The sequence below is a fragment of the Pseudophryne corroboree genome, chromosome 7, assembly GCF_028390025.1.
Source record: "Pseudophryne corroboree isolate aPseCor3 chromosome 7, aPseCor3.hap2, whole genome shotgun sequence".
In the NCBI taxonomy this organism is placed as follows: Eukaryota; Metazoa; Chordata; class Amphibia; order Anura; family Myobatrachidae; genus Pseudophryne; species Pseudophryne corroboree.
The window spans coordinates 475,362,860-475,434,948 of NC_086450.1; the positions used below are offsets into that span (position 1 = coordinate 475,362,860).

Here is a 72,089-nt window from a genome sequence, read left to right on the forward strand (position 1 = left end):
TCTCACTAGGTCATACCCTCTTCACACCTACTCCACTCTTCTCCCCTACCCAACCATGGAAATCAATTAACCCCTGACTTACATTTTTCTCCTTAAATGTTTAGTGGCAGTTATTATTGACTGCCAAAGGGTGGACTGTCAAAGTCAGAAAAATGTCTCAATGCACGTTGCCATATTTGCACCGCACACTGGTCCGCGCTGCGCGTGCATACGCTCTCCCGTGGAGGCGCATACCCGCAATAGCGTGCACTCGCAGGCGCGGTATGCGTATTTACGGTAGAGTTTATGTAGTCGTAGCGTGCGACTCATTCGTTACAAATGTTCACAATTAATGTAGTTTATAGATCATGGTCCCTTTGATAGATTCTGAAAGTTTGGTTAAAATACAATGTCCCAGAGCTGAGGAATCCCTCTTTATATCGTACGAAGGGTCTAACAGGAATCATACAGCAGTGTTTGGTACCCATCGGAAGAGTATTTAATTAGCAATATTCCGGTGTTGGTTTGGAGCGTATTAATCGCTCGTGCGAATAGTTATGGACATAAGAAGTTTATGTCCATTTCTATTATTTACACATACTCAGGTATGCGGCGGGAAACCCAGTTTCCCACCCACCTGAGCTGTTGGAAATCGTCACAGCCCACCTGTATGAATCACCCTATGACCTTTTGTTATGATGCAGGGCCGAATTCCTTCGGCCAATGGACAATGGGATTGTAGGACCATGAGATTGCATTGTGTGTGGGGCATAAATAGGCAGGCCGACCACATCCAGCTCTCACTCTCTCATCAACGGTTATCTGCTGATAGCCGGGAGCTGGATATCGAGGCGCAGGCGATCATACCCTTTGTGCGTAAGTTTCTCTCCGTAATCATTGTCTTTCTGTGAGCCAATCTCTCTCTCTCTCTCTCTCTCTCTATCTCTCTCTCTCTATCTCTCTCTCTCCTCTTTTCTCTTATATCTCCCATAGTATTATAGTATTGTATTGTATTTCATTTAGGTCAGAGTAGTATTGTCTTTTTGTATTTTAGTTCTGTGGTTAGGAAGTCTCTGTTATATTGTAGTGTATCATTTGTACTGTTATCCCCTTTTACAAGTATATTAGATATAATACAGTTAATAGGCTTTGGAACCTAAACCAGTATCTGTGTGTTTTCTATAGTGTTAAGTGTTCACTTGAGCGTCGGTGACGCTCAAGCAGCTTTGTAGTTAGTCAGGTTACACAAGGTTGCACTTACACCCTGTACTCACATTAAGGTATTCTTTGTATTTCTTTGGTATAAGGTTTAAACATTAAGGTATAGCGTTGTGAGCGTCTGCGCCGCTGGTGATCTCCTCGTGGTCTCGAGCGTCCGCTACGCCATAGCGAATCATTACTCTAGTCATAGCCAATAACGTGTCCTGTGATCACTGGGCCGTGAGCGAACGTGACGCTTGAGCGTCTCGCCTACGGCTGAGCGATCGCTACGCCAATAGCGTACCATTACGGTACTTCTTAAGCAAACAGCGTACAGTGTTCTTAGCTTCATAAAGGGTTGTTATACGACAAAGGAATTTAGCATTGTCACATCATATGATGGCAATGTTCCACCATTGAAACTTTCGATGCAATGGTTACTAACCATCACATCAAAAGTATTCGATGGTGAAAACTAGTTATATGACTAGTTCATGCGCAAAAGCCTGCATTTTCGTTTGCAATGTGGGAATTGGGATCAGGGGCAGGGCCAGACTCTGAGCAACATATTACTTTATCACTGGACATTGTGTGTATAATATACATATATAATATACATACACAATGCCCAATGATGAAGTAACATTGCCCCCTCAGTGCCAAATATACATTGCCCCCACTGAGTCAGATATACATTGCCCCCACTGAGTCAGATATACATTGCCCCCACTGAGTCAGATATGCAATGCCCCCACTGTGCCAGATATACATTGCCCCCACTGAGTCAGATATACATTGCCCCCACTGAGTCAGATATACATTGCCCCCACTGAGTCAGATATGCAATGCCCCCACTGTGCCAGATATACAATGCCCCCACAGTGCCAGATATGCAATGCCCCCACTGTGCCAGATATGCAATGCCCCCACTGTGCCAGATATACAATGCCCCCACTGTGCCAGATATGCAATGCCCCCACTGTGCCAGATATACAATGCCCCCACTGGGTCAGATATACAACGCCCCCACTGTGCCAGATATACAATGCCCCCACAGTGCCAGATATGCAATGCCCCCACTGTGCCAGATATGCAATGCCCCCACTGTGCCAGATATACAATGCCCCCACTGGGTCAGATATACAACGCCCCCACTGTGCCAGATATACATTGCCCCCATTGTGCCAGATATACAACGCCCCCACTGTGTCAGATATACAATGCCCCCGCCTGTGGCAGATATACATTGTCCCACTGTGCGCTCATTGCCCCCCACCCCTTACCGCTGGCTCTGTTTCTTCTATGTGAGGGGAGGAGAGCGTAGCATAGCGTCTCTCTTGCCTCTCAATTCTCTTTGATGCCCGGTCTCACTCTCCAACGGCGGCGGGGTCAATCTGAAATGATGCGCCGGTTCGTTAGCCAGAGTTTGCGGACCGCCAGCCAATCAGGAGCCACGGCTGCCGGTCCATGAGCTCTGATTGGCTAGTAAACTGGTGCCTTATTCAGATTGACCGCGCCGCCGCCGATGGAGAGTGAGACTGGGCATCCAAGAGAATTGAGGGGCAGGATAGGCACTGCGCTGCGCTCTCCTCCCCTCACACAGAACGAAGCCAGCGGAATGCAGTATTGTGGACGACCCGGCGGTACGGCGTACCGGCTGGGAATTTCTTACAATAATGTGGATGGCAACTTGCTCAGTGCACGGTTTGCTTTGCTGTCTCACATGGGACCAATTCCGATGATTATGGGGTGGAGTTTGTATGTCCTTTCCATGGTTTTTGTGTTTTCTCTTGGTTTTTCAAACAGTCCAAAACATACTCAAGCAAAGACTTTGTCCATAGCCCTCCTAAATTATTCCCCCTGATCAGTGGTAGTGAATAGCTGGAGTGATATAAAGATCAGTGAGGCCACTCTGTCTCCTCTGAATCCTCCTGAGCTCCGAGTGTCTGTGGCTTCTGCTGCTGCAGGGTAAGGTCTGGGATCTGATTGGCTCTCTGAGTCAGTGAGAGCCAATCAGAGCTTACAGTGGGCCCTGTTGCCTAGCAGTAAGCTAGAGAGGGGAGGGGGTGAGGGGACTGGCTGAGCAGGCTCATGTCTGAAACAGACAGCCTCCAACAGACTTAGGAAGTTTCCCTGATAGACACAGCAGCATGGGGAGGCATAGCTATTTGGAATTAGAAAAAAACAAGCCACCATCGGAAGACCATCGAATGACTATCATTCGATGGTGAAAAACATCGGGAGGGCACCATTAAATGCTAAAAACACTACCATCGAAATGAAAACATCGATGGTTCGGAAACATCGACCATCGATGTCCATCCCTAGTCTCACTCTGGAGGAGGAGGGGGCGGGAGCCGCGCTACCCGCTGCCAGCGCCGCTACCTGTCATCCAGTCTGTGACAGGCACAGCGGCTGCCGGCAGCAGCAGGGTAGCAGAGCAGGGAGAGCGCCTCTTCAACTCAGCGCCTCCCTGCATTGCATACCCTTGCTGAGCGGGTAGCGCCGGCTCTGCATGTGCCGCAGTGTAAAGGTCATAAGTAAGATTAAAGATTTTGAAGTTAATGGAATTAAATATTCAATATATGATTTTATTACTTATAACTCTAAAAGCTTTGTATATGGGTTGGAATTTACCTGTAGTATGTTCTATGTAGGAAAGACCTCTAGGAACCTAAAGACTCATTTATCAGACCATATATATATAATATAAAAAAGGGACTTGAAACTCATACTTTTTCAATGCATTTTAAATTAAAACATAAATGTAATCCTAATGCTATTAAATCATTTTTCGGTATCCAAACGGTTAGTACGAATTGGAGAAGTAGAGATCTTGAATCAAAATTGTCGGAAGCTGAATTGAGTTGGATTTTTAAATTAAAAACTTTGGTTCCTAGGGGTTTAAAGGGAGAATTTGAAATTAAGTGGTTCTTATGATACTTTTAAATTCCTTTGTCTCTTAAAATATTTAATGTGATCTTTTATAGTTATTTATGTATTTTTTTTTCTTTCTCTTTTACATATCTTCATGGATTATTTATGGACTATTTATGGATTTTATGTGGACTTCTTCTTGGTAATTTTATGGAATTTTAATTGTTACCCTTTATGAATTAATATAATTTTTGAAGAAACAAATGATATTTGTTATTATATTGTGAATTAATCCGATGAGATGAAGGAACGCATGATACCTATTATTATATGTTAATTCCGTTTGGTGGTCGTGTATGTCACTTCTGGTCGCTGGTTATTGTTGAAAGTAGGAACTAGATATGTGATCTTTTGTATCCCATTCCATTAATGGGAATATATTTCCCCGTGAACAGGAAGTGATGCTATCTCTGTTCAGTATACAAGAACAGAGGAACTTGATACATACTTGCCTACCTGACCCTCTCCATGAGGGAGAAAATGCTCTGTTCCTGGACTTTCCTGGTAATGTATTATTGCCATCACCTGTGGTGAAACACCTTTCTTATCAATTAACTAGCTCACCACAGGTGATGGCAATCATACATTACCAGGAAAGTCCAGGAACAGAGCATTGTCTCCCTCATGGAGAGGGTCAGTTAGGCAAGTATGACTTGATATAGTAGTTTCAGAGAGAAAGATTTTCGCAGTGACCGGGAAGTGATGTCACCTCCGATTACAAACAGACGGGAAGAACTACCCACATCTGTTTTCTGTTATGTTAATTGGTAAGGGGTATAAATGGGAGGAACTGTTTTACATTCACCATGCTTCTGATGAAGGACCTAGTGTCCGAAAAGCTTTAAGCTGGTGATACCGTTCAAGGGACTGCTGGATTGGACCCACGACTTACCTGTGAAGGAGAACGAATCCCGGGCTTTCGGACTTCCATTCGTTTTGCAATCTGGGAGGGTAACACTGTGGTGTCTAAGCTGATCCAATCTTATATCCACCGGAATTGTGTGGTTATATGCTTTTTATTATATGTTTTATATTTGGAAATCGACTAAGAGTCTACATATGGAAATATCTCTGACAAACGGACATTAATTACCTCAAGTGAATAAGAATTGTGTTCATCTGTGGCTCCCTATTATATGGAGTAAGGACTTTTAACCATTTGAACAACTTAACAAGGTGGATCTTAAATGGTTGACAGCAAAAGTACTCTTTCTACTGACTATGGCATCCCCTAGAAGAGTATCAGATTTAGTAGCGCTGTTATGTCGTTCCCAATTTCTGAATTTTTATCCAGATAAAGCAGTTCTCAGAACTAGGTCTGGGTATCTTCCTAAGGTGGTGACTAAATTCCACCTTAATGAAGAAATTGTAGTCCCAGCTTTTCAGGGATTGGGACTTTCTGCGGGAGATTCGTCGCTGGACGTAGTCCGGGCATTAAGGATCTACGTGGATCATACCAGTGCCATCAGAAAGACAGATTCTCTCTTCATTCTCTACGGATTTTACAAGAGGTGATGGCCTGCTACTAAACAGACACTGGCAAGATGGCTCTGAATGATGATTTCAGAAGCATATTCTCAAGCTGATCTTTCAGTTCCGGCTAATGTCTCTGCTCACTCTATTCGTAAGGTAGGACTTTCATGGGCAGCACATCATGGTGCTTCATCAGAACAGATATATAAGGCAGCCACATGGTCTTTCATAAACACATTCATTAGACATTATGCCTTGAATACTTTTGGCTCTCATGATGCTGAATTTGGGCGTAGGGTTCTCCTGTCTAATCAGGAGCATCCCACCACTAAATTGCATTGGGAAATCCCATTTTTATCCTGTGAATAACCTGTGAACCCTGCCAGAGAAATATACGTTATGGTAAGAACTTACCATTGATAACAGTATTTCTCCTAACTCCACAGGTTCCACAGGGATCCCACCCTGACACACCTGATTTGAGGATCTTTCTACTCACTAACCTCTTCCTTCTTGTATGGATGGGTGTGCATGTGTGTTCTTCTCGCCTGATTAGGGTTCTACATGATGATCCTGCCTTATGGTTTGGAATACAACTGATTTGACTGAGCCAGTGGGCAGAATATATGGACGGGCCCGTTGCATCCTGGGAGGCCAGAAATCTTTTGATTGTTTGGTGCCAATCCGCTGTCACTCCATCCTATCCCATTGTTATCCTGAGGAACCTGTGGACTTAGGAGAAATACCGATATAAATGGTAAGTTCTTACCATAATATATTTTATATATATATATATATATATATATATATATATCTGTACCACTCATTTCTACATATACCTGGTAATAAATAAATTCAAATGAGCAACAATTTTTCATATACAACATTTATATTTCAAATTGAACAGCTGCACACTGTTGTACTATAGTATTATGCTATAAGAGCACTGACATTACACATCATTATTACACATAACATAACAATTGTTTTTATTAAATGTATCTAACTCGCAGAGCCTGATTCAGATGTGAATGCAGAAGCGCTCCCAGCTGCGCTTATTGCAGGCTACCCATCTGCAGCTTTACGCAAATGATGATACAGTACAGTCCTTCCCTGTGTACATCTGTGCATCAAAAGTACAAGAAACAAGATGGCCCCTGTCAGCGTCACTATCATCTGTAATTGTCCTTAGCTGGCAACATGTGCCGTACCATTGGTAGGAGCAGATTTTACATACAATGTGAGCAGTTGATCACACAAGCAGCTCTCCCATATCATGTCCATAAGATGGGCCATCTCCATGCATGCACTGAGACACCTCTCTGTCACCACCAATTAATGCCCATTACATTTTCCGTATTTTGTGTACACCTGAAATTGCAGCTTCAGAATAAATTGCTCTAATACAGTATGTCCAATGTTGGCAGTGCGTACATATCTACATCAGGCCCTCTATCTCATTACAACGGACATCTGACACATCTACAACTGATACCTTCATATTTGCTAGATAGAATTACAACTGATTATGGAATCATCTAAAAGTCTACTTAAATCCTCTGCTAGAGAAGCACATCATTTACAGTTCTCTAATTCCCAGATTTCATGTTTCTCCAGCAAACAGCAAAAATGTTCTCCACACAGACCTTCCTGAGCTTGGAGTTGGCCTGGATAGTGATGATGTACTCAGCTGTTGGATAGAACATCACTATGGCCCAGCTGGTTAACAACCTGCCATCCGGGGAGGAACTGAATTTAGATGTGGACAACACAATTTCAGCTATGCAGAAGGTTACAGAAACTACAGCGATCAGGATAACTGTTTTTATAGCATTGATGTGGGCTTGGAGTTTAGGGTGAGTAACTTCAGAATCACTCTGCTTCAAGTTAAACATGTATCTCAAAGGAGAGGAAACCGGGAGTATAATAGAGTATGAGGATAAAGGGCAGCCCGCAACCTAGAATGGTGGCTACTAGCGCATACAAGGTATTCACATTAAATTTCCCACTAATAAAATAGGATCCTGATGTACTATTCTCAGAACTTTTCACTTCTGCTTATAGTTTGATATTCCAAATACACAGGAGACCTATGAGGAATGTCCCACCAGCTGTGAGTAGAAGCTACAGCAGAAGTGAAGATGAGCTGATCCTCTGTAACCAAACACAGAGTCCATATCTGATGTTGGTGATGCAGGTACAGTAGTAGGCACAGAGCCAGGCATTCAGCCAAAAGCTGTAATAAGTCATTGTAAGTATAATTATGGTTAATGGAAAGTTCACGTCCTTATTAAACAGCACAGGAGCATAAATGACATAGAGCGAAGCATGTACTGTCATACTGCACTGCAGGAGAATGTTCACCAGTCCTCGCAAAAGATGGATCAGATGAGGTGGGTTCAGCCTTGTATCATTTCTAATACTTTTATCATCCATAATTATGACGTACATGTTCAAAGTAATCCCTATCCCACTTTGGAGGAATGCAATGCTTAGTAGAACAAACAACGTTGCAGAAGTTATTTTGTGACTGTTCTGTATGTTGCAGCTGGCGGTAATGGTTTGTGTATTTTGAGCACAGGCAGGTCTATATTTGAATGATGCAAATAATGTAGACTCTAGGACTTGAATATGTAATGTTATTTAAATAAATAGGTATTTTACTACAATGCTATTTAAACTTTTAAGAAAAACTGAAATGTATATTAAAAAAATTGCATTCAAGATGTTTTTTTTCAGCAGATAATAATTTTGTTTAAAAAAATAACATGTTATTACTGTGGAAATACAAGATGGCTGGTAGGAAGCCTCTGGAGTAAAGGGAGGGGCCACCAAGTAGTTTCACTCCGCCAGCTACAAAATGTAGCTAACAGTTTGAAAAACATTATGTCAAGAAGAAAATATACTTTCACACAAAATGCGGAATAAGGATGGGCATCAGAAAACACATTTCTGGAACTTAAGATTGTGCCAGGATAACCTGCCAGATGTTCTAATGAGAAATTTGGTCAATTGGGAGGGTTCCTCTTGGAAATGATCTGCACTTAGCGCAGGTATGGGATCATCTGAGACCATGGTGGGTGTTTTGGGTATTGGTTCCCTGCCGGGGATCCCTGACCATGGCTCACTGGTGAATCGGACCATGGCAGTGTTTCAGGGACACTCACCTGTTGCACTCATATAGGGCACCATTGGCCTTGATGATGTAGAGGTTCAGCCTACGGGCCAGTCCTTGAACCTTGCCAAGTTTTCATATGCTTTGGTTGGCCAGGGTGTGATAATGTGAGGTTCTCTCATAGATGGACTTAGACCTTTGTCAGATACTGGTTACAGCAATGTGCACATCTTGTTCCACCTGTGGTTGAAGCTTGCACTTGGTCATGGGAATCACTGTGCAGGCATGGCAAAACAACACATCTGGGCAGATGAATAGACCCCACGCCAGGGAGTATAGCTCAAGTTATGAAACACCAATTAGAGATTAGACCCATCAGGGAGACCTGGATGAGGTGACCACAGGATAACGGTTCTGAATAACGACCTGAGGCAGATGTAGATGGAAAGGCAGCCTGCAAATATGTTACATGAATGTTTATATGTGTTAACCACCCCTTCCCCATGCAGTGTGTGGTCTGTGCTGTAGCCAGGGGACATCAGCTGCCAGGGGACATCAGCTGCCACTGCTCATACCCGATGGTCTGTGTATAACTACAATGGTGGGAGGATGAAGCATAAGCAATGCCCCCTAAGCCACAGCCTGATTTACAGACTGCAGCCATTATGGGGAGGGGAGCGAAGGAGGCATCGCTGGGAAGCATTTCCAAAAATGGGGGGTATCATCCCCATTTTGTAGGCGGGTCAAAGCTAGTGTCTGCTTCTTCCTATCCATCCTCAGTAAGTTAACTTACTCAAGTGACTGATGTTTGCAGAAGTGACCCGATGTGGTGTTTTTGGACGCATCAGCAGATCACACAAACATGCAGGAGGCCTCTATTTAAACAAGAAACATATACTAGCAATTACAGTATCTACACTCACTTATTAGTTACGTAGATTTATATTGTATCTACTGTACAGTATATAGAGCAAGGTTGTAAATATAAATGCCAGAACTCTGCCTATGACCAAATGGTTTTAACTATTATACACCTGCAACTAAACACCAACATCTGTATAAAACTTGTTACATGATGTTGTAAATTGTAACAAGAAAAGTCTTCTTCTCATATTCTCTGCTATTGCTGATTTTGGACTGATACATCTGAGGACAACATTAGGCTTGGCTACAGTACCTACAGGCCTACCTTCACATTAGTGATAAACCTCTTCTACAGCTGAATCCCAGTAGGCTTGTCCAGAAAAGCGGCTGCTACAGGGGTAATTGTTTATTGGTTCTTCTAGACATCTTATCATTTCTCTATGGATATTATCGAAACAGCTAAATATTATACAATATTATTATGCTGTAAGAATATTAACATTACATTACATATTATTATTACACATAACAAAATAGTTTTTTTTTATGTTTTTAATTCTCAATGCTGAATTCAGAAGAGGATAAATATGTGCTCCTAGCTGCACTTATTTGTGGTCACCCATCTGTGGCATTATACAAATGATGATATAAAGTCCTTCCCTTGTAAACATCTGTGCATCCAAAAGTGTAAGAACTGAGGCCCACCCATCAGCATCACTGCCATCTGTAAAAGTCATTAGATGCCACCATCAGTCGAACTATTGACATTTACACCAGCTGTATGGTGAAAAAATTGCTCCACTACATTCTTCATTGGAAATGGGTACGACTCTAAATTAAGCCCTCTCTCTCATTACAGCAGAGTGCCCCCTTCAAGTTTCCCAGAAGAGGAATAGTAAGTGATTATGGAATCATCTGAAAGTCTACTTTTATCCCCTCACTGGCTGACAGAGAAGCACATTGTCCAGATTTACAGCTCTCTAATTGTCAGGTTTTGTGTTTCTCCAGCATACAGCAGAAAACAAATCAACAAAGACCTTCCTGAGCTTCGAGCTGGCCTGGATAGCGATGATGGACTCTGCTGTTGGATAGGACATCACTATGACGCACCAAATTACAAGCTTCTCATTCGGGGAGGAACTGAATTTAGCTGTGGTCAACACAATCTAAGCTATGCAGAAGGTTACAAAGACTATGAGGATCAGGGTAACTGTTCTTATAGCATTGAGGTGGGCTTGGAGTTTAGAACGAGTAAATCCAGAATCACTCTGCTTCATGTTCACACGTGTCTCAAAAGAGAGAAAACCATGAGTATAATAGAGTAGAGTATGAGGATAAATGGCAGCACGCAGCCAAGAATGGTGGCTATTAGTGCATACAAGGGATTCACAATAAATGTCCCACTGATAAAAGAGGTTCCTACTGTACTGTTCTCAGATCCTTTCAATTCAGCTTCAGTGTTGATATTCCAAATGCACAGGAGACCTAGGAGGAATGTCCCACCGGCTGTGAGTAGAAGCAGCAGCAGAAGGGAAGATGAGCTGATCCTCTGTAACCAAACACAGAGCCCATATCTGAAGTTGGTGATGGTGGTGCAGTAGCAGGCACAGAGCCAGGCGGTCAGCCAGAAACTGAAGTAAGTCATGGTAAGTGTAATTATGAACAATGGAATATACAATTCCTTAATAAACAGCACAGGAACACAAATGACATAGATTGATCCCTGTACTGTCAGACCGCTCTGTAGGAGAATGTTCACCAGTCCTCGCAGAAGATGGATCAGATCAGATGGGTTCAGCCTTGGGTCATTTCTAAAGATTTTAGCATCCATAATTATGATGTATGTGTTCAAGGTAATCGCTATCCCACTTTGGAGGAATGAAATGCTTAGCAGAACAATAAAGGTTGGAGACAGCATTTTCTGGCTATATACTACCCTGCACCCCCTCCACACACACTACTCTGCAGCAATTGCCCTGAACACCCCTCCCCACAGACTACACTACATCACTACTACTGTGCAAAAACTACACTACACTACACTTTCCTTCTCTGGCTGGCTTCCTTCTTCATGCAGGAGCTGGTCCAATGGTCAGAGGACGCAGAAGCGGGGAATACATAACAGTGGGCCACTGGAGGAGGTGGTTTTTTGCATATTTGATTCTCATATTGGTGACTCCTTTTATTCATCTTCCTCTAGATGTCTCTTTTTACCAATTGGAGTATGCCCCCAAACAGTAGGATATTTCTGTACTATATTTGCCCTGTAATGACCTGAATCCTGGACTGGCTTTGCAGGATGATATAGATGCTGTTGTTTTGGCTTCACATAATATCATCCTTTTTCTTTGAGAGGTGTTTGTAGATGTCTCTCCCCCCATTTAGCTACAGTACATAATGTTCTGGACAAGAGGTACCATTACTTTGTACTGTAGGCTCCTATCACGATCTTCATTGTGTGTATAGTTTCCTCAAGTAGACTTTGTTCTATTATAATTTTGATTCCTAACTACATACCAATTTCTAACCTGTTTTTTAAAATAATCCTCCTTGTCACGTGAGATTTTTTAACTTTTAGTTTCCTTTATTGTTTCTTCTGTAGCGTCAACTTTCCTATTAATCTCGATTTTATATTCTTTTAATTTCCCTGCAAGTTGAGTATCACCTTCCAAAATAGTAAGCTCTTTTTCTGTTTCCTTAAGGACTTTCTTCTTTTCAAATACCAACTATATAATTAATTCAAAAGTACTCTGTCAACATTTTGACCCTTTCGACCTAATGCATAGCTACCAGTGTTGCTCTACCTATTGACTGTAGTCCTTTTTAGTATAGATCTAGTAATCCACAACCAAATGAAGAAGATAAGGAAAATGCAATTCTGCAATAATTATATGTAGGTAATAATAATACCCCATCACAAAACACCAGGTTCCTATTTCAAGTACATTATTTATACTTAAAAGCAGTGACATAGAGTGACATTTTTATTTTCCCAAGTATCTCTAGGGCTTGCAGTAAAATGATGGGCAGGGTGTATTACTAATAAAACAGAAAAATGTCACCCTGCCACTAAGTTAAGTATAAATTTTGTACTTGAAATAGTAACATGGAGCAAAATTTACTAAAGTTCAATTTTGGTGATTCAAGGGATTTGGCATTCTGTTTTCATTTCATTCCATTTGATTTGGGTTTAACAGGTTTACTAAAGACGAAATCGAATATCAAATTGATTCTATTGCCAAATTCAACTCACATCCCAATAGAAATCAAATGTCTGAAGAACATTGATGTTTTCCATATCCCAACATAGAATCCCATTATTTACTAAAGTTTGATTTGAACTTGAACTCTAAATCAAACTCCAAATCAAACCGCAAATACCCAAATGTTTAGAATGATGTTAGACATTGATTTTGGCTTCTAAACCCATTTTAGTGGTAGGAAATTGACAGTGATTACTTTTTAAAGCAAAAGCATGTAGGACAGTGTGGAAGTAGTAATTACCTGCACAATGCAAATCACTACCTGACTGAGATAACCCTGGAGGATCAATCAGAGCACCATCAGCAGCTTTATGAGTTGAATAATGGACATAATTATGCTTATAGACATCATACTTATTCCATTAATGTGCAATAGATTGCACCAGAGCAAAATATTGGGCAATTTGGCTTGAAAATATATAGAAATTAAAAATCATGAGCATTGTAACTGGCTATCCTGATTCAACCCATGATGTCTACATCCTCAGCAATTCATCCCTGTCTACAAAAAATTTTTGTGGGACAAAATGCCAGAGGGATGGTTGTTGTGTAAGATACCAGTATGTACTAATAAAGCAGCTAATAGTAAATATTACTACTGTATATTGTACTAAGTTGTACCCCTAACACCAAAAAAGATTATTTAGGCTATGGCTGTTGCTCTTGGCTTGTGACTCCATTTTCAAATTCACAAACTCCTGCTGAGCATAAGTCTAAAGAGGCACATAGAGCCACCCAATCCATGACAGAATGCATCTTTGTTTTTTTGCTCTAAAAAATTATTTGAAAGGCAAATTATTATTATATCATTTAGCAAAAATGTTCGGTATTGTGCTCTGCTGCCATCTATTACATAATCACACATGAAATAAACCACTCTCCAAAAATTATACAATAAATAGGCAGCAGGCATAATTTTTTTTTAGCAACAACTGACTATAGTATGTGTGTACATAAAGTGGAAGGTAGGCAGAAAGTCAAATTAGGGCCAAGCTTAGTTCCAACTACAGTATTTCAGCTCTAAGTATTGTAAATAAAATCATTGTTTTTATGCATAAAAGAGTGTAAAGAGAGAGCTTCCCCTTTAGTTACTGTGCATGTTATACATTTGGACCAATATGAAGCAATGAGGAAGTTCTGTTTGATTTTGCATTCAATTTTGCTGGGGATTTTAATGGGGATTTGATGTCCAATTTTGGAAGGCATTTCATAAATTCAACTAAAAATCCAATCCAAACATGAATCCACATTGCATTTGATTTGATAAATCGAATGCAAAATCGATTTTTAGTAAAAAATAGATTTTTCAAAAAGTTTGGAAACGCAAAAGGAATCAATTTTAACCAATTTTGAAGAATAATAAAGTGCTTTTCAGAACTGAATTTTAGTAAATATACCCGTGTTGTTTTAGGATGGAAGTATTATTATTACCTACATATAATTATTGCAGAATTGCTATTTCTTTACCTTCCTCATATTTTCTACAATACAACCGATGCTTCCAGCACAACCTAAAATAGTTTTAGAGTGATCCCTCTACTGTCAGACTGCACTGTAGGAGAATGTTCACCAGTCCTCGCAGAAGAAGGATCAGATGAGATGGGTTCATATTCATGATGTATGTGTTCAATGTAATCGCTATCCCACTTTCGAGGAATGCAATGCTTAGCAGAACAATCCACATTGGAGACAGCATTTTGCGGCTGTTCTGTATGTTCCAGCTGGCGGTAATGATTTGTATATATTGAGTACAGGCAGATCTGTGTTTGGAGTTTGAATAATGCAAATAGTCTCTTGGGATTGATTAGTGTCATGTCCTTAACACAAATAGGTGTTTTACTAAAATTATATTAAAACTATTTAGCAAACTTAAATGCAAGTATATTTTGTATGTGATAAATAAAATGTAAACTGTTTCTAAGTATTATTTAGACTGAGTCATATGCTTGATATTTAATGTAATTTCTACTGTGCTGGGGTATTCTGCATGGATAGAAGGAAACAAATGCAGCACTGAACCTTATAGATAGTGTCCATGTGCTGCAGTACTGAAGAAAGTCGGGTTCCAGGTAACGGATACATACAGGGCTGAGAGGGGTCTCTAAAAAGGCAAGCCCTGTGCTCCGGTCAGTCAGAGGTGTGAGAGACTCTCTGGCAGTGAGCGGTGTGTCAGGTCTACAAAGGAGGTTGCAGAAGTGAGAGCACCACTCCCTAACCTCAGTGCCCAGTTGAGCACCGATTTCCCAAGCCGCATGTTTTAAAACCTATGTGATTCTTTGCTTTGGGGTCAGGTTACCTGGAAGGGGTATATGGGAAGAGGCCATCCTACCCATTGGTGAATGTTCTCTTCCCGTAGTCACCCCTTCCCTTGCAGAGAGTGTAGCTATTTGTATGCAGATATAGCCACAGTCACATACAGAATATAGCCATGACGCATATAATTTTACTCTGCAAATGCTACTTGTGCGTCCTATCCACATTCATTTGCAAATAAGATGCATTTTTAATGAAAAAGTAGCATAAAAAGACATTTGTCACTACAATGTCATGCCATGGCAAGGTGTGACCAGAAAGGCTGTTTAACATGCAGGGAGGCTAGACGTGCTGTAAGTGAACATATATCTAAGTACCATAGCACTTAACGTACATGAAACATCATATACAGGTTGATCACAATGGGCATTTTGCCTCTTTTCAACCTCATTAACTATGTTACTATATACTGTAGATATAAAGGCAGTCAGTTGAACCAGTTCACAATATGTATATACTGTACATACTCAATTTGACCAATTCCCATGAAATGTCCACATACAGGTTCCTAGAAAACACAGATATTTATCTCTATGGATGACATAAATTAGACCTTCAGTGAAGAGTGATTAGAGCTTTACTGTTATAAGTGATGACTCCTTATTATCCCTTTTCCTTGATTTAATAAATTGCAACCTGAGGAGGTAGTTCTGTAAGTGTTCCTTATAATTATGAGGTAATCTCCTACTGTATGAGGGGGGGGGGGGGGGGCAGAATTCAGTTGGACACGAGGTTTATCCTGCAAAAATGGCTCTTGCAACCAATTATAGATTTCCCTAGGTATGCGTGCTCCCAATACCAAGTGTATTCAATTATAAAAAATGACAGAGCTGAAAACACTTTGGCCCATGAAAAAAAAAAAGATACTCACCGGTCCGCCAGTCTCCAGTGGTCTCCGTGGCTCCCTGTGGTCTCTTTAGCTTTCAGGTACTGGTCACACTTGCTGGCACAATTAATTTTTAATTTGCTTTCAGATACTGGCCACACTTGCTGGTACAATTGTTTTTTTTTATGAGCTTTTTAGAATACTAACTGCCTCCCAAAAACATAAAAAAAAAAATACCTGCACATGATTCAATCTGCACATCTTGTTTCACCTGTGGTTGAAGCTTGCACATGGTCATGGGAATCACTGTGCAGGCATGCCAAGACAGCACATGCTGTGCAGATGCATAGATCCCATGCCTGGGAGTATACCGCAAGTTATGAAATGCCAAGTAGAGATTAGACCCATCAGACAGACCTTCAGAATAATAGTTCTGAATAAAAGCCTGAGGCAGAGGTAGATGGACAGCGAGCCTGTACATATTTAACATATATTACATGTATGTTTATATGTGTAACCACCCCTCCCCCATGCAATGTGTGGTCTTCGCTGCAGCCCAGGGGCAGAAGCTGCCTCTGCTTATACCCGATGGTCTGTGTACAACTACAAAGGTGGGAGGACTGAGCATATGCAATGCCCCCTAAACCATAGCCTGATTTACAGGCTGCAGCCATTCTGGGGAGGGGAGCGAAGGGGGCGTTGCTGGGAAGCATTTCTGAAAATGAAGAGTGTTATCCCCATTTTATAGGAGGATTGAAACCAGTGCCCACTTCTTCCTATACATCCTCAGTAACCGGACTTACTCAGTGGACTGATGGTCACAGGAGTGACCCGATGTGGTGTCATTGGATGCAGCAGCCGATCACACAAGCATTCAGGAGGCCTCTATTTCCACAAGACACCTATACTAGCACAATAGCTGGGTCTAACAATACAGCCACTGCGCTACTGTGTCCATCTCTCAATCAGGCCCATTGTTTCCTCTTTCTCATACTAACTGACTATTATTTTGACCAAGTATTGTTTGCTGCCAGCAGTATCCCATCTAATGGAATATCTCTGTATAGATGTGGAGGTCCATTGCTTATACTCTTCATTTATCTATACTACAGTATTTATACTCCATTATTATTTGTGTCTATTTATATTGTATAAACTGTACAGTATATAGAGCGGAGTTGAAATATAAATGCCAGTACTCTGCATCCATCGATAAAGTATTTAACTATTATTCACCTGCAACTAAACACTGATATCTGCATAAAACTTGTTACATGAAGTTGCTAAATTATAACAAGGAGAAGTCTTCTTCTCATATTCTCTGCCATTGCCCATATTTAACTGATACAACTGAGAACATCAGGCTTGGTTACAGTAGCTACAAGCTTACATTCACATTAGTGATAAACCTCTTCTCCTATATCTGAATCCCAGTAGATATGTCCAGAAAGGAGGCTGCTACAGAGATAGACTTGTATCGGTTCTTCTAGACATCTTATCCTTTCCCTGTGGATATTATCAAAACAGCTAACTGTACTACTGTATATTATTATGCTATAAGAATATTGACTCTATATTACATATTATTATTACACATAACACAACAATTTTGTATTTTTTTAATGTTTGTAACTCAAAGGTCCTAATTCAGAAGTGTATGCAGATGTGCTCCAAGCTGCACTTATTGGTGGTCACCCATCTGCGGAATTATACAAATGATGATATAAAGTCTTTCCCTTGTAAACCTCTGTGTATCCAAAAGTGTATGAAATGAGGCCCACCCATCAGCATCTCTGCCATCTGTAAACGTCCTTAGATGCCACCATAATTCGCACCATTAACATTTACACCAGCTGTATGGTGAAAAAATTGCTCCACTACATCCTTCGCTGGTAGTGCATACACCTCTAAATGAAGCCCTCTATCTCATTACAACAGAGTGCACCCTTCAAGGTTTCCAGAAGAAGAATAGTACTGTAAGTGGTATTGTCCAAATATACAGCTCTCTAATTGTCAGGTTTTGTGTTTTTCCAGCAAACAGCAGAAAACATTTCCACAAAGACCTTCCTGAGCTTCGAGCTGGCTTGAATATCGATGATGGACTCTGCTGCTGGATATGACATCACTATGACCCAGCAAATTACAAGCTTCTCATTTGGAGGGGAACTGAATATAGCTGTGGTCAACACAATCTCAGCTATGCAGAAGGTTACAGAAACTACAAGGATCAGGGTGAAGGTTCTTATAGCATTGATGTGGGCTTGGAGTTTAGGACGAGTAAATCCAGAATCACTCTGCTTCATGTTACACACGTGTCTCAAAAGAGAGGAAACCATGAGTATAATAGAGTAGAGTATGAGGATAAATGGAAGTCCGCAGCCTAGACAGGTGGCTATCAGTGAATACAAGGGATTTACATTAAATGTCCCACTAAAAAAAGAGGTTCCTACTGTACTGTTCTCAGATCCTTTCACTTCAGCTTCAATTTTGATATTCCAAATGCACAGGAGACCTATGAGGAATGTCCCACCAGCTGTGAGCAGAAGCAGCACCAGAAGGGTCCTCTTTAACCAAACCCAGAGCCCATATCTGAAGTTGGTTATGGTGGTACAGTAGTAGGCACAGAGCCAGGCAGTCAGCCAAAAGCTGCAGTAAGTCATTGTAAGTGTAATTATGGTAATTGGAAAGTACACTTCCTTAATAAACAGCACAGGAACACAAATGATGTAGAGTGATCCCTGTACTGTCAGACTGCACTGTAGGAGAATGTTCACCAGTCCTCGCAGAAGATGGATCAGATGAGATGGGTTCAGCCTCGTGTAATTTCTAATGCTTTTAGCATCCATAATCATGATGTACGTGTTCAATGTAATTGCTATACCACTTTGGAGGAATGCAATGCTTAGCAGCACAATAAAGGTTGGAGACAGCATTTTGTGGCTGTTCTGTATGTTACAGCTGGAGGTAATGGTTTGTGATTTTTGAGTATGGACAGATCTATATTTGAGGTTTGAATCATGGAGATATTTTCCAGGATTTTACTATGTCATGTTCCAAACAAAAATAGCTACAGTATTTTACTGCAATGACATTTAAACTACTGTATTTTGCAAACCGAAATGGAAATTTAAAAATTTGCATTCAAGATTATTTTTTTTTGCAGGTAATGATTTTATTTCAAAAATAAAAACATGTGTGCTCTTACTGTAGAAGATTCTGGATTACCTATAAATCACAGGATTCGGAGCTGAACCAAAAATGTTTTTGCGGTGCCCATACTAACATATTACTGAATACTAGATGCCTGCTAGGAATCCACTGGGACAAGGGAAGGATCCACCAAATAGTATCACTCCTCCAGCTGCCGAATATAGCTGTGTGTGCGTGTACAGCCCCCCCCCCCCCCCACACACACACACACACTTCATTTATCTGCAGAAGAATTTACCTGAGCCCCTACTGTGTCTTTACTCATCTGTGTGCCTGTGGTGTGGCTGCTCCTCCTCTCACATCTGCTGGCTCCTCCACTGCACAGTCCAGTGCACCACATGACTTCCTGCGTATTGGTGGTGGTGCCCCCTACATGAATCCATCACTGATGGGAGGGGATGGGAGAGAGGGTGGGTTGTACAGAAAACGGCTGTCTGTGTCTTCAGAGTCAGAGGGGGAGGTGACACTGCTGCCTGTCTTCCAGCATGACATGTGAAGGGGGAGGAGCAAGGAGAAGAAGGGCCATGATGTAGGAGATCCTCACACTGTCACTGCTTCTGTTCATCATGCCGCCGCTGCTGCCGCCTGTCAGCAAAACTGCTCATCAGCAAAGTATCAGAGCGGGGAAGACAACCTCTCTAGCCCAGTGCCTCCCTGCTTTGCAGATATTGCTGAGCGTAACTATTATGGTTGTACAACAGTGTGCCAGAAGAAAGAAAGTAAGCTGCACAAAAACTGCAGAATAAAACAGGGCATCATGTAACAAAGTTATGGAGCTTGGGATTAAGCCTTGAACACCTTCCAGATTTTGCAATTAAAAATAGGGTCAATTTAGAGGTATCCTCCAGGGAATGATCTGCGCAGGTATGGAATCATATGAAACCATGGTGGGAGTGTTGGGATAGGTTCCCTGCGGAGTGTAGTGTGATCTCTACCATATAGGGAACAATCTGCCTTGGTGATGTAGAGGCTCAGCCTGTGGTTCAGTCACTGTACCATAGGCTTGCCATTGAACCTTGACAAGTTTGTCAGATCCTACTAGAGCTTCCATATGCTCTGGATGACCAGGGTGTAAGTAACTTTGGTGGTGTGAGGATCTGCCATAACTAGACTTACTGTAGATCATTGTCAGAAACTGGCTAGAGCAATGTGCACATCTTGTTCCACCTGTGGTTGAAGCTTGCATTTGGTCATTGGAATCACTGTGCAGGCGAGCCATGATAACACATGCTGTGCAGATGAATAGACCCCATGCCTGGGAGTATACTGCAAGTCATGAAATGCCAAGTACAGATCAGACCCATCAGACAGACCTGCACCAGGTGACCACAGGATAATGGTTCTGAATAAAGGCCCGAGGCAGAGTTAGAGTAGATGTATATATATATATATATATATATATATATATATATATATATTTATATATACATATCTCCAACAATGCCTGACATAAGCAACACACTTACTGTGAGGAGGATTATTTGCTAATGCAACTGTTCTGTTTTCCATTTCCATTGGGCTAATAATATCCACATACTATGCTGGTTATTAATCCAGACTGTGCTTGTCCTCCATTAACCATTCAGCATAAGTTCTTATTAGAGTCACAGTGATTTTGCATTACTCCTGTGTGTTCCTACATGTGTATATAATTATAATGGTTGGTTTATTATCTATTTATTTATTTATTTATTTATATGTATTTTAATATATAATATTTTTTATTTTCTGATTCATTTTAATATTAAATCAAATGTGATTTAACCTAAGCAGTATATATTACAATGAACTATTTAATACTAGCTCTGTTCTCTTTGTCTGATTATCCCACACTCATACAGTATATTGGGAGTCTGACCCTCTGAACAGCTGCTTGTGTTCACAGTCTGGAGTTGGCAGCATTAAAGTTAAAAAGTTAAAAGGAAAACTCATGTTATTGAAGAGAGTAGGTTGATAAAGCTATCTTTACTTGCTGGGAACCCTCAATAACCCAGTTTATAGCACACACTCTACCAGTCAGCATCAGGTTCATTCATAGCTACAGCCAGTGACCAGAAAAAAGGTAACTTTGTAATGACCAGTCACATGTTATGAACAGGAAATAGCAGCCATTTAATTTCCACAGCAGTGCAATATAAAGGCTCTTACATCTGCTACAATGACGTATTTTCCTGACACTAAGCTCTATCTAATTGGCTAACAAAACTTTACCTCGTACATCATGTATCTAGTATCTTCTTATAATTAATATATGTCATTATAGGGATAACAAGGGAAAGTTTTGCTAAAAGCGATCATACATTTGCCTAGCGATTTTACACACCTGCTATACCACAAACTGACAGATCCCTTTTCAAGCCTCTATGTCTAGCTGCTGACAGTCACATTTCATTCAAGAAAGTACCTAAAAACAGAGCCTTGTTATTTAACTTTAAATGTCACACTATGGCTCATGGAAAGTGCAAAGCCTTGCACTTGTCCTAGTCACTATGGGGGTATTCAATTAAGTGGCATTTTTTCAACTGTTTGAAAAAACAGCATTAATTCATCACAGTGTATTCAATTGCAGGCATTTTCGCCAATTTTTTAATCCTTTTTCACCCATGCTGTTTCAATTTGTTTTTTGTTGAATCGGCATGGGCGATAATTGCACCAAAAGTGGGCAAAAACTCCCGCCAATTCATCAAAACATGCGTATTGGCGGCAAATTCGCAATACATGTGTTTTTTGCCAGGGCTGGATATTTCGACCAGTCTAAAAAATACGGCATGGGCATTGAATAGGTCGAATTTAAATTCAACCAAAAAACGGGCAAAAAGTGACTTTTTTGCAACTGGTCAAAAAAAACTGCACTAATCGAATACCCCCCTAACTGTTAAATCATCTTAGAACTGATAAACATTTTTAAACAGACTATAAAATGACAATGAGGCAAATTAAAACATGGATTCTATGGACAAAATGGCTTCTATCTCTATCACTAATAATATCAAATAACCTTTTATCATGACTACCTTTAAATCATGTTTTATCCTTGTACACCAGTTTGCACACTTTACAATTTCCACAAGCATTACACCCTTTAAGGATATCCAGAAAGGGTTTTTCATATGTTCTTTATTGTCATTTTGTAATCTACTGCCTGAGACATATGACTTCACATATTTGGCCCTCCTATAGGTAACCCCTAGATATTTCAGAGGTGATCTGCAAGATCTGGGTCAAGCAAGAGTATATGTCAGTTATTTTTTTAGAATGTTTTTAATGTCTCCAGCCTCCATATGATAGTCAGTAACAAACAGACCAATTATTTTTCCACTTTCTATACCCACATTTTTGTACCACATTCTTTTCCTTATATGTTATATTTTTTTTAAATGTGTATGTGCTCACTTTCCCAATACTGACGGATTCAGAACTATCAAGAATCAAATCCAAAAATTCAATGTTATCCTTACACATGGTGTGTGTGTGAATATAAGGTTGTATTTATTAATATTGATAGTATCCATGAATATTTCAAACTTTTTTATCAAAATATCATCAATTAATCTTTTAAACTACACAATATTCTCTTAAAATCCCCAAAAGATTAACCCTCCCATTGTTCCATATAAATATTTGCTAAGCTTGGTGTGCAAATCGTACCCATCGCTGTCCCACATGATTGGATGTACAAATCATCTAAGAAAGTGAAATCATTTCTTTTCAATACAAAGTTTAGGCATTCAAGAGTAAACTCTACCAGAGGAGAAGTTATATTTGGATCAGCTGAAAGTATCCTTCTGACGCTTTCTATACCTTTTATATGTGGAATTGCCATATATAATGACTGTACATCTTCAGTACACCACATGTATTCACTTTACCATTGTAGACCTTCATTAATCTGTAGCACATGGATAGAATCTCGTATACTGTATGAGAGTCTAGGTTTAAAAACATATATTTTTTTATATAAATGGCTACATATTCAGAGATTCGGAAATTCATGGATCCTATCCCTACTATTACGGGACATCCAGGAGGTCTCACTGAATCTTTTTGCAGCTTCGGTATATGATAAAATGTTGCTCTCCTTGGATATTTATTCAACAGATATTTATATTCCTGATATACATTTATTTTCTATTCCCTTATTTACTAGACACTCCAGTTCTGCAATAAAGCCAGCGGTGGTATAACCATCAAGTTTCTGATAGGAAGAGGCATCCACCAGCAACTAATATGTTTCTTCAATATAATAGGACAAATCAAGTACAACAAGTCACCCCCCATCTGCACTTTTAATAACTATCTCAGTGTTATTCGAGAAACCCTTCAAAGCCTGATTTTCTGCTTTACTCAAATGAGTTGCTACTGGCTTAACATTATTGCAAAGCTTTTCAATATCTTTCTTAACTGGTTTGGGCAAAAATTTCCACATATAGACCTTTCGATTCCAAGGGGAAATAGATAGATTTCGATTTTAAACTCACATTTTTTATCATCCTTATTTGACCAATTTCTTAAAAGGGTATAATTCTTTCATAAAAAATGCCTTTTAAGTGTTAGTTTCCTAACATATAGCTTTAAGTCAATATATAGTTTTGTTTTGTTCATATGTCATGATAAAGCAAAAGATAGCCCTTTTTTCAGGACATCTTTTCCCATTAGCTTTAATTGCACCTTAGATAGAATATTTAATTCAACATCTTGGTCTTTTATTACATATTTTGCTTCTTTGATTCTCGTATTGGTAACTCCTTTTCCTCTCCTTAGTATAGATTTCTTTTTTGACCCATTGGTGTATGTCCCGCTGCAGTATGATATCTCTATACTCTGTTTTTTAACCTTGGTGGACGCTGCCGTACCTTAAAATCCATATCATCATGATATTGATCATCTCTCTTTGATTGCAAACATTCATACCTGTTTCTATGAACAAATTCATTATAATTTGTATTTGCTCTATAATTACATGAATCCTGCACTGGTTCTGCAGGATGATATCATTGCCGTTGTTTCGGCTTCACATTATTCCATCCTTTTTCTTTGAGGGGTGTTTGTAGATGTCTCTCCCCCATTAAGCTACTTAATGTTCTGGACAAGAGGAACCATTGCTATGAAGGTTCCTATCACGATTCTCATTGTGTTTATAGTCTCCTCTAGTAGACATACTGTTGTTCTATTAAGATTTTGATTACTAACCATATGCAAATTTCTAACCTGGTTTTTTAAATAATCCTCCTTGTCACGTGAGAATTTCTTACTTATGGTTTTCTTTATCTTTTATTCTATAGCGTCAACTTTTCTATTAACCTCAATTTTTTATTCTTTTAATCTCCCTGCAAGCTGAGTATCACCTTCCAAAATAGTAAGCTCTTTTTCTGTTTCCTTAAGGACTTTCTTCTTTTCAAAGACCAACAATATCATTAACTCAAATCCGTCCACATTTCAAATAACTCTCCCTCTCCAAACTTGCTATATCCCACCAGGTTTTAGTTTCCTTGATGAGCATTTTTTCCAACTATTGTATCTTATCTTAATCCTTATTGGAAAAAACCTCACCTGCATATTTAGACACATCCTCTGCGTCCCTCTCATTAAAGATTCTGGCTCAGTCCTGAGATCACATTGTTCTGAATCCACTGTCTCTGAACATCATGAACATACACTATATGCCAATGTACACCAAAAAAATATGGATGTTTTAACAATGCTCCAAAAACCGCAGCTTATTATCTGTTTGGAATTAAACATAAATACATACAGACAATTTATCAGATATAGCGCTGATTATCCTCATGCGAGTAAAATGCATGTGAGTCCGTGCTAAGTATCACTAGATAGTTTTGAGACTGCTGCTCCCTTTCAACAATCCAAATTCCAATGGAAGTATGTATCTGGAAAAAAAGCATATATAGGGAGCGCTCCATAGTGCATATTTGTCTTTAATTAAAAATATCTAACAAGAACAAATAGTAACTTTTTGCTTGAACCAATTGGTAACCAGTGTGGGCTGGTTACCACATGATTCCATAATATAACCACCGAGCAAGAGCTGGAACGGGTACTTCTAGGCTTTACCGGAGTCCACAACCTTCTTAAGAAGCACTGGTCCAAGTACAGATCCCTGGGGTACTCCACTGGTAACCTTTTCTTGTTTAGATGGCACTCTACTTACAATGACTCTGTTTCCTAACCTGCAATAGGTTGTAGTTAAAATGCCGGCTGTCGAGAGCCCAGTGTTCAGGATACCGACACCAAAATCCTGACAGCCAGCAATTCCAACAGCCAGAATCCCGGCTCCCCAGGGCTACTCCCACTAGTGGGTGTCTACTACACCCAAAGATCGGGTATAGAACCTGTGTCAAGCGCAGCAAGCCACCGAGCCCACAGTGCAGCAACTGCAGCGAGCCTGCAAGGGGAATCTTAGCGCTCGGCCTGCTGCTCGCATTCTGCCCTGTAAGATGTTGCTGTCGAGATATGGACAGCCGGCATCCCATCCACCGGTAATGCATATATAATCCCCAGCAACCAAGTTCTTATCCATTCATTTTACAATACAAACACATTCTTTCCAGTATACAGGAGTGCGGCATATGATTCCGCACTGCATTCACTATAATAGGATCCTATGTACACATGCGCCCGCCTCCCATTGCCAGTAAGAGGAGCCGACAGCAATGCGTACTCACGTGGCATGTCATGATGCATTTACATCGCAATTCCACTACAGCAAGCAGCTATATTCAGCAAAGCTATAGTGGAACACATCTGTATTTAGCAGCATGCGATGTGGTACTATGTCAGAAGTCTTATAAAAGTCTCAATAAGCTGCAGCTATGCTCCCTTGATATTTTAGTATCACAGTCAATAAGTCAATAAGATTTACTTGGGAAGATCTCAACCTAGTAAAATCCTTGCTGTTTGGGATCCTGTAAATTGTTGGGTTTGAGAAATTCCACAACTCTTTCTTTTAATAGTATAACCATTATTTTCCCTTCTACTGACGTATTCCATCTGTCCCCGCTCTCAGATTGAAGAGTTCGGTTTAGACCTTCTCTATAAATGTACTTGTATCTACCTCAATGTATGAATGTCTTGCAACAATCTGTGGCCCCTTCCCCTCTCCTTCTGTAGTGACTACTCAACAAAAAGAATTATTAGATGATCTACTATGGACTTGTCTCCACCAGACTCTAAAGTACCAGAATACTGTAATGTACTGTACTTTAAATTTAACTGAGCTCCATTTTCTCTAATACAATAACTATACTACAAAATGATCAGCAACAAATTGTTGTACTATAGTTTTATGCTAAAAGATCATTAAAATAATATTACACATATCGTTATTATGCAGAACATAACAATTGTTTAATCAAATCTCTTTATCTCACTGTCTCTTTCAACAGAAGTCATCTAAGTGAATCTTTCACATTTCCCAGAAGAAGATTAGTAAATGATTATGGAATCATCTGAAATTCTACTTCTATCCTCTCACTGGCTGATAGAGAAGCACATTGTCCACAGGTCTCTAATGCGCAGGTTTTGTGTTTCTCCAGCAAACAGCAGAAAACTTCTCCACAAAGACCTTCCTGAGCTTGGAGCTGGCCTGCATAGTGATGATGGACTCAGCTGTTGGATAGGACATCACTATGGACCAGCTGGTTAACAGCTTGTCATCTGGGGCTGATCTGAATTTACATGTGAATAACACAATCTCAGCTATGCAGAAGATTATGTAAACTACAAGGATCAGGGTGACTGTTCTTATAGCATTGATGTGGGCCTGGAGTTTAGGACGAGTAAATCCAGAGTCACTCTGCTTCATGTTGCACACGTGTCTCAAAAGAGAGGAGACCGTGAGTATTATAGAGTAGATTATGAGGATAAAGGGCAGACAGCAGCCTAGACAGGTGGCTATTAGCGCATACAAGGGATTCACATTAAATGTCTCACTAATAAAAGAGGAACCTGATGTACTATTCTCAGAACCTTTCATTTCAGCTTCAACGTTGATATTCCATATACACAGGAGACCTATGAGAAATGTCCCACCAGCTGTGAGTAGAAGCAGCAGCAGAAGGGAAGATGAGCTGATCCTCTGTAACCAAACACAGAGCCCATATCTGAAGTTGGTGATGGTGGTGCAGTAGTAGGCACAGAGCCAGGCAGTCAGCCAAAAGCTATAGAAAGTCATAGTAAGCTGAATTACGGGTAATGGATAGTACACTTCTTTAGTGAACAGAAGAGGAACACAAATGACATAGAGTGAGGCCTCTACTGTCAGACTGCACTGCAGGAGAATGTTCACCAGTCCTCGCAGAAGATGGATCAGATGAGATGGGTTCAGCCTTGTGTCATTTCTAATGCTTTTAGCATCCATAACCATGATGTACATGCTCAATGTAATCCCTATTCCACTTTCGAGGAATGCAATGCTTAGCAGAACAATCCATATTGGAGACAGCGTTTTGTGGCTGTTCTGTATGTTCCAGCTGGTGGTAATGATTTGTTTTCTCTGAGTACAGGCAGATCTGTGTTTGGATTTTGAATGATGCAAATATTCTCTAGTGCTCGATAAGTGTCATATTCTAAACACAAATAGGTATTTTACTATAAAGCTATTTACACTCTTTAGCAAAAATAAATGCAAGTCTAGCCCCTGGTTATAGTCATAGTTATGGGAGGCAGTCAGGATCCCGGCTGTTGATATCCTGGTAGTTAGAACATAAAGGTAACGGGGGGACGGGATATACTCTGCACGAGCTGAGTGATTAGTATTTACTGAAAAGAGGACCCCAACTAATGTCCGTCAGTGTAACAAAATAAAATTATTCAGAGACCCAAGGCGCAAAACACACTTGTGCAGCCACCTGAGGAAAAAAGGGCCACCTCACCCATATAAAATTGATAGAACACAATGCAAAATACTCAAATGAGGCGCTCAGTGTTGTTTCATACAAAATAAATAAATGGAATCAGATACTCATAGTCCATGAATGAGATAAGGGCAAAAATGTCCAACTCCACTGTAAACTTCATGTAGCGGTGTGAGGATATCTTCTAATCCACAAGTATCTCACGATGATATAAAATGGAAAAAGGAACAAAATATCATGGTATAGTACGATAGGTGCTTTTACAGTGAGTGACACATTCACGTATCTCTTGGGGTTGTAATTGTGGTATACATCTGGCTGGTTTTTGCCGTTTTCGGCCGGCGGCTTTGTACTGGTTTTCTATTACCACCCCTGAGTCCTATATGTTCACTCCTAATTTTTTAATAAATTCGTTTTTACATTACCACTCCCTCGTCCGTTTTTCGGAGCAGGGCACTAAAGAAACCGTTATGGGAGGATGCACACGTGATTCTGAGTGAGTAATGGTACGCATTTGATGTCATGAAATTTGTCTACAGTTCAACATATAAAGATACCTTGATGTGTGGAGTATAGCTCTATTTTGTGTGAGTGGGGTACGCTACCCTCTTGTTACATCGGCTAAAGTCACTGTCTGTATTATTCCATCTGATTGGACGTACTATACCATGATATTTTGTTCCTTTTTCCATTTTATATCATCGTGAGATACTTGTGGATTAGAAGATATCCTCACACCGCTACATGAAGTTTACAGTGGAGTTGGACATTTTTGCCCTTATCTCATTCATGGACTATGAGTATCTGATTCCATTTATTTATTTTGTATGAAACAACACTGAGCGCCTCATTTGAGTATTTTGCATAATGTCCGTCAGTGAATCATCTACTTATTACTGGATATTCAGGGGTGCTACTAGAGACAAATTGTATTGTACAGAAAAAAAAAGAGAAAGAATGTCTCTTTGTTGGCGCACATAAGATAATTAAGAATTAACTTTTAATAGATCCATTAAAATTGTCCAAACCTGAAATACTGTAAGACAATACAATACAACACATAATACACTTATCATATACAGTGAATAAAATACTTAATAAAGTAATATTTTAAAACCAATGCTCGCTACCTGTGTCGTATCGTCATTAATCCAATTTGAATATATTTTACTGCAGATCAGAATTCTCAGAAATAATTGTTCAATATTCCACAATAGTGTACCAATATAATCTGTAATCTGTCTACTGAATTCGATGTCTATACAGTTCTCTTATTGGTTCCGAGAGATTGTTCTGATTCTGCAGTACTGTATGCTGTATGATTCTTATTAAGAGTACATTAATAGTCTGTTTCCATACGGTATTATAGTGGGCTGTGTCCCATCTGTGGATTATTTATATGTGGCCCCTAAATGGAGACTGTGTGTCATCAATTCAACAACGGCTACATTTGTTACAAGTAGACATAAGTGTCACTGCTAAATAGAGTCACCAGACACATCTGCTGCAGTTACATTTTTATATGTTCTCTAAGTTATTCATAAATAAGATTTATTACCCATATCCTTAATTGTTGTCTAAGACAATATTTTCAGTGGCTCGCTGAGTATTGAATAGTCACAGCAAAGATATTTAGGAATTATTATACACCCAGTTCTTCCATATACATAAGTTTCTCTTACTCAGTGAGATCATAACACCTGTAACAACTGAGCCTTTGTATACGGCTTAATATATCCTCCATTCAGCAGAGGCTCCATTTGTTAGATGGATAAAAATGTAACATTCAGCAATAACTATATTTGTTACAGATGGATACAAGTGTAGCTGTTGATCAGGATCACTAAACATGTCCCCTGTACCTGGATCTATATGTGATTATTGAGCTGCTTATACATTAGATGTATTGCTAGCGGCTATTATATATAGTAAGATCACATGTTTGGATACAAGGTATTAGATCGCTCTCTCACTGGTGTATAAATGCTGCAGCGTTATGCTTTCTATAGTTCTTATTCACAGTGCATGAAATGTGTCGGCACTAAGTTCTTTCTATATGTAGACATTAGTCAGGTTCTCATACATGTAGATGGAGCTGATAATATGCACAATAGTAGCCTAGAAAAAGTAAAAAAAAAAAAAGAAACATGTGTCGGCAGCGCTATGGCCTCTACCTGGTCTCTTTAATGTTTACTGTATAAATGAATATATCAACACAGTATATGCAAACGAACCTGATATAATTACTATGCTGCTGGGAAAGTATTATAATGCTGGTAGGAGATACTGAGTACAGGGTGCTGCAGCAATAGAGTGATCCCTCTGGAAATCAATGAGAGAGCTGACTAGTAAAATACACATCAGAAGTCTTTTTATGTAAACATATTATGTCAGTATCTTTACTATTGTGCATATTAGCAGCTCCATCTAAATGTATGAGAACCTGACTAATGTCTACATATAGAAAGAACTTAGTGCCGACACAATTCATGCACTGTGAATAAGAACTATAGAAAGCAATTATACACCAGTGAGAGAGCGATCTAACACCTTGGGGTAAATTTACTAAGGTGGGAGATTTTTAGAACTGGTGATGTTGCCCATAGCAACCAATCAGATTAGATATATTTTCTGCTAGAAGCAGCTAGATAAATGGTAAGTAGAAACTGATTGGTTGCCATGGGCAACATCACCAGTTCTAAAAATCTCCCACCTTAGTAAATTTACCCCCTTGTATCCAAACATGTGATCTTACTATATATAATAGCCGCTAGCAATAAATCTAATTTATAAGCAGCTCAATAATCACATATAGATCCAGGTGCAGGGGACACACTTAGTGATCCTGTGCAATAGCTACACTTGTATCCATCTGTAACAAATATTGGCCCTCATTCCGAGTTGATCGCTCGCTAGCTGCTTTTAGAAGCAGTGCACACGCTAGGCCGCCGCCCTCTGGGAGTGTATCTTAGCTTAGCAGAAGTGTGACCGAAAGGTTTGCAGCATTGCAAAAAAAAAATATTGTGCAGTTTCTGAGCAGCTCCAGACCTACTCCTACCTTGCGATCACTTCAGACTGTTTCGTTCCTGTTTTGATGTCACAAACACTCCCTGCGTTCGGCCAGCCACGCCCCTGTTACCCCAGCTACTCCTGCATTTTTACCTGACACGCCTACATTTTTACACACACTCCCCGAAAACGGTCAGTTACCGCCCAGAAACACCCACTTCCTGTCAATCACACAACGATCAGTAGTGCGACTAAAAAGCGTTAGTAGACCTTGTGTAAAACTGCATTGGCTTTTGTGAAAGTACGCCGCGCGTGTGCACTGCGCATCATACGCATACGCAGAAGTGCCGATTTTTAGCCTGATCGCTGCGCTGCGAACAACGGCAGCTAGCGATCAACTCGGAATGACCCCCATAGTTACTGCTGAAAGTTACATTTTTATCCATCTGTAATAAATGGAGTCTCTGCTGAATGGAGGATATATTAGGCCGTATACAAAGGCTCAGTTGTTACAGGTGTTATGATCTCACTGAGTAAGAGAAACTTATGTATATGGAAGAACTGGGTGTATAATAATTCCTAAATATCTTTGCTGTGACTATTCAATACTCAGCGAGCCATGAAAATATTGTCTTAGACAACAATTAAGGATATTGGTAATAAATCCTATTTATGAATAACTCAGAGAACATATAAAAATGTAACTGCAGCAGATGTGTCTGGTGACTCTATTTAGCAATAACACTTATGTCTACTTGTAACAAATGTAGCCGTTGTTGAATGGACGACACACGGAGGTAAATTTTCTAACATGGGAGTTCTATTTAAGATGGGATGTTGCCCATAGCAACCAATCAGATGCCAGGTATTATCTTCTAGAAGGTGATAGATAAATGAGAAGTAGAATCTGATTGGTTGCTGTGGGCAACATCCCATCTTAAATAGAACTCCCATTTTAGTAAATTTACCCCAAGGTTTCCATTTAGGGGCCACATATAAATAATCCACAGATGGGAAACAGACCACTATAATACCATATGGAAATAGACTATTAATGTACTCTTAATAAGAATCATACAGCATACAGTGCTGCAGTATCAGAACAATCTCTGGGAACCAATAAGAGAACTGTCTAGACACTGAATTCAGTAGACAGATTACAGATTATATTGGTACACTATTGTGGAATATTGAACAATTATTTCTGAAAATTCTGATCTGCAGTAAAATATATTCAAATTGGATTAATGAAGCTATGACACAGGTAACGAGCCTTGGTTTTAAAATATCACTTTATTAAGTATTTTATTCACTGTATGTGATAAGTGTATTATGTGTTGTATTGTATTGTCTTACAGTATTTTGGGTTTGGACAATTTTAATGGATCTATTAAAAGTTAATTATTAATTATCTTATGTGCGCCAAGAAAGAGACATTCTTTCTCTTCTTCTTTTCTATCCCGGTAGTTAGAATACCGACACCGAAATACAAACCCTATCCTGAATGCCGACACCGGCATCCAGAATGGGTATACCATCCCGGCGCCAGAATCCCGCCAGCCGGAATCCAGTATGAGGAGAGGCCGCACAGCACGCCAGGTAAGCCATGTAGCGGTACGAGGTTAAGTTTAGGCTGCGTCCCGGAGGTTAGGGTTAGGCTGTGGGGAGGGAGTGATTAGAATTATGCACCCCCCTCAGAGGGTTAGGGCTAGGCTGTGGGGGGGGGGGGGAGGGATAGATTCAGGCAGCACGGATAGGTGGTTAGTTTTCTGCACGTATGGGGGGAGGCTAGGGTTAGGCACCAAAGGGGGGGGGGGTTAGGGTTATGTTGTGGGGAGGGAGGGTTATGGGGTTAGGGAGAGGGCAGAACACCCTTACTCGCCCCTGTTGAATATGTACACATCATCTTACAGCTAATATGTGCACCACCATTGTTCTGACAATTCTAACGCACTAAGAGTATATTACATCTTAGGGGCTGATACTGCAGTATAAGAAATTATTTTTAAGCGGGACAATAAATAAATTGCTGAATGCTATTGTTTTAAATGCAGATTGTGGGAAGTGTGTGTTAGGGTGTGATATAATTTACTAAGATAGTACACATGTAGCCATGCCCAGCCCGGCTTGCTGCATGATCTGCCAGGATACGGGTTTTCACAGCTGGTGATTGCTCCATTAAATCCTAAAAAAATGTATGAAGTGATCACCGGCTGTAAATAGACGCAGCCTGGCACGCCATGCAGCATATTGTTATGCAACGTTCTACATCGCAGTAATATGAACATGGCTTCATGTGTATTTAGCTGCTAAAATATGGTTATTAGGGGCTAATATCAAAAGTTATAGAAGAGTGAGATTTCAAGTATCCCATATATATAGTCTACATAAAACCTGCGGTATTTCGTCATTGTATGTATAGGGGAGGGAAGGTTTTTTAGCCAGTGTACTGTATGTTGTTAATTAAATGTTTATTATCTTACCTGTGAAGCATTCAATGAAGAGTATAACATTTAACTTTTTTAGTGAACTGAAACCAAAGTGTCATTTATTAATCATATTAATGTGTAATATTTGCATATTCTGATTGTAGTGATATGTAGCTTGGGTGCAGGCACCAATTACTTACTTTAAGCGACCTGGATGGGGGGATAAGTTTCAAAATTTGCATTCAGATTTTTTTGTTCAGGAGATAGTAATTTTACTTTTTTAAATGTGTGTTGTTACTGTAGATGATAATGGGTTATCAAAAAATAACACGATGCAGGGAGAGACAGAACACGTCTTTACTGTGCAAATACTACTGAATACAAGATGGCTGCCGGGTGACTTCCAGGGTAAGAGGAGGGGCCACCAAGTGGTATCGCTCTGCCACCTGCACAATGTAGCTAACATATACACCCAGCCTACCAGAGATCAGTGACACAAGCGGCACGGTGGATCTACCATTTACAATATGGGCCACATGTAGGCTGATGAGCACTGCATAGTTCTAGCTAGGTACAATAACATAAATACCTGGGCAGCCTCATTTCTTACACTGCGCTACAATAACAACACAACATGTGATTGGTGGTTACAGGTCAATCATTTATTACATGGCAAATAAGAGACTATGGGTGGATGAGCTAGGTTTGTTGGTCACCAGCACAGCATTAACGTGAGATGTAATATAGTCCTACCTCAGCACCTCACAAGGACTGGTGTATGAAAAGAGCCACCCAATGAATGGCCCAGAGTCAAGGGCAGGAACCTCACCGTTTTTAAAAGGGGAAGGTGCCTCACAATCCTCCAATTATAATGACTGTCTCTGAAAAGCAATGGCAAACCAGACCTGCCTCATGAGGTCTATACAAATCAACATAAGGAGAAGCCAAGAGTGGGTGATAGACAGTCGGACCACACAGCTGGAGAATAGGTGTAACCATCACAGACTATTACTGCCTTGGCAGCCCGTCAATGACAACAGGACAGTGTCAACACCTCCAGATCAGCCAAGGAATAATGGGGCAGATGTATTAACCTGGAGAAGGCATAAGGAAGTGATAAAGGTGATAAACGTACCAGCCAATCAGCTCTAATATGTAAATTAACAAGAGCTGATTGGCTGGTGCATTTATTACCTTGCACTCATCACTGGTTTATCACTTCCTTATGCCTTCTCCAGGTTAATACATCTGCCCCAATGTATTCGTATCTGCCCCATCAACCGTTTCCTTCTATAATCCAAGAGCAGGTGTAAGAAGCTCTGTCCAGATTTCATTCCCGCTTGGCTGTAATTTGCATAAAAATTATTCATACAACAAAATATATATAGTTCAAGGAAACTTTCCTACAATGTAACAGAAATGCTTCTGTGTAGAAGGAAGTTGCTGCTACAAAGAATATTTACAGCATGTAATTGTCTTGTCTCATTGTTTCTGTACAGCCAATAACATCTGCCAAGTCTCTTGAGATAATTAAATACATTTTTTTATATTCACTTAAACCAGAGGCCTATAAATAATGTCTAAACAAGCCATAGATAATTATCTAACACAAACATATTTTATTAGTGAGGAATAAACCCTGCCCATCATATTACTGCCCCCTAGAGGTACTTGGGCAAAGAAAAACATCTATCACTGCTTATAAGTATAAATATTGTACAGGTTGAGTCTCCCTTATCCAAAATGCTTGGGACCAGAGGTATTTTGGATATGGGATTTTTCCGTATTTTGGAATAATTGCATACCATAATGAGATATCATGGTGATGGGACCTAAATCTTAGCACAAAATGCTTTTATGTTTCATATACACCTTATACACACAGCCGGAAGGTAATTTTAGCCAATATTTTTTATAACTTTGTGCATTAAACAAAGTGTGTCTACATTCACACAATTCATTTATGTTTCCTATACACCTTATACACACAGCCTGAAGGTCATTTAATACAATATTTTTAATAACTTTGTGTATTAAACAAAGCCTGTGTACATTGAGACATCAAAAAACAAAAGTTTCACTATCTCACTCTCACTCAAAAAAGTCCGTATTTCGGAATATTCCGTATTTCGGAATATATGGATATGGGATACTCAACCTGTATTTGAAATAGGAACCTGGTGTTTTGTGATGGGAATATTATTATTATTACCTACATTTATTGCAGTACCGCTATTCCCTCACTTTCCTTGTGTCACCCACAATATAACTGGTACCTCCAGCGCAACCAAAAATAATTTTATGAGGATATTGGGGAAAGTGGTAACGATGCAGCAGCTCTAAGTACTTCACCTCCATGCATGTGGGAAAGAAACAATTTATCAAATGCAATATCTATACATCTAATAACATAGCTACAATCTGGTGTAACATGGCTTTCTGCTATACAACCATTCATATTAGATTACACACATCACAGTTACACATGAACTAATAGTTCATCAAATCTCAATCATATTCTGTTTCACTCCAGAAGAATTCTCTGCAAGTGGATCGCTCCAATCAAAACACATGATAGAAAGTGATAATAGAATCTCCTAAACGGCTACTTGTATCATCTCAGAGCTGATAGAGAAGCACATTGCTCACATATATACACCTCTCTAATTCCCGCCTTCGTGTTTCTCCAGCAAACAGCAGAAACCTTCTCCACAATCATCTTCCTGAGCTTGGAGCTGGCCTGGATAGCAATGATGGACTCTGCGGCTGGATAGGACATCACTATGGACCAGCTGATTAAAATCTTGCCATCCGGGATAGTACTGAATGTAGCTGTGGACAACACAATCTCAGCTATGCAGAAGGTTACAAAGACTATGAGGATCAAGGTAACTGTTCTTATAGCATTGAGGTGGGCTTGGAGTTTAGGACAAGTAAATCCAGAGTCACTCTGCTTCATGTTACACACGTGTCTCATAAGAGAGGAAACTGTGAGTATAATAGAGTAGAGTATGAGGATAAAGGGCAGACAGCAGCCTAGACAGGTGGCTATTAGTGAATACAAGGGATTCACATTAAATGTCTCACTAATAAAAGAGGTTCCTAATGTACTATTCTCAGAACCTTTAATTTCATTTTCTAATGTCACATTCCAAATAAACAGGAGACCTATGAGGAATGTCCCACCGGCTGTGAGTAGAAGCAGCAGCAGAAGGGAAGATGATCTGATCCTCTGTAACCAAACACAGAGCCCATATCTGAAGTTGGTGATGGTGGTGCAGTAGTAGGCACAGAGCCAGGCGGTCAGCCAGAAGCTGCAGTAAGTCATTGTAAGGTTAATTATGAACAATGGAATATACACTTCCCTAATAAACAGCACAGGAACACAAATGACATAGAGTGATCCCTGTACTGTAAGACTGCTCTGTAGGAGAATGTTCACCAGTCCTCGCAGAAGATGGATCAGATGAGGTGGGTTCAGCCTTTTGTCATTTCTAATGCTTTTAATGTCCATAATCACGATGTATGTGCTCAATGTAATCGCTATCCCACTTTGTAGGAATGCAATGCTTAGCAGAACAATCCACATTGGAGACAGCATTTTGTGGCTGTTCTGTATGTTCCAGCTGGCGGTAATGATTTGTATATATTGAGTACAGGCAGATCTGTGTTTGAAGTTTGAATAATGCAAATATTCTTTAGGGCTTGGTAATTGTCATATTCTAAACACAAATAGGTATTTTACTAAAATGCTATTAAAACTATTTAGCAAACTTAAATTAAAATGTAACTTCTGGTTATAGTCGTAGTATTAATACAGATGACGTTTGTTTTATATTTTCTATGTGATAAATAAAATGCGAATGTAAACTGATTATTAGGTAAGTGATATTTAAACTGTGTCATTAGTTTGATCTATAATGTAATTTCTATACGATCTGTATTATGTACAATATGAAACATTCATTAAGAAGATTAGGAAACATTTGTACTATTACAGATAATATATTAAAACAAACGTAACAATACACAGATCTGTCCTCATACTCTACATTTTTACTTAATACTCCACGCAATGGAGGATGCCTGGCGTGAGTGTGCTGACAAGTACAGTGCAACTCCATTAGCACTGGGCGTCTTTTTTGCCATAAATGTGTTTTAGTCACATAGATATGCGAATAGGATGCATAAGTACACTCTGCTGAGTAAAATAATTTGCAGCTGTTTGTGACTGCGGCTGTATCTGCAAATGGAATGCTACATTACAGTGTCAGTAATATGATATGTGGCATGCCTATATTTTGTTTGTGACTGCGGCTGTATCTGCATATGGAATGCTATATTACAGTGTCAGTAGTATGATATGTGGCATGCCTATATTCTGTTTGTGACTGCGGCTGTATTCTGTTTGTGACTGCGGCTGTATCTGCATATGGAATGCTACATTACAGTGTCAGTAATATGAAATGTCGCATGCCTATATTCTGTTTGTGACTGCGGCTGTATCTGCATATGGAATGCTACATTACAGTGTCAGTAATATGATATGTGGCATGCCTATATTCTGTGTGTGACTGCGGCTGTATCTGCATATGGAATGCTACGTTACAGTGTCAGTAATATGATATGTGGCATGCCTATATTCTGTTTGTGACTGCGGCTGTATCCGCACATGGAATGCTACGTTATAATGTCAGTAATATGATATGTGGCATGCCTATATTCTGTGTGTGACTGCGGCTGTATCTGCATATGGAATGCTACGTTACAGTATCAGTAATATAATATGTGGCATGCCTATATTCTGTGTGTGACTGCGGCTGTATCTGCATACGGAATGCTACGTTACAGTGTCAGTAATATAATATGTGGCATACCTATATTCTGTGTGTGACTGCGGCTGTATCTGCATATGGAATGCTACGTTACAGTGTCAGTGCCATTTATCTAGTAAAACACTGTAACATACAACTTTGTATGCAGATACAGCTTAGGCCGCACACACAATATAAGCATGTTGCATATAATTTTAACAACGTCCCACCAGCTGTGAGTAGAAGCAGCAGCAGAAGTGAAGATGAGCTGATCCTCTGTAACCAAACACAGAGCCCATATCTGAAGTTGGTGATGGTGGTACAGTAGTAAGCACAGTGCCAGGCGGTCAGCCAGAAGCTGCAATCAATCATTTTAAGTGTAATTATAATCAATGGATAGTACATAGTATCATAGTAACATAGTAACTAAGATTGAAAAAAGACATATGTCCATCGAGTTCCACCTATTTGTGGTCTCCTATGCAGTCTTATTATAGGACTAGTTATTTTTAATTTAGGACTAGTTATATTAACGATAATGCGTGCCTACGCACCATAACCCTGAATATCTTTATCCAATAGGAATTTATCTAACCCATTCTTAAAGGTGTTGACTGAGTCCGCAGTTACTACTCTCTCAGGCAGGGAATTCCAAACACGTATTGTCCTTACTGTGAAAAAACCTTTTGACCTCAATGTGCGGAATCTCCTCTCCTCTAACCTAAGCGAGTGACCACGTGTCCTCTGTGCTGATCTTATAGAAAACAGGTCCTTCCCAAGCTCTGTGTATTGACCCCTTATATTTTTGTAGATGTTGATCATGTCCCCTCTTAATCTCCTCTTTTCCAATGTATACATGCCTAGCCTTGCAAGCCTTTCCTCGTATTCCAGCATCTCCATGCCCTTAATTTGTTTGGTCGCCTGCCTCTGAACCTTTTCTAGGTCCAGGATATCCTTTTTGTAATATGATGCCCAAAATTGCACACAGTATTCAAGATGAGGCCTCACTTGTGATTGATATAATGGGAGTATAATACTCTCGTCCCTTGCATCAATTCCCCGTTTTATGCATGCTAATATCTTATTAGTCTTCTTTGCTGCACTCCTACTTTGGGTACTGCTGCTTAATTTGTTATCTATGTGAACTCCTAAGTCTTTTTCCAGTACAGAATCCCCTAATATTACTAGAGATGTGCAACAGGCAATTTTCTTGTTTTGTGTTTTGATTTTTAGATTCGGGTCCGTGGTCATGTTTTGGATTCAGGCGCGTTTTGGCAAAACCACCTTTTCGGGTTTTGGTTTCGGATGTGTTTTGGATTCGGTGATTTTTAAAAAACCTCAAAAACAACTAAAATCATAGAATTTGGTGGTAATTTTGATCCTATAGTATTATTAAGGTCAATAACCATAATTTCCACTAATTTCCAGTATATTCTGAACACCTCACAATATAATTTTTAGTTCTAAGATTTGCACCAAGGTTGCTGGATAACTAATCTAAGCGACCCAAGTTGGCGTCACAAACACATGGCCCATCTAGGAGTGGCACTGCAGTGTCAGACAGAATGGCACTTAAAAAGATAGTCCCCAAACAGCACATGATGCAAAGATAAATAAAAAAGAGGTGCAAGGTGGAATTGTCCTTGGGCCCTCCCACCCACCCTTATGTTGTATAAACAGGACATGCACACTTTAACAAACCCATCATTTCAGCGACAGGGTCTGCCACACGACTGTGGCTGAAATGATTGGTTGGTTTGGGCCCCAACCAAAAAAGAAGCAATCAATCTCTCCCTGCACAAACTGTCTCTACAGAGGCAAGATGTCCACTTCATCCTCCGATTCCTCACCCCTTTCACTGTGTACATCCCCCTCCTCACAGAGTATTAATTCGTCCCCACTGGAATCCACCATCACATTACATCCCTGTGTACTTTCTGGAGACAATTGCTGGTAAATGTCTCCACGGATGATTGTATTATAATTCATTTTGATGAACATCATCTTCTCTTCATTTTCTGGAAGTAACCATCTACACCAATCGCTGACAAGGTGTAAACACTCTTTCGGAGTACACACTGGAGGGGGGGCAACTTAGGTAAAATAAAGCCAGTTTGTGCAAGGGCCTCCAAATTGCCTCTTTTTCCTGCCAGTATTCGTACGGACTGTTTGACATGCCTACAATGATGCTGTCACTCATATAATTCTCCACCATTCTGGTTTTGGAAATGTGATCATTTTCCTGGCAGCTCCAGTGGCGGGAGAAAATGGAGGAGCTGTTGGCAGGTCACGTTCCGCTTGACTTGACAAGTGTCTCACCAGCAGGTCTTTGAACATCTGCAGACTTGTGTCTGCCAGAAAGAGAGATACAACGTAGGCTTTAAACCTAGGATCGAGCATGGTGGCCAAAATTTAGTGCTCTGATTACAACAGATTGACCACCCGTGAATCCTGGTTAAGCGAATGAAGGGCTCCATCCACAAGTCCTACATGCCTAGCGGAATCGCTCCATTTTAACTCCTCCTTTAATCTCTCCAGCTGCTTCTGCAAATGCCTGATGAGGGGAATGACCTGACTTAGGCTGGCAGTGTCTGAACTGACTTCACATGTGGCAAGTTCAAAGGGTTGGAGAACCTTGCACAATGTTGAAATCATTCTCCACTGCGCTTGAGTCAGTTGCATTCCCCCTCCTTTGCCTATATTGTAGGCATCTGTATAGGCTTGAATGGCCTTTTGCTGCTCCTCCACCCTCTCAAGCATATAGAGGGTTGAATTCCACCTCGTTACCACCTCTTGCTTCAGCTGATGGCGGGGCATGTTCAGGAGTGTTTTCTGGTGCTCCAGTCTTTGGCATGCGGTGGCTGAATCGCAAAAGTGGCCCGCAATTCTTCGAGCCACTGACAGCATCTCCTACATGCCCCTGTCGGTTTTTAAAAAATTCTGCACCACCAAATTCATTGTATGTGCAAAACATGGGACTTGCTCTAATTTGCCCACATGTAATGCACGCACAATATTGGTGGCGTTGTCCGATGTCACAAATCCCCAGGAGAGTCCAATTGGTGTAAGCCAATCTGCGATGATATTCCTCAGTTTCCGTAAGAGGTTGTCAGCTGTGTGCCTCTTATGGAAAGCGGTGATACAATGCGTAGCCTACCTAGGAACGAGTTGGTGTTTGCGAGATGCTGCTACTGTTGCCAATGCTGCTGTTGTTGCTGTGGGAGGCAATACTTCTAACCAGTGGGCTGTCATAGTCATATAGTCCTTAGTCTGCCCTGCTCCACTTGTCCTCATGTCTGTGGTTAAGTGGACACTGGGTACAACTGCATTTTTTAGGACACTGGTGAGTCTTTTTCTGACATCTGTGTACATTCTCGGTATCGCCTGCCTAAAGAAGTGGAACCTAGATGGTATTTGGTATCTGGGACACGCTACCTCAAGAAATTCTCTAAGTCCCTGTGAACTAACGGCGGGTACCGGACGTACATCTAACACCAACATAGTTGTCAAGGCCTGAGTTATCTGCTTTGCAATAACTGCTGTGATATTTCATCTTACTCACAAAGGACTGTTGGACAGTCAATTGCTTACTGGAAGTAGTACAAGTGGTCTTCCAACTTCCCCTCTGGGATGATGATCGACTCCCAGCAGCAACAACAGCAGCGCCAGCAGCAGTAGGCGATACACTCAAGGATTCATCAGAGGCAGTGGCGTAACTACTGCCCCCGCAGCCCTCACGGTGGCTTGGGGGCGAGGGGCTGCGGGGGTGCCACCACTGATTTAGAGCAGATTGACATGCGGACGAGCGTCTGCATGTCAATCTGCTGTCTCCTCTCCCTCCCTGCTGTAAGGAGGGACACGGAGGGCGCAGCGCACCGCGCGCGCCTCTCTCATGTACCTCCTGTCCTGCGTCTCCGTGCATCTGGTCTAATAAAGGAAGTGCCGTTCGTGAGCTCTGATTGGCTCACGAACCAACACTTCCTTTATTAGACCAGAGAGATGGAGATTCAGGAGGGACATGAGAGAGGCGCGTGCTGTGCCCTCCTTGTCCCTCCTTCACAGCAGTGGGGGAGCGCGGGGGGGGGCACTGAGGGTGCATATATGGCACTGGGGGGGCACTGAGGGGGCATGTATGGCACGGGGGGGCACTGAGGGAACATGTATGGCACGGGGGGCACTGAGGGGGCATATATGGCCCTGGGGGGGCACTGAGGGGGTATATATGGCACTGGGGTGGGAAGTGTGGGGGCATATATGGCCCTGGGGGGGTACTGAGGGGGATATATGGCACTGCATGTGTACCTGGCACATGGGGGGGCTATATTTGGCACTGGGGGCACGTGAGCACATGGCACTGTGGGGGAATATCTGGCACTTGGGGAATATGTGGCACTGGGGGGGAGGCTATATTTGGTACTGGGGGCATTTGAGTACCTGGCACCATGGGGGAATATCTGGTACTGGGGATATATGTGGCACTGGGAGCACAGCCCTAGCAACAAGCACTACCCCCTAGCAACGAGCATGACACCCAGTGCATGAAACCCCTGGCAACGAGCATGACACCCAGTGCATAAAACACCTGGCAACGGGCATGACACCCTGAGCATGAAAACCTCTGGCACTGTGCATGGAACAAAGAGCATGAAACCCCTGGCAACGAGCAGGTAATTTAAAAGTAATTAGAAGCCTTACTGTAGGACTTAATGTGTAATGGGCATTACAGTGTGTGGCATAATGTATCACGAACATTGCGGTGTGTGTCATAATGTGTCACAGGCATTACGGTGTGTGGCATACTATATCACGGGCATTGTGGTATGTGGTATAATGTCTCAGGGGCATTGCAGTGTGGCATAATGTATAACGGGCATTGCAGTATGTGTCACAGGCATTACGGTGTGTGGCAAACTATATCACGGGCATTGTGGTATGTGGTATAATGTCTCAGGGGCATTGCAGTGTGGCATAATGTATAACGGGCATTGCGGTATGTGTCACAGGTATTATGGTGTATGGTATACTATATCACGGGCATTGTGATATGTGGTATAATGTCTCAGGGTCATTGCAGTGTGTGGCATAATGTATCACGGACATTGCGGTATGTGTCATAATGTGTCAGGCATTACGGTGTGTTGTATACTATATCACGGGCATTGTGGTATGTGGTATAATGTCTCAGGGTCATTGTGGTGTGTGTCATACTGTGTCACAAACATTGTATGTGCTATAATGTATCAGGGGCATTGCAGTGTGTAGCATAATGTATAACGGGCATTGCGATTCCTGTCATAATGTGTCACAGGCATTACGGTGTGTGGCATAATGTGTCGGGGGCATTACAGTGTGTGCATATTGTGTCATGTGCATTATTGTGTGTGGCATAATGGCTAAGGCCATTGCAGTATGTGGAATAATGTATACTGGGCATTACTATAAGGAGGAAAAATGACAAATAATGTAAGGGGCATGAATCAGGATTATTTTTCTTTCCTGTGGTGGCTAATGTCTGGACGTGCAGGTTGCAAAACTGGGGTATAAGGTAGTCTTTCACTGCAATGCCACGCCCCTTTATGCAGAGCCACGGCCATTCCAACAAAGCCACACACCCTTTTGGGCGACGCGCGTCGAAGGCGCGCGCATGTTTGTCCCTTTCATAATACCAATTATGGGAGATCGGGGGGTGGGGGGGCGCTGAAGAATTTTTTGGCTTGGGGGAGAAAAACTTCTAGTTACGCCACTGATCAGAGGAATCCCAGTTAGGAGAGGACTCGTCAGTTTTGCCAATGACATGGCCTGCTGGACTATTGGTGTTCCTGTCTAAGGAGGAAATTGACATTGAGGGAGTTGGTGGGGTGGTTTGCAGTAGCTTGGGTACAAGAGGAAGAAGGGATTTAGTTGTCAGTGGACTGCTTCCGCTGTCACCCAAACTTTTTGATCTTGTCAATGACTTCTGATGAATGCAATCCAGGTGACGTATAAGGGAGGATGTTCCTAGGTGGTTAACATCCTTACCCCTACTTATTACAGTTTGGCAAAGACAACACACGGCTTGACACCTGTTGTCTGCATTTCTGTTAAAATAATTCCACACTGAAGAGGTGATTTATTTTTGTATTTTGACCAGGCTTGTCAATGGCCATATTCATTCCATGGACAACAGGTGTCTTCCCGGGTGCCTGACTTAAACAAACCAACTCACCATCAGAATCATCCTTGTCAATTTCCTCCTCAGTGCCAGCAACACCCATATCCTCATCCTGGTGTACTTCAACAGTGACATCTTTAATTTTAATATCAGGAACTGTACTGTGGGTGCTCCTTCCAGCACTTGCAGGGGGCGTGCAAATGGTGGAAGGAGCCACCTCTTCCCATCCAGCGTTGGGAAGGTCAGGCATCGTAACCGACACAATTGGACTCTCCTTGGGAATTTGTGATTTAGAAGAACGCACAGTTTTTTGCTGTGCACTTGCCAGCTTAACTCTATTCATTTTTCTAGCAGGAGGATGAGTGCTTCCATCCTCATGTGAAGCTGAACCACTAGCCATGAACATAGGCCAGGGCCTCAGCCGTTCCTTGCCACATGTAAATGGCATATTAATTTAGATTTTTGGGTCATCATTTTACTGCACTTTTGTGTTTTGGATTTTACACGTTCTCTACTATGACATTGGGCATCGGCCTTGGCAGACGACATTGATGGCATTTCATCGTCTCTGCCATGACTAATGGCAGCAGCTTCAGCACTTGGTGGAAGTGGATTTTGATCTTTCCCTATTTTACCCTCCAAATTTTTGTTCTCCATTTTTTAATGTGTGGAATTATATGCCAGTAATATATCTGGAATTAGATGGCAGTAATCACTAGATAGATACCAGATACCACTGTGACTGGAATGATGATGACATGCACAGTGACAGGACACTACCACAGCACCCTACAGCAGCAAGATGCAGCACAAGACACTGGAATTTTAGTCACCACAATGCAGCACTGACACTGACCAGTGATACTGAGCACTGATGAGGATACTAGGACTGACACTGGCAGCGAGAACAGCACTGGGCTACTGTACTGTACTACTATATACTGGACACCACAGTGCAGCACTGAAACTGACCAGTGATACTGAGCACTCTTCAGGATACTAGACGTGACACGGAGCACCAAGATACAGCAACGGGCTACTGTATTGTACTACTATATACTGGTCACCACAATGCAGCACTGACACTGAGCACAGATATTGAGCACTGTTCAGGATACTAGAACTGACACTGGGCAGCAAGACACAGCAATGGGCTACTGTACTGTACTACTATATACTGGTCACCACAATGCAGCACTGACACTGACCAGTAATACTGAGCACTGATGAGGATACTTGAACTGACACTGGGCAGCGAGAACAGCACTGGACTACTGGACTGTACTACTACATACTGGTCACCACAATGCAGCACTAACACTGAGCACAGATATTGAGCACTGTTCAAGATACTAGAATTGACACTGGGCAGCGAGAACAGCACTGGACTACTGTACTGTACTACTATATACTGGTCACCATAATGCAGCACTGACACTGACTAGTGATTCTGAGCACTGTTCAGGATACTAGAAGTTACACGGAGCAGCAGGATACATCAATGGGCTACAGCACTGTACTACTATATACTGGTCACCACAATGCAGCACTGACACTGACCCATGATACTGAGCACTGATGAGGATACTAAAACTTACACTGGGCAGCGAGAACAGCACTGGACTACTGGACTGTACTACTATATACTGGTCCCCACAATGCAGCACTAACACTGAGCACAGATATTGAGCACTGTTCAGGATACTAGAACTGACACTGGGCAGCGAGAACAGCACCGGACTTCTGTACTGTACAACTATATACTGGTCATCACAATGCAGCACTGACACTGAGCACAGATATTGAGCACTGTTCAGGATACTAGAACTGGCACTGGGCAGCGGGAAACAGCAATGGGCTACTGTACTGTACAACTATATACTGGTCACCACAATGCAGCACTGAGACTGACCAGTGATACTGAGCACTGATTAGGATACTAGAACTGATACTTGGCAGCGAGATCAGCACTGGACTACTGTACTGTACTACTATATACTAGTCAACACAATGCAGCACTGATACTGACCGGGGATACTGAACACTGATGAAGATACCAGACCTGACACTGGGCAGCGAAAACAGCACTGGACTACTGTATTGTACTACTATATACTAGTCACCACAACGCAGCACTGAAACTGACCAGTGATACTGAGCACTCTTCAGGATACTAGACGTGACACGGAGCAGCAAGATACAGCAATGGACTACTGTATTGTACTACTATATACTGGTCACCACAATGCAGCACTGACACTGAGCACAGATATTGAGCACTGTTCAGGATACTAGAACTGACACTGGGCAGCAAGACACAGCAATGGGCTACTGTACTGTACTACTATATACTGGTCACCACAATGCAGCACTGACACTGACCAGTAATACTGAGCACTGATGAGGATACTTGAACTGACACTGGGCAGCGAGAACAGCACTGGACTACTGGACTGTACTACTACATACTGGTCACCACAATGCAGCACTAACACTGAGCACAGATATTGAGCACTGTTCAAGATACTAGAATTGACACTGGGCAGCGAGAACAGCACTGGACTACTGTACTGTACTACTATATACTGGTCACCATAATGCAGCACTGACACTGACTAGTGATTCTGAGCACTGTTCAGGATACTAGAAGTTACACGGAGCAGCAGGATACATCAATGGGCTACAGCACTGTACTACTATATACTGGTCACCACAATGCAGCACTGACACTGAGCACAGATATTGAGCACTGTTCAGGATACTAGAACTGACACTGGGCAGTGAGATACAGAAATGAGCTACTGTACTGTACTACTATATACTGGCCACCACAATGCAGCACTGACACTGACCCATGATACTGAGCACTGATGAGGATACTAAAACTTACACTGGGCAGCGAGAACAGCACTGGACTACTGGACTGTACTACTATATACTGGTCCCCACAATGCAGCACTAACACTGAGCACAGATATTGAGCACTGTTCAGGATACTAGAACTGACACTGGGCAGCGAGAACAGCACCGGACTTCTGTACTGTACAATTATATACTGGTCATCACAATGCAGCACTGACACTGAGCACAGATATTGAGCACTGTTCAGGATACTAGAACTGGCACTGGGCAGCGGGAAACAGCAATAGGCTACTGTACTGTACAACTATATACTGGTCACCACAATGCAGCACTGAGACTGACCAGTGATACTGAGCACTGATTAGGATACTAGAACTGATACTTGGCAGCGAGATCAGCACTGGACTACTGTACTGTACTACTATATACTAGTCAACACAATGCAGCACTGATACTGACCGGGGATACTGAACACTGATGAAGATACCAGACCTGACACTGGGCAGCGAAAACAGCACTGGACTACTGTATTGTACTACTATATACTAGTCACCACAACGCAGCACTGACACTGACCAGTGATTCTGAGCACTGTTCAGGATACTAGAAGTGACACGGAGCAGCAAGATACAGCAATGGGCTACTGTACTATACTACTATATACTAGCCACCACAATGCAGCACTGACACTGAGCACAGATATTGAGCACTGTTCAGGATGCTAGAAGTGACATAGAGCAGCAAGATACAGCAATGGGCTACTGTACTATACTACTATATACTGGTCACCACAATGCAGCACTGACACTGTGCACAGATATTGAGCGAGCACTGATGGGGATACTGCAACTGACATGCAGCAGCAATATACAGCAATGGGCTACTGTACTGTAGTACTATATACTGGTGGTCACCACAATGCAGCACTGATACTGAACACAGATATTGAGCTTTTCAGGCAGAGAACATAGCCACGTCCTCTCCACTCAATCTACAATGCACAAGTGAAAATGGCGGTGATGCGCGACTCTTTATATGGAATACGAATCTCGCAAGAATCTGACAGTGGGATGATGACGTTTTGTCTCGATCGTGTTAACCAAGCAAGGCGGGAAGAAGCGAGGCTGCCTCAGACCCATGTAAAGCACGTGAAGTTCGGGGTGGGGGGGGGGGGTTTAGATCTCGACGAACCGAACCCGCTCATCTCTAGTCTGGACATTCTAGAAGAAGTTGCATTAGAACTGTATCTGATGTTTTTAAAACTTGTCATGAGCTCACTGCAAATTATGTAAGAGGGTGGAAGATGCTAAACATCCCTACCTCTACTAACTGTGGTTCCAAAAAGGCTACAGTTGACTTGACAAATGTTGTCAGGATTTGGGCAAAAATTATTCCAAACATAAGAGGTGGATTTTTTGGTCCTATGTCCAGGTATGACAATGGCCAACTTCTTATCACAGGCAAGAACTTCTTCCACTGGTGCCCGACTTACACAAACAGCATCCTCATCCTACATAGAGAATTGAATAAATCCCGCACCAGTCTTTATAAGCTCTTTTATATATATTGTTGTATATTTAATGGTCCTTTTTTCTTTACAAATAATAATATTTAATCATCCATCATGGATATATATTTCTATTTGCAGGTGCTTTCCTAATGCTTACAGGTCCTGGACCAACAATAACATACAAAACACATAAAGAGAGGAAAGAAGCATCTTTATCGGATGCACTAGAACCACAATAAATGTTGAAAATGAATATTCTTTATTAGATATACATTAAGATCATTGTAGGGACTGGTGAAATATTTAAATATAGTGTGAATAGAAAAAACAAAGTGTGATATTAAAACTACAAAACTCCGATCAATAAAAATTCAATGTGATCTATTTGTCCTGAATAAAAGGCTACTTTACCTATAGAATCTGTGTGTGTTGGTGTCTTATTTCTGTTGTCCTTTATATTTCTGCTTGGTGGTAATTTACATAAAAAGTTTCTTACACCAAAATATTTATAGCTTAAGGAAACTTCCCTACAATTGTAATTGTCTTATCTTATTGTTGCTGTACAGCCAATAACATCTGCCGACCCCTTCATATAATGGAATAACATTACTTATACTTACCCAAACCAGAGGTCTATTAATAATGTCCAAACAAGACACAGATAATCTAACACCAGAATATTTTATTGGTATCCGGTATATTGATCTACACTAAAAAGATCTACAGTCAGAAGGTCTACCAGTAATGGTCAACAGGCATTAGGTCAACAGGGTCAAAAGGTCAGCAGGGTCAAAATGTGGACAAATAAGCGGTAGACAGTTCAAAAGGTCTACTGGGTGAAAAGGGCGACATGACAATGGTCATCACACAAATAGTAGATATAAGTTTTTTCCCAACTTTTTCATACTTTGCCATCCACGTGGAGTAGGATTGGGAATAGTAACCTTGCCCGTAGAATGGTGAGGACAGTGAGCCCCGAGAGGGGAAGTGGTACACTAATGGGGCGTTTTTGTGGCAAATAAATTACAATACACCCCCCAAAAATATCATGTCTATTTATTTTGTCAATAATTTGATGTCGACCTTTTGACCCTGTCAACCTTTTTTTTGTCTGCCTATTCTGTGTCGACCTGTTGACACTGTCATTATTTTGTCCCTTTTGACCTAATGCATGTCTACCAGTAGTGGTAGACCTATTGACTGTAGACTTTTTTAGTGTAGATCTAATAATCCACAACCATAAGAAGAAAATAAGGAAATAGCAATTCTGCAATAATAATATCTAGGTAATAATAATACCCCCATCACTAAACATCAGGTTCCTATTTCAAGTACAATATTTATACGTAAAAGCAGTGACATAGAGTGACGTTTTTCTTTGCCCAAGTAACTCTTGGGGTGCAGTAAAATGATGGGCAGGGTGTATTAGTCACTAATAAAATAGAACAATGTCACCCTGTCACTACATTTAAGTATAAATATTCTACTTGAATTAGGAACCTGGTGCAAAATTTACTTAAGTTCGATTTTGGTAATTCAAGAGATATTGCATTTTGTTTTTATTTGATTGTCATTCAATTTAGGATTAACAGGTTTACTAAAGACAAAATCGGATATCAAATCGATTATATTGCCAAATTCAAATTACATCCTAATAGCAATCAAATTTCTGAAAACATTGATGTTTTCCCATACCCCAAAATAGAATCCACTCAGTTACTAATGTTCGAATCAAACTCCAAATCAAACCTAAAATATCCAAATGTTTAGAATGATGTTAGACATTCAAATGATGTTAGACATTCGATTTTGACTTCTAAACCCATTTTAAAAGTAGGAAATTAATAGTGATGACTTATTCCATCAATGTGCTATAGATAGCACCAGTGGAAAATATTGGGCAATTTTGCTGGAAAATATATAGACATTTTAAATCATGAGTGTTGTAACTGGCTATCCTGATTGAATCCATGATGCCTACATCCTCAGCAATTCATCCCTGGGACAAATGCCAAAGAGATGGTTGTTGTGTAAGATACCAGAATGTGCTAATGAAGCAGCTAATAGTACATGTTACTAAATTGTTAAAAATTTGTACCCCTAATGCCAAAAAAGGTGATATTTAGGCTTTGGCTTTTGCTCTTGCCATCTGACTCCATGGTCAACTTCACAAACTCATGCTAGGCATTAGTATAAATAGGCACATAAAGCCACCCAATCCATGACAGAATTCATCTTTGTTTTTTATTCTAAAAATGTATTTGAAAGGCATATTATTATGTCATTTGGTACAGATAATCAATATGGTGCTCTGCTGCCATCTATTGCATAATCACACATTAAATAAACTACTCCCCAAAAATACTACAATAAACAGGCAGCTGGCAGAATTTTTTTTTAGCAACAGCTGACTATGTGTGCACATAAAGTGGAACGTAAGCAGAAAGGCAGATTAGGGCTATCTTAGTGCCAACTATTTCAGCTGTAGGTATAGTAAAAAAAAAATTGTTTGTATGTATACAACAGTGTATAGAGAGAGCTTCCCCTTTAATTAGTGTTATACATTTGGACTAATAGAAAGCACTGAGGAATTTCTGTTTGATTTTGAATTCAATTCTGCTGGGGATTTTAATGGGGATTTGAGGTAAGATTTTAGAAGGGATTTCATAAATTCAACTCAAATTCCCTTCCAAACATGAATCCACATTGAATTTGATTTGAAAAATCAAATGCAAAATAGTTTTTTAGTAAATAAGGTATTTAAAAAAAAGTTTAGATGCTCAAAAGGAATCAATTTCAATCGATTTTGAAGATTCATAAAGTACTTTTCAAAATTGAATATTAGTAAATATACCCCCTGTTGTTTTATGATGGGAATATTATTGTTACGTACATATAATTATTGCAGAATTGCTATTTCCTTATCTTCCTCATATCTTCCACAATACAACCGGTGCCTCCAGTGCAACCTAAAATAATTTTATGAGGATACTGGGTAACGTGGTAATGGTGAAGCAGCTCTAAGTTCTTCATCTCTATGTATAAAACAATTTATAAAATGCAATATCTATACATCCATTAAAATAGCTACAATCTGGTGTAACATGGTTTTCTGCTATACAACCAGTCATATTAGATTACACACATCATAGTTACACATAAACTTATAGTTCATCAAATCTGAATAATTTTCTATGTCACTACAGAAGAATCCTCTGCAAGTTGATCATTCCAATTTCCAATCAAACCACATAATAGAAAATGATAATAGAATCTCCTAAATGGTTACTTGTATCCATTCACGGGCTGATAGAGAAGCACATTGCCCACATTTACGCAGTTCTCTAATTCCCAGATTTAATGTTTCTCCAGCAAACAGCAGAAACCTTCTCCACAAAGACCTTCCTGAGTTTGGAACTGGCCTGGATAGCGATGATGGACTATGCTGCTGGATAGAACATCACTATGAACCAGCTGGTTAAAAGCTTGCCATCCGGGATTGTACTGAATTTAGATGTGGACAACACAATCTCAGCTATGTAAAAGATAACAAATACTATAAGGATCAGGGTAACTGTTCTTATAGCATTGATGTGCGCTTGGAGTTTAGGAAGAGTAAATCCAGAGTCACTCTGCTTCATGTTACACATGTGTCTCATAAGAGAATAAACCGTGAGTATAATAGAGTAGAGTATGAGGATAAAGGGCAGACAGCAGCCTAGACAGGTGGCTATCAGCGAATACAAGGGATTCAGATGAAATATTCCACTAATAAAAGAGGTTCCTACTGTACTATTCTCATAACCTTTCACTTCAACTTCAAATGTCACATTCCATATGCACAGGAGACGCATGAGAAACGTCCCACCAGCTGTGAGTAGAAGCAGCAGCAGAAGGGAAGATGAGCTGATCCTCTGTAAACAAACACAGAGCCCATATCTGAAGTTGGTGATGGTGGTGCAGTAGTAGGCAGAGAGCCAGGCGGTCAGCCAGAAACTGCAGTAAGTAATTGTAAGGTTAATTATGAACAATGGAATATACACTTCCCTAATAAACAGCAGAGGAACACAAATGGCATAGAGTGATCCCTCTACTGTCATACTGCACTGCAGGAGAATGTTCACCAGTCATCGCAGAAGATGGATGAGATGAGATGGGTTCAGCCTTGTGTCATTTCTAATGCTTTTAATGTCCATAATTACAATGTACATGTTCAATGTAATCGCTATCCCACTTTCGAGGAATGCAATGATTAGCAGAACAATCCTCACTGGAGACAGCAATTTGTGGCTGTTCTGTATGTTCCAGCTGGTGGTAATGATTTGTATATTTTGAGTACAGGCCGATCTGTGTTTGGAGTTTGAATAATGCAAATATTGTCTAGGGCTTTGTAAGTGTAATGTTGTAAACACAAATAGGTATTTTGTTAAAATGCTCTAAAAACTTTTTAGCAAACTTAAATTAAAATGTAACTTCTGGTTATAGGCGTAGTATTAATCAGTGTTATTTTTGTCAAGGGTTTTCAATTTAGTTTTAGTCCTAGTCACTTTCTTAATATTTGACTAAATTAAAAGTCACATTATAGTCTTTTTTTTTTCTTTTCTGTTTAGTCATAACTTTGCAGTTTAATGAAGAACATATTTCTATTATTCCATTGAGTACTTTGTATACCTTTCACTATGTGTTTAGTAATCTACAGTAGGTAACAAACAAGTGCAACACAATGATATTTCCTTCACAGCAGGTCATTTATTGTCTGCATATATCAATTCAAGAATACAATTGTTCTTTAACTAAAGTACTAGTAGTGGTTGAAGTTCACTAAGTTCACACAACAAGATGTAGAAAGTAATGTACATATATACATAGTAGTACATACACATACTGATAAAACTAACTGTTTTATTCTGTCTTATGACCCTTGCCCCCCTGTTGCAATGGGCCCTGATTATCACTTGGGTCCCTCCCTGCCCACTGCCCTGTAACATGACAACAGAAAATACCTGCTTGGCAGGCAAAGCCTGTGATGCAGCAGCAGGCATTGCAACTTGTTGCAAGTAAAGGGGGTACACACGGAGAGATCCGTTCTTAAAATCTAAGCAACTTGACTATTGCATGCAGGCACAATCTAGCACATCACTCATTTCACCCGCTGGGTGAAATGAGCTGCCCCCCCATCGCCCCCCCCTCACTCAGCACACATCGCACTATGCTGACCGGGGGGAGAGGTGTGCGCTGAGCGGTTCACAGAGCACACATCTCCCTCCACATCTCCCCGTCTGTAAGGCCCTTAAATCTATTCTAGGGCAAGAGAGGCTTGATAAAAATGTATAAAAAATACAGTAATAAAGAATACAATAAATCACTAGAACAATACAACCTGGCTGATACAAGTAGTCAGGGCCGGTTCGACGGTCCTTGGCGCCCCGGGCAGGGAATGGAGGCGTGGCTTATACAGGGGGCGTGGCCAGTTACGCCCCCTGTACAGTGGAAGCACCGCTTAAATGCTGAGCGGTGAGCGATGACGTCATCGCGCACTGCTCAGCAAAGGTCCTCTCCGCGAAGGGAAACTAGACGCTACACAGGGGACCAGAGCCGGGGGACACAGCGGGCAGCGGAGGGCACAGCAGTGGCGGATCTTGCCATGGTGCGGCGCCCTCCGGATGGCGCCTGCGCCCTCCGGAAGGCGGCGCCCCGGGCAAAATTCCTGCTTGCCCGTGGCAAGATCCGCTACTGCAAGTAGTAGTACAGTACTTCTGCAAAGATTAAGCCGTAACAGGATGCATATCATCATACGATAATATACAGCTATTTAGCTCAACTGAGTAATTCTCATGACAGAGTTGTTGCGCAGCGCAAGTAAATCTAGGGCCAGAGAGGATGGATAAAACTGTATAAAAATACAGTATTATTAATTAAAGAATATAAAAATCAATGACTAGAAAAATACAACCTGGTTGATCCTGATACAGGTAAGTAGTAGTACAGTAGTACTACTACTCCAAAAAAATTAATCCGTAAGGATGCATATCATCATATGATAATATATAGCTATTTAGCTCAACTGAGTGATTCTCATGACAAAGACTTGTTGCGCATAATGCGCAGCCACCGTCCGGGCTGGCAGACCACTACCACCTATACACAAGGCTAGAGCTCTCTCTTTATTATGTTGTTCATTGCATCTGGATGGTACTTTGAAGCCAAATCAGTCACATTCAGAAGAGTTATCTGTTGCTCATTTGTTTCCCTGTCTGTTTTCTGTACAGCGATAGCCTCCGGAATCTGGAAGATTAAAAAAGAGTTTTTATTATTGGTTCAGCCGAGCCCATAGAATTACTTCATAATCAGTCTATGTGGACAATGTTCCTCCCCAGATTTATTATCACTATCTGTATTGGTCCACGTCACTGAATGCTGCCCTGAACTGAACTGTTGTTAACTCTATACAATAAACCCCACAAGCTCGCTGCCTAGGTGGTGTCATCCTTGACTCTCTGAATTGTCCTTTTGTTCCCCACTTTCAATATGTTTTGACTCAAAATCATGTTACAATCTGTCACAGATTACATCCAGATATCCACACACATAATAAGACTCTCCTACGTGTCTCTCATCTCCAAACCTTCAAGTTTAAGCATTTCCTGACAACTTGCCTCTTATGGGCAGCTTATCAAATTCCAGAACCACTTACATATGCTTCACAAGCCATCTAATTACATACCCAGCCTACACAGTCCTCCCAACTCCACTCCACACATATTTTCTCTTTCTTCACTTCCACATTCTCCTCCTCCTGACCCCTGTCCAATACTGCTGTGCCTGTGCGACTGGAATTGATCATAGTACATACAGGGCAGGCCAATATATGACAGTTTTCCTTGGGCAATGTTATGTTATTGAAATATCAATCAATCAACACATACAACAAGTCATATTTACCATAGAAAACACTGAAGGATGATGTGTCTTCAAGTGTCTCTTCAAAATTGTAGTATTTTTATTCCAGCCATCTTATTTCCACACAGCACTCCATTCTCACTGGAAATAACACACTGTGTCTTTCTTTCAGTTTTACAATAACTGAAGAGTGTCCATAAATCATCTCTCCATTTCCTTCCCACTGCCAATGCTGTAGTCGCAGGCAAAGTTTCAGAATTGTCAGCATCATTCGACATTATTTTGTTAAGCTGCCAATTACGGTGACCACGTTGTTCATGTCAGCTAGTCCAAACTTGGCCAACACTCTAAAAAAAAAAAAACCACTACAAAATAAATAATATATATATATATATATATATTTATTAAATATATGCCACAGTCACACCACCTGTGCAATGAATGCCCCCACATTATATTCCACACTGCCCCACATTATATGTCAAACACTGTATGTTCATGCCCCCCTGTCCCAATTCACATTATACATGCCACCACGAGTACAACACACTGTATATATATAAGTTGTAACACTGTAGGGGTGCAAGGCACCTCTTCCTGGGGAATATGGCAGCACGCAGCAGCTGAGGAATAACACAAGTCCAGTTTCTGGTACAACTGACCCCGGACAGTTTTATTGAAACAGAAAATAAAACAAACCCTAAAATAAAAATACCTTGCCTGTCCGGCACTAACTAAACACAGGATATTCCTAACTGTCACTAAACAAAACACAGAGTTCTTCAGTACATACTGTATAGCTCACTTGCATCAGAAAGCGTGTCTCTCACACACAGATCCTGCAGCCTTCCCAGGCAGTCTGCCCATACTAATCAGGTTAGAAGCCCTATAACACTCTTACACAGCTGAAACCCTGATTAGCCCTCTGTGAGGCCAAAGACCCGAACTGGGCCCAATGTCTAGAACTCGCCTTATCTCTCTCTCAGAGCCTTTACCCAGCTTTTACAGCAAACTGAAAAGGTTCAGACAAAACAAAAAGCATTTTTCCTAGAAGTTAACATTTTCTAAAACATGTAAGACAAGAACCTGGGACAAATATACCTGCCCTCAAACACTATCCCAGTGTTCTTGTCACATATCCCCCTCCCCTGTTTCGACCTAGCGGCCGGAACACTTGTAGCCCCCAAACAGAAGATGCGAGACAATGCATCTGCGTTGGCCAATTGTGTTTCCGGTCTATGTTCGACAGTAAACTTAAAGTCCTGCAACGCTAGAAACCATCTAGTTACACGAGCATTCTTGCCTCTATTTACATACATCCATTTTAAAGGGGCATGGTCTGTCACTAGTATGAATTGTCTACCCAAGAGGTAATATCTCAAGGTATCTAGTGCCCACTTAATGGCCAAAGCCTCCTTTTCCACAATGGCATACCTTTTTTCATGCTCATTGAGTTTCCTACTCAAATAAATGATAGGGTGTTCGTCCCCATCTCTGGTTTGGGACAGCACAGCCCCTATCCCTACCTCTGAGGCATCTGTCTGTACCACAAATTCTTTTGAAAAATCTGGTGTTATCAATACCGGTTGTGAACACAAAGCCACTTTTAACTCTTGGAACGCTTTTTCTGCATCAGGGTTCCATTTCACCATATTTGACTGCTTCCCTTTGGTAAGGTCTGACAACGGCACCGCCGTGGTCGCAAAATTGGGAATAAACCGTCTATAGTACCCAGTAATTCCCAAAAAAGCCCTTACCTGTTTTTTATTCACTGGACGAGGCCAGTTTTGAATAGCATCAATTTTATTCAATTGGGGCCTAATCAGACCTCTGCCTATGGTGAAGCCCAAGTATTTGACCTCCTCCATTGCGAGGCAGCACTTCTTTGGGTTAGCAGTTAACCCTGCCTCTCTGATTGAGTCCAGTACTGCTTGTACTTTAACCAAATGGGACCCCCAGTCTGTACTGTGAATTACTACATCATCCAAATAGGCAGCTGCATATTTTCTATGGGGCCTCAAAATTTTATCCATCGCCCGTTGAAAGGTTGCTGGAGCCCCATGCAACCCAAAGGGTAACATCTTGTACTGGTACAGCCCCTCCGGAACCGAAAAGGCTGTTTTTTCTTTTGCGCCATCAGATAAAGGTATTTGCCAGTAACCTTTGGTCAGGTCCAACGTGGTGAGAAACCTGGCTGTTCCCAGCCTTTCTATAAGCTCATCCACACGGGGCATGGGGTATGCGTCAAACTTGGACACCTCATTTAACTTACGAAAGTCATTACAGAAGCGTATGCTACCGTCGGGCTTCGGGATGAGAACTATGGGACTGGACCACTCACTGTTAGACTCCTCTATGACTCCAAGTTCTAACATGGTTTTAACTTCTTTAGAAACAGCTTCTCGCTGAGCTTCCGGAATCCTATATGGCTTTAAGTGGACCCTGACCCCTGGTTCTGTGACAATGTCATGTTTTATTATGGTCGTTCAGCCAGGCAGCTCTGAAAATATTTCCCTATTTTGGACGAGAAACTCTTTAACCTGATTTTTCTGACCAGCTGATAATGTCTCTGACACCTTCACTGCGGGAAGCAACCGAGGTGAAGACACCGAAGGGCAAGGCTCCACTGACAGAGACAACCTATCTTTCCAGGGTTTGATTAAGTTAACATGATAAATTTGTTCAGGTTTTCTCTTTCCCGGCTGGTATACTTTGTAATTAACCTCATTCACTTTTTCCCTAATCTCAAACGGACCCTGCCATTTAGCTAGGAACTTGCTTTCCACAGTGGGTACCAAAACAAGAACTCTATCTCCAGGAGCAAATTCCCGTATCTTGGCACTCTGGTTGTATACCCTCTGTTGAGCACTTTGGGCCTGTTCCATGTGCTCTCTGACAATAGGTACCACGGCTGCAATCCTATCCTGCATTTGTGATACATGTTCAATAACGCTTCTATAAGGAGTGGGCTGTCCTTCCCACGTCTCTTTGGCAACGTCCAACAGCCCTCTGTGGTGTCTACCATACAACAAATCAAATGGAGAAAACCCCGTAGAGGACTGAGGAACTTCTCTGATGGCCATTAACAAGTAGGGCAACAAACAATCCCAATTTTTCCCATCTTTATCAACCACCTTTTTTAACATACTTTTTAATGTTTTATTAAACCTTTCCACCAACCCATCAGTTTCCAAAAATGAGGAAAATCCCTCCCTATTATGGCCTTATGCACCAAGGTGAGGACCAGTCCTACTTTAACCATTGCTGACCCACAACAAGTTTCTATATTCACTTCAGCAGTGACATAATACTGGGTATCCCCATGTATGCAAGTTACCCCAATAGGTATTTGCTGGACCTTTAAGGGGTTCACTAACCCAGCTATCACGAGGGTAACTAAACTTCCTGAATCTAGCAAGGCCTCTACCCGGTTACCCTCTAAGAACACATCACACATTTGTTTTTCCAGCACAGGTGAAGGTACCACAGTACAGGCTAACCTAGCAAAGAAAGACATTCTGCGACAGTCAAAGGCAGCATCACATTGCATGGGTTCTTGCATGACTTGGCAATTGGCAATAACATGACCTGGCATACCACATCTAAAATATTTAACCACACGATTATCAACCCGTTTGGGCAACATAGACCGTTCTAGCCCCATTGGACTGTCTCCAGGGCCAGTGTTTACAGTCTCTCCAGCCTTGCGTTCTCTTAACCGCCCAGCAACGTTTTCCCACGGAACAGTCTTACCAGTCTTTACTGAAGGGCGCTGTCGAGGATCTATGGGTTGCTGGGTGGTCATCAGTAGTTCCTCTGCTGCCAAATACCGCTCTACCATGTCCACTAATTGGTCAGCAGTACCCGGGTTTCCATGGCTCACCCACTTGCGCAGGACCATGGGCAAAGATCTCAAGTAGCGGTCCATGACGACTCTTTCAACCATCTGGGGACCAGTTAATGTCTCTGGCTGTAGCCATTTTTTTGTTAGTTGAATAAGGTCGTGCATCTGAGAGCGCGGAGGCTTCTCCATGGCGTACACCCAACAGTGCACCCGTTGTGCTCGTACTGACAGCGTGACTCCCAGGCGGGTCAGGATCTCAGTCTTTAGTTTATCATAGTCCCGAGCCTCAGCAGGGCTTAAATCAAAGTAAGCTTTTTGGGGCTCACCTGACAGAAAAGGTGCCAGCAGACTGGCCCACTGTGCTTTTGGCCAGTTCTCCAGCTCTGCAGTCCTTTCAAACGTGGTCAAGTAGGCCTCCACATCATCAGCCTCTGTCATTTTCTGCAGGAAGTGACTGGCCCATATAGAACTAGAGCTGGTCGGAGCACTGACGGCCATATCTCCAATCCGGGCTGCAAGGCTCTGCACCACTTCTGCTAAGGCCTCTCTATCCTGACGCTGTTGCCTGTAAAGTTCGTCAATAGCCACCTGCTGCTGTCTCCTATTTTCCTCCATTGCCACCTGCTGCTGTCTGTTGGCCTCCTGCTGAGCCGCTGTAGCTTGCAGCAAGGCTTTAAGCAGATCCTCCATGTCGACAGATTTTCCAGGCGGCTTTGTAGCTGCTTTCACCCAGGACATATATCAAATCCTCAGGGCAAGTCTCAGTAACATCACACTGGGCTGTATCTGCATAAACCACTGTTTTCTGCAGGCCTCACAAAGCTGCTGCTTTCACTTATGCGCAGAACGGAGTTGCTCGCATTCTCCACCAAGTTGTAACACTGTAGGGGTGCAAGGCGCCTCTTCCTGGGGAATATGGCAGCACGCAGCAGCTGAGGAATAACACAAGTCCAGTTTCTGGTACAACTGACCCCGGCCAGTTTTATTGAAACAGAAAATAAAACAAACCCCAAAATAAAAATACCTTGCCTGTCCGGCACTAACTAAACACAGGATATTCCTAACTGTCACTAAACAAAACACAGAGTTCTTCAGTACATACTGTATAGCTCACTTGCATCAGAAAGCGTGTCTCTCACACACAGATCCTGCAGCCTTCCCAGGCAGTCTGCCCATACTAATCAGGTTAGAAGCCCTATAACACTCTTACACAGCTGAAACCCTGATTAGCCCTCTGTGAGGCCAAAGACCCGAACTGGGCCCAATGTCTAGAACTCGCCTTATCTCTCTCTCAGAGCCTTTACCCAGCTTTTACAGCAAACTGAAAAGGTTCAGACAAAACAAAAAGTATTTTTCCTAGAAGTTAACATTTTCTAAAACATGTAAGACAAGAACCTGGGACAAATATACCTGCCCTCAAACACTATCCCAGTGTTCTTGTCACAATATATATAAACACACATATACAGAATGGTGTGTTGGTGACTGTCTCACTTTGAAAGCCAGTAGTCAGTTGGCAGGTGAGCTTTAAACCAGGTAAGCACACTTGTGTAGTTGTGTTGGTGACTGCCTTACCTTTTAAAAGCCATGTGTGTGGCATGTAAGCTTTAAACCAGGTAAGCACATTTTCCCCTATGAGACAGCAGTAGCCAGGTTTCTATAAAATCTATGTGAAAGTTTATGTGATAGAGTAGGACTTGCGGTGAAATGGGGTCCCGTGGAGTGGCCCGCAAGCTTACATGCATTGTACAATTCATAAACCAAAACCCCATTGTTTATTCAGATGTATACTAAAGTATTAATGTGAATAAAGCTGCTTAGGAGAGTGCTGGGGTTTCTGTATACAGTATGTATATTTCAGTTTGGTGGTCACAGCCCACTGCACCCCAACCCCTGGAAATGGCGAGTGCAGTGGATCCTCATGTTTGTATATATATATATATATTTATATATACCACACTGCCTGTGCATGCCCCCACCTTAAGTGCCTAATACTGTGTGTGCATGCCCCCCTGTTCCAGTTCACATTATACATGCCTCCGCAACTGATCCACACTGTATATACAGTATATACATAACATATACAATATATATCTATATATCTATATATATATATATATATATGCCACACTGTCTGTGCATGCCCCCACATTATATGCCAGTGCCACACACTGTATATGTATACTCTCTTGCCGCAGTTCACATTATACATGCCACTGCAGCACACTCGTATACATATATATATATATATATATATATATATATATGAAACGAAATAGCGGAGATGGCGCCAAGGGAGTTATATCAACGCCCTACCTAAAAACGGACCCTTACAGTACTCTCCGGATAAATTACATCAGATAACAAATACTAACATAAAGATGTATTAAAACAACATATAAACCCGACACAAATGTTCATAAGTATACAGAGTTGATACATTTACATTTGTCGCACAATTTGGACAATCAGTTTGTAGTGATGAGGAAAAAGCGTAAATATATCACTACGATTTCCTCCTTCTACTTATTTTATATTTGGAGGTAACATCAGATAATGGATAGATAAATAACCCAACGCGTTTTGTCTTGTTCCAAGACTTCATCAGGGGTAACATCTCTTCATTTCAGAACATATTGTCAGCACATAAAAGGTCATTCAAAGATGTATAAACAACATTTCAATATATCAATGGACTTGATTGATACAGCGAGGACCATACCTCATATATCATCAGCTTGAGTCTGACATTCAGATATTCGAATATGGGAAAGATTCATATGTGTATAGAATCTAACTGGTTCACAAGCATAAGGAACCTCATCGGTCAGCAGCTTGAACCTTACACTCAGAGACTCAGGAGTGAAGACAATTCAAATGGGTATAATGTCTAACCAATTTAGAACACGTGGTAGACCCTCCAGTAGTGCAGTGCTGACAGCCAAGTCTACCACGTGTTCTAAATTAGTTAGACATTATACCCATTTGAATTGTCTTCACTTCTGAGTCTCTGAGTGTCAGGTTCAAGCTGCTGACCGATGAGGTTCCTTATGCTTGAACCTTATGTTCTGAAATGAAGAGATTTTACCCCTGATTAATTCTTGGAACAAGACGAAACACTTTGGGTTATTTATCTATCCATTATCTGATGTTACCTCTGAATCTACAATAAGGAGAAGGAGGAAATCGTAGTGATATATCTACGCTTTTTCCTCAAATTGTGCGACAAATGTAAATGTACCAACTCTGTATACTTATGAACATTTGTGTCGGGTTTATATGTTGTTTTAATAAATTTTTATGTTAGTATTTGTTATCTGACGTAATTTATCCGGAGAGTACTGTAAGGGTCCGTTTTTAGGTAGGGCGTTGATATAACTCCCTTGGCACCAGCTCCTCTATTTCGTTTCATATTTTCACACATTTAGTTCCTCCTAACAGGGAACTTAGAGGATACAGGCAGCCATATAATTAATTAATTTCAGTGTTTTATTTGAAATAGTGCAGTGGGAGAGTAATTCTTGTTTTATATATATATATATATATATATATATATATATATATATATATATATACATACAGTCAAGGGCAGTCGGCACTCAAGTTATTTTAGTGATGGCTCCAGGTGCACTTCCATTACCAGCATTTATATTCCAAATAAAGGCACTCAGGAGACTTTCAAATGAATCAGCAAGATTGTATTGGCAAAAATAGTCGAACGTTTACGGGGTCTCTGCCCCTTCCTCAGGACAACACCAACATACAGAGTGAACAACATACCCCACTTAAATCCCCTGCAGGCAATCAAACTCACCTGTATCGGCTGCAGACAGCGCGCTCACCACTCGTGTCACGACGCTCGGTCTCACTTCCGGCAGGTGGAGTCGATCACCATGGGAACCGCTATGCATTCCACACGGCTCGACTTTCGCGTTCCACCGAGAAGTGACCTCACTTCCGCTCTCACAGGCGAGTCCCAGTGTCAGCCGAGTACAGGGAGAGTGGTATATCCCTGACTACACCAGTCTCAGGGTAAAGCATTGCGGGCCTCATACTCCACCCACATGCAGTCAAATTAGAAGCAACACACGGGGGTAACCATGAAAACAGCAAAACTTGCATTCAACACGGCCCCACCTCTGTGGTCCCTCATACATTTGACTGAGACTTGGATGGTACAGGTACCCCAATAGCCAACCTAGAGCAAAAGATAAAAAACAATACAGATATATAAAATAAAATTAGCATCAATGGAATTACACATTTGGAAGAGAGAAAAAAGACAATAAAAAACAGACATAAAAAGAATCAATCCAATAATTATAACATGTTCCAATTGATTTTCTCATTGAGACCATTAGGAAAAATTGTCCCTAATCTCATAATCCATCTAGATTCCTTGCTTAATACCATTTTGGCTCTATCCCCACCCCTAATGGGTGGAGGAACATGATCAATCATAAAATGTTTAAATGCCGCCAGTGGATGGTTACACTCTTTGAAATGCTTTGCCACAGGTTGATTAATATTACGACCTAATAAAGTCAAATGTATGGCAGATCTATGCGCAGTATCCTTTCACTAAATTTACGTGTGGTCTGACCTACATAGTATAACCCACAAGGACAGACCACAATGTAAACAACAAAAGAAGAGCTACTTGACAAAACAAACCGTATATCATAGGTCCTGTCGACATGAGTGTGTCGGAAAGATTTACAAGCGATCATGTGACTGCAAGTGGTACATTGACTACACTTATAGCAACCGGGTGGTTTAAAATAAACATTACTTGGACTAGGAGCATTTCTACCTGTAATGTCCGCCTTAACCAACCTGTCACGTAAGTTACAACCCCTACGGAATACAGTTACTGGTTTTACATAATCTTTTATGCCTTGGGCTTCTGATTTCACTACTGCCAGCCCTATAGTTAAAAGAGCAACTAGGGTGTTGTGGCCTATAGTGAAATCTGACCCCGATTTACCTTGTTTCAGTGATGTAAAACCAGGACCTATGACATACGGTTTGTTTTGTCATGTCAGTGTCTGTCTATGCTGTGCTATGGAAGAGAAGTCATGACGTCTCTCCCATAGATCTGAGGAGAGGAGCAACGCCAGTGGAGATCTGCAGCGGTCGGGAATCAGGAGCGGGGATAGTAAGTATTCAATTTTCTTTTTTTCTTTCAGCGGCACTACTCTACTGTACAGGGGGCGTAACTGACCATGCCCCCTGTATGAAGCCACGCCCCTGTTTTCCGACCGGGGTGCAAAAAGGGCTAGAACCGGCCCTGCATCCATATATATATATATATATATAAATATATATAAAAGAGATTTAAGAACTTTCTCGCGCTAATGGTATATAGAGCTACACCTTAGGGAAATACCCCCTGTTAGACGGTGTATGCTAATTATGAACAGTGAAGAAAAAAGGTTTTCCCAGGGAGCTAGTGTAGTTCTTTGGTATGTAAAAGTTTTTAGTTATACAATAAACAATCATTAGAAAAAGGCTTTTTTATTTTATAAAATACAGTAAAAGAAACTTTCACAATTTGTCCAAGATGACAATAAATGATGTTTCGTACAGACAATGGTTGTGTTGGTATTGATCCATTTTAGTCACACATCAACATGATGATTAATCTTACTTGAAGAACTGACAAAATCGCTGTCTTAACCCAACACGTTTCGTCTTACAGACTTCATCAGGGGTTTATTATAATCAAGGAATCACAATATGGACATGCAACTTAGCGTGTCTTCAAAAGGCAAATAAAAACACTTAAAAATTATACCGGACCAGATTTCACCACATGGGATATCAAATAAATACTTGTTAGATGTAACCCATTCAGTAATTTTCCACCGAGCAAAACCCGGTTTGAAAATTGCAAAAGTAATTGTATTCAAACCAATTGGATTAAATCTGTATCATAGATACAGCAGCTAGGAGTGTTGCTAACTGTGGAGAGGTACTATTACAGTTATTTGCCTTTTTGCAAATCCATTCTTGGGCGTTGTTCAGTGAAAAGCTGCTTTAGGAGCTAGATTTAATCCAATTGGTTTGAATACAATTACTTTTGCAACTTTCAAACTGGGTTTGGCTCAGTGGAAAATCACTGAATGGGTTACATCTAACAAGTATTTAATTGATATCCCATGTGGTGAAATCTGGTCCGATATCACTTTTAAGTGTTTTTATTTGCCTTTTGAAGACACGCTAAGTTGCATGTCCATATTGTGACGCGTTGGATTAAGACAGCGATTTTGTCATTTCTTCAAGGAAGATTTATCATCATGTTGATGTGTGACTAAAATGGATCAATACCAACACAACCATTGTCTGTACGATACATCATTTATTGTCATCTTGGACAAATTGTGAAACAGTTTCTTTTACTGTATTTTATAAAATAAAAAAGCCTTTTTCTAATGATTGTTTTATTGTATAACTAAAAACTTTTACATACCAAAGAACTACACTAGCTCCCTGGGGAAACCTTTTTCTTCACTATATATATATATATATATATATATATATATATATATATATATATATATGCAACACAGCCTGTGCATGCCCCCACCCCATATTCTGTGATACACACTGTATGTGCATCATGCCCCCCCCGTCCCAGTTCACATTATACATTATGCCACCGTGACACACTGTAATACATATATATGTATAAGCATTTCCTCTGAGTCCTTCTTTCATTTCTTACCCAGCCTGAAATGGTGTTAAACTTAAAAGAATGTCCAACTCCTGAGTCACTCCGAATCTAGACTCCATTCCAGTCACACCACACCAAGCCACAAGTCTCGTATCTCATGTCCAGCGTCCTTCAGTACTTCCTGGGTGGTTACTATTGCGAGACCTGCGGCTGGGCCGGCAGCGTCCAAACGAAATAGACACAACCTTTTCGTCTCGTCATTATACGTCAGGACTTCAAGATTTTCATTATTAAGAAACGCCTGTTTTCATTATCATTATAATTTAGTCATGAAAAAAACCTTTGTCAATGATTCGTTTAAGTCTAAATTTTCATTGACATAATTAACACTGATAGTAAGTGTTTATGGAACCATCTAAAAGGCTACTTATACCCTATCACTGGCTGATAGAGAAGCACATTGGGGGTAATTCAGACCTGATCATGGCAGCAAACTTGTTAGCAGTTGGGCAAAACTATGTGCACTGCAGGGGAGGCAGATATAACATTTGCAGAGAGAGTTAAATTTTGTTTCTGTGCAGGGTAAATACTGGCTGCTTTATTTTTGTACTGCAATTTAGATTTCAGTTTGAACACACCACACCCAAATCTAACTCTCTCTGCACATGTTACATATGCCGGCGCCCCCCTTGCAGTGCACATGGTTGTGCCCATCTGCTAACAAATTTGCTGCTATGATCAGGTCTGAATTACTACCATTGTCCAGATTTACAGATCTCTAATTGTCAGGTTTTGTGTTTCTCCTGCAGACAGCAGAAAACGTCTCCACAAAGACCTTCCTGAGCTAGGAGCTGGCCTGGATATCGATGATGGAGTCTGCTGTTGGATAGGACATCAGTATGGACCAGCAAATTACAAGCTTCTCATTTGGGGAGGAACTGAATGTAGCTGTGGTCAACACAATCTCAGCTATACAGAAGGTTACAAAGACTATGAGGATCAGGGTAACTGTTCTTATAGCATTGAGGTGGGCTTGGAGTTTAGGACGAGTAAATCCAGAATCAGTCAGCTTCATGTTACACACGTGTCTCAAAAGAGAGAAAATAGTGAGTATAATAGAGTAGAGTATGAGGATAAAGGGCAGCCCGCAGCCAAGAATGGTGACTATTAGGAAATACAAGGGATTAAAATTAAATGTCCCACTAATAAAAGAAGCTCCTAGAGTACTATTCTCAGATACTGTCACTTCTGCTTCAATTTTGATATTCCAAAAGAACAGGAGACCTATGAGGAATGTCCCACCAGCTGTGAGTAGAAGCAGCAGCAGAAGGGAAGATGAGCTGATCCTCTGTAACCAAACACAGAGCCCATATCTGAAGTTGGTGGTAGTGGTGCAGTAGTAGGCACAGAGCCAGGCGGTCAGCCAGAAGCTGCAGTATATCATGGTAAGAGTAATTATGATAAATGGAAAGTATACTTCCCTAATAAACAGCACAGGAACACAAATGACATAGAGTGAGGCCATTACTGTCAGACTGCACTGCAGGAGAATGTTCACCAGTCCTCGCAGAAGATGGATCAGATGAGGTGGGTTCAGCCTTGTGTCATTTCTAATGCTTTTAGCATCCATAATCATGATGTAAATGTTCAATGTAATTGATATCCCACTTTGGAGGAATGCAATGATTATCAGAGCAATAAAGGTTGGAGACAGCATTTCGAAGATGTTCTGTATGTTCTACCTGGAGGTAATGGTGTGTGATTTTTGAGCACGGGCAGATCTATATTTGGAGTTTGAATCATGCAAATAGTCTCTAGGATTTGGTTATATCATGTACCAAACCAAAATAGCTACATTATTTTACTGCAATGACGTTTAAACCACTGTATTTAGCAAACTGAAATGCACGTTTCTTAATTTGCATTCAACTTAATTTCATTTGCAGATTATTTTATTTTAAATGTAAAAACATGGGTCTTGTTACTGCAGATGATTCTGGATCACCAATAAATCACATGATACAGAGCTTAATAAAATACATTTTTACTGTGCAAATACTAACACATGACTGAATGCAAGATGGCTGCTAGGAAACCTCTTGGCAAGGGAAGAGGCCATCAAGTAATATTACTCCACCAGAATGTAGGGGTGTGTGTGTACAAGACAGTGTAACTATGTTGGTTGTACAACAGTGTGCCAGAAGAAAGAAAACTGACTTGCACAAAAACTGCAGAATAAGCATGGGCATCAGCTAACAAAGTTCTGGAATTTGCAATTAAGCCCGGAAACTCTTCCACATCTTGAAATGAATAATAGGGTCAATTGGGTGGGCTTCTCCTGGGCTTATCTGCACTCAGTGGAGGTATGGGATCATTTGAGACAATGGTGGGAGTGTTAGGTATAGGTTACTTGCATAGAGTAGTGTGATCTCTACCATGACTGACTGGTAAATTGGACCTTGGTAGGGTTTCAGGGACACTCACCTGTTGCACTCATATAGGGCACTATCGGCCTTGTTAATATAGACGCTCAGCCAAGTTTGTCAGATCCTACTAGAGCTTCCATATGATCTGTTTGGCTAGGGTGTAAGTAACTTTGACAGTGTGAGGATGTGTCATAGCTGGACTTAGATCATTGTCAGGAACTGGTTAGAACAATGTGCACATCTTGCTCCACCTATGGTTGAAGCTTGCAGTTGGCCATGGGAATCACTGGGCAGGCAAGCCAAGACAACAAATGTTGTGCAGATGAATAGACACCAGGCCTGGAAGTATATCTCAAGTTATGAAATGCCAAGTAGAGATTAGACCCATCAGACAGACCTGCACCCGGAGACCACATGGTAATGGTTCAGAATAAAGGCCCGAGGCAGAGGTACAATATATGGACACATCTCCAGCAATACCTGCCATAAGCAGCCAACTTACTGTGAGGATTACTTGCTAATAAGACTATACTGATACCATTTCCACTGTGCTGGTAATATCCACATACTGTATTTTGCCGGTTTTTAATTGAAACTGTGTTCTCCAGCCTGTCCTCCATTAACCATTCATCCATTAACCAATCATCACTACAGTGAGTTTGGATTACTCCCATGTGTCTCTACATGTTTTTTCTTTTGTCCATGTGTATATAATTATAATGGTTGTATTTTAGGTATTTTAATTTATTATTTTTTTTATTTATTGCTTCATTTTAATATTAAATCAGATTTTATTTAAACTAAGCACTATGTATATACTATTTTAATTTACTATTTAATACTAGAACTTTTCTTTTTTCTGATTATTTCCCACTCATACAGTATATTGGAAGTGTGACGCGCTGTCTGAATAGCCATTGTATTGTGTTGAGTTGGCTGCATCCATTATTTTGTTTAACGTTAGAAAGAAAACTCCTGTTATGAAAGAGTTCCTGATAAATAAAGTGATTGCAACTGTAACTTTGTATCATTTCCTGTGTTTGTGGGGGTGAAGGGGTGAGGGGGGGGGGCTGCCTACCTCTCTGCTATGTGGGAGACAGGATTTGTGTAACACCACAGAGTGCTCCCCTCCAGAAGTGAGTAACCCTTCACAGCTGCTATCAGAGTATTACACTTTTATTACAGCCTTTACTACAAAAACATGCAAAATAATTTACAGTAATAAGAACTGTTCTCATAAAAATACCACATTGATTGTAATGTCAGAGATATAATGTCAGACAGGCTGTCTATAAGTTACACAATGTAATATGTGTCGTACGTGTAAAAATATAACATGTGCAATAATCAGTATAAATATACAGATGGAACATCGCTCATCTATGCTTCTCTGCTGCACCTAGGTGCACCATGGATTATTAGCATAAGCCTTTCATCTATTGTTCTTACCTGCAATACAATACAGAGAGAACAACACAGCAGGGGATTAAGTCCAGCAAAGATGAAGATGGCTCCATCTGTATATTGATTTATCACATAAGGAAATCACAGGTGAAGTAGTTACGTGTGTTAATATCAGAGACTGTCAAAAAGAATGTGTGGGACTCAAACAAATACAGGCGCTAGGATATTAACGTGATTGGTACTTTTACAATACGTTCCTCAATGTTCTTCTTTGACAGGACCTCCCTTCCACTCGTGTCGATGTCACCATGAAAAGAAAGGATTGTAAAAATGTGTGTCAGAGTCTTTAGTAGTCCATGATTATCTTTTCATTAACTGAACATATCAGACAGTGAAGAACGTGATTATTTCACCAGAGAGGCGTACTCCAACTCACTTTTCCAAAGAAAAGATTACACTTACAAAGGTATCTTTCATCCACCACTGTGTTCGACAGAATCACTACCACGGTTAAACCCTTTTGCACGTGAAGAAGATGGGCATACCTCACTCACAATAAAGGAGGCTGCTTCAAACGCATCAAGGTTTCTTTTGCTGATAGTTCTTTCTTCATCCTCAACCCAAAAGTGTCCTTCCCTCTCGTATGGGTGTTGCCGTAAAAAAGATATATATATATATATATATATGTGTGAAATCGTTTTCACATGTACACCGCTTAATTATACTGTAGGTTTATAGGTGGTAAAAATTCTTTAACAGTCCATAGAATATCTTTTGCTTCTTGACTTATCCTACAGTGAAAGACGTGATAATTATACCAAAGAGGCGTACCCCAACTCACTTTCCCAGAGAGGGGGTTAAACTCATAAAGGTATCTTTTATCCACCACTGTGTTCGAAAGATTCACTCTCACGGTAACCCTTTTTACACGAGAAAGATAGGCATACCTCACTCACAATAAAGGAGGCGGCTTCAAACACATAGAGGTTTCTTTTACTGCTGATACCTTCTTCCTTCTAAGCAAGATGTCCCTTCCTCTCGTGTGGGTGTTGCCGTAAAAAAAGGGGAATATATATATATGTGTGATATCGTTTTAACCAGTACAACACTTCGCTACACAATACACTATTCTCTTTCCTCAATATATACACTCGTCCTTTAAAGGAATAGAGATCACTCTCCACGCGGGGGTGTACCTTGACTCACTCTTTCTATGGAGGGGAAAACGCCCATCAAGGTATCTTTTTTATTCCACCGCTTTGATCAAATCGTAAGCCCACTTTACCCAAAGGGAGGGAAGCGTACCTCACTCACACAAAAGACTACTGATGGAAGCACATCAGGGTTTCTTTATATTTAGTGAGAAAATATCAGGCGTACCCTACTCACAGGAAGGATGGTTATGGGTAAGCTCATTTGGGTTTCTTTGGGAGACTGACCAGGGTGAAAGCGAAAGTTCCTGTCTCTGTGTGTATTGAATCCACCGTAGTGGCAAGTATTTCTCAAAAAAAATGTGTTCCAATCACAATAGATCCATATGCAAAAAACACAATTTTTATTTGTTAAAAAATACCCCACATCTTCGGGGAGACATACAGCTAACTGAAGAAATTCTTTTTAAAACCGGAGTCTAAAAAAAGGGTTGTAGCAGCAAGACTCACAATAAAAAATGAATCAAAAATAAAAAAACATAAAATTTAAAGTCCGTATATACAAAAAAATCCTTGGATAAGTACTTGATTCATACCTATATAGTAGATCCACACTCTCAGCTGGTCGACATGTTTCGGCCTATTCGTAGGCCTTTATCAAGACGTCTTGATAAAGGCCTACGAATAGGCCGAAACACGGAGACAGGAACTTTCGCTTTCACCCTGGTCAGTCTCCCAAAGAAACCCAGATGAGCTTACCCATAACCATCCTTCCTGTGAGTAGGGTACGCCTGATATTTTCTCACTAAATATAAAGAAACCCTGATGTGCTTCCATCAGCAGTCTTTTGTGTGAGTGAGGTA

At 40.9% G+C, this 72,089-nt stretch overlaps 4 protein-coding genes across 4 annotated transcripts; all 4 read right to left on the reverse strand.

The window, feature by feature from the left end:
• Window positions 1–17,976: 17,976 nt before the first annotated feature.
• LOC134944340 (taste receptor type 2 member 40-like) lies at window positions 17,977–18,822 on the reverse strand. Its single transcript, XM_063932922.1, has one exon. It carries the CDS (start codon window positions 18,820–18,822, stop codon window positions 17,977–17,979), a length of 846 nt encoding a protein of 281 aa, XP_063788992.1.
• Window positions 18,823–26,702: 7,880 nt separating this feature from the next.
• Window positions 26,703–27,569, reverse strand: LOC134944341 (taste receptor type 2 member 40-like). Its single transcript, XM_063932923.1, has one exon. The coding sequence runs from the start codon at window positions 27,567–27,569 to the stop codon at window positions 26,703–26,705; it is 867 nt and encodes a 288-aa protein (XP_063788993.1).
• Window positions 27,570–36,102: 8,533 nt separating this feature from the next.
• Window positions 36,103–37,002, reverse strand: LOC134944342 (taste receptor type 2 member 40-like). Its single transcript, XM_063932924.1, has one exon. The coding sequence runs from the start codon at window positions 37,000–37,002 to the stop codon at window positions 36,103–36,105; it is 900 nt and encodes a 299-aa protein (XP_063788994.1).
• Window positions 37,003–67,089: 30,087 nt separating this feature from the next.
• Window positions 67,090–67,962, reverse strand: LOC134944343 (taste receptor type 2 member 40-like). Its single transcript, XM_063932925.1, has one exon. It carries the CDS (start codon window positions 67,960–67,962, stop codon window positions 67,090–67,092), a length of 873 nt encoding a protein of 290 aa, XP_063788995.1.
• Window positions 67,963–72,089: the final 4,127 nt, after the last annotated feature.

What these genes read in the sequence shown, in the direction of transcription:
- LOC134944341 (XM_063932923.1), bottom strand. Translation starts at nt 27,569, where the DNA reads ATGTACATCATGGTTATGGATGCTAAAAGCATTAGAAATGACACAAGG.
- LOC134944343 (XM_063932925.1), bottom strand. Translation starts at nt 67,962, where the DNA reads ATGCTGTCTCCAACCTTTATTGCTCTGATAATCATTGCATTCCTCCAA.
- LOC134944340 (XM_063932922.1), bottom strand. Translation starts at nt 18,822, where the DNA reads ATGATTATGGATGCTAAAAGCATTAGAAATTACACGAGGCTGAACCCA.
- LOC134944342 (XM_063932924.1), bottom strand. Translation starts at nt 37,002, where the DNA reads ATGGACATTAAAAGCATTAGAAATGACAAAAGGCTGAACCCACCTCAT.